Source organism: Silene latifolia, chromosome X, assembly GCF_048544455.1.
Source record: "Silene latifolia isolate original U9 population chromosome X, ASM4854445v1, whole genome shotgun sequence".
NCBI lineage: Eukaryota > Viridiplantae > Streptophyta > Magnoliopsida > Caryophyllales > Caryophyllaceae > Silene > Silene latifolia.
The window spans coordinates 287613298-287685386 of NC_133537.1; the positions used below are offsets into that span (position 1 = coordinate 287613298).

At 36.3% G+C, this 72089-nt stretch overlaps 3 protein-coding genes across 7 annotated transcripts; 1 reads left to right on the plus strand and 2 right to left on the minus strand.

The window, feature by feature from the left end:
* Positions 1-11195: 11195 nt before the first annotated feature.
* Positions 11196-20189, plus strand: LOC141616833 (putative sodium/metabolite cotransporter BASS4, chloroplastic). The gene is made up of 14 exons (XM_074433985.1): positions 11196-11543; positions 11642-11747; positions 12189-12296; positions 12382-12449; positions 14215-14293; positions 15212-15270; positions 15358-15426; positions 16299-16412; positions 18377-18398; positions 18564-18631; positions 18935-19020; positions 19149-19278; positions 19689-19790; positions 19867-20189. The coding sequence occupies exons 1-14, from the start codon at positions 11337-11339 to the stop codon at positions 19939-19941; spliced, it is 1293 nt and encodes a 430-aa protein (XP_074290086.1). The 5' UTR covers positions 11196-11336; the 3' UTR covers positions 19942-20189.
* Positions 20190-29248: 9059 nt separating this feature from the next.
* Positions 29249-39923, minus strand: LOC141616834 (putative aspartyl aminopeptidase). 4 transcript variants are annotated; one of them, XM_074433988.1, is made up of 10 exons: positions 39693-39885; positions 39362-39449; positions 37429-37564; positions 36759-37031; positions 36191-36338; positions 35254-35493; positions 34393-34525; positions 33891-34072; positions 31341-31453; positions 29249-29336 (listed from the first exon to the last, which is right to left on the minus strand). In XM_074433988.1, exons 1-10 carry the CDS (start codon positions 39849-39851, stop codon positions 29297-29299), a joined length of 1512 nt encoding a protein of 503 aa, XP_074290089.1. In that variant the 5' UTR covers positions 39852-39885; the 3' UTR covers positions 29249-29296. The 4 variants fall into 4 exon arrangements, with proteins under 4 accessions (XP_074290089.1, XP_074290088.1, XP_074290090.1 ...); XM_074433987.1 differs by lacking the exon at positions 29249-29336 and adding an exon at positions 30709-30955 and having other exon boundaries at positions 39693-39923; XM_074433989.1 differs by lacking the exon at positions 29249-29336 and adding an exon at positions 30709-30955 and having other exon boundaries at positions 39362-39460; positions 39693-39863.
* A 2908-nt stretch (positions 39924-42831) lies between these two features.
* On the minus strand, positions 42832-48238 carry LOC141616835 (phytoene synthase 2, chloroplastic). Of its 2 annotated transcripts, none has more exons than XM_074433994.1 (7): positions 47809-48238; positions 46419-46811; positions 46104-46154; positions 45346-45518; positions 44564-44799; positions 43714-43906; positions 42832-43424 (listed from the first exon to the last, which is right to left on the minus strand). In XM_074433994.1, exons 2-7 carry the CDS (start codon positions 46735-46737, stop codon positions 43248-43250), a joined length of 1149 nt encoding a protein of 382 aa, XP_074290095.1. In that variant the 5' UTR covers positions 46738-46811; positions 47809-48238; the 3' UTR covers positions 42832-43247. The 2 variants fall into 2 exon arrangements, with proteins under 2 accessions (XP_074290095.1, XP_074290092.1); XM_074433991.1 differs by having other exon boundaries at positions 46419-46940; positions 47809-48232.
* Positions 48239-72089: the final 23851 nt, after the last annotated feature.

Here is a 72089-nt window from a genome sequence, read left to right on the forward strand (position 1 = left end):
AGATCCTCGTCAAAGGAATGGAAGTGTTCTCGTTGCGCATTCAAGAACATCACACTCCAAATCGAAGACAAGGTCAAATATCAAATCATTTGCAGAAATCCAAAATCAAAATACTTTCAAAAATATTTATGAAGAGTTTTCCAAAGTATAAGTCTCTTTCATGGAACGAAATTGCTCTTGTCGTGCACACACAAGAGCGCTAACTTTCCAAGTCAAAGACGAGTTTAAAACAAAAAACATTCGCCAACAAGCGTAGGGAAAGTTATTAGACACCTTTAATAACGAGTCCTAACATCCCATCAACGTTAAAACCCATTGAAAACGATAATCCGCTCAAATTTTCTTTTGCAAAAGCCAAATAAAAGTAAAAGTCTCATTTTTAAACTCAAAAAGGAGTCAAGTTCTTGAAATTATAACATTAAATTTTGATAGAGAATCATAAATAGATCAAAGTTAGTTAGAAATTGAGCAAAATTAAAAGTAACTCGGGTTTAGCAATCAAAAATCACGATAAAGAAGTCTATACTCAAAGAACAAAAAGGGAACTAAATCAAATATTCATTTTCAAACCTTTAAAATAGGTAAAGTTTTGAAAAAGTAACATAAATTTTTAACAACGAACCAAAAATGGTAGCTTCAAAGTTTAGAAATTGTACGAAATGAAAAGTAACTTAGACATCATAAATACAAAGTATGCTAAGAGGATCCAAACTTAACCAACAAAAGAGCTATGATGAACTTCCTAGGGGTAAGAGTCGAAGTAAGGTCAACAAGGATGTCAAAGATAGAGTTTTTCATAAGCCTCTAGACTAGAATACAAAGAGGAAACACGACAAAAAGAATAGGAGATGCATGAACGATAAAGGTTATAGTCAAGGAGGAAGGGAAATCAGGCGACAAGGAAACGGCAGATACTCAAATCACAAACAACATCATCCTAAACGGTTCCTCAAACATCCCTAGAAAACCAATCTTACAAACACGCTAAATCCAAGGAGTCCCTCAAGGCAACTTATGTCACATTACTCTTAAGCTATTCCATGAAACAAAGCACTCCATCAAAATCGTGATTCCACAACTCCAAATCCTTAAACATCTACAAACAACCTCCACGAGATGAAGGTCAAAGCTTCTAACAAAGCTATACTCATATCCAACTATGAGTTTCTCAAAATGGTAAAACCCTCAATCAAAAATCCAAATTCAAAAGTTCTTTTGCACATTCTATCATCCCAAAGAGATCTTGTTATACTCTTGAAACCTAAAGCATAGATGGTGACATTCTCCAAATTACGAGACAACCACCCAAAACATCTAACTCATCTCAGCTCAACATCTATCGATCCTAACTTATAATTACATCTCAAGAACTCTGGCTACTAATCCTCAATACCGCAAAGTGGATACCCAAATGAGATTCCAAAACTAGCAACAACTCTCGCCTAACATGGTTCTTATGTAATTATCACAACACCCCCAAAAGTATACCGACTATGCTAACCTCGAGCTCAACTCAAACTTCCAAGTAACACTTTCATCACCAATGGCCAACAACGTCCTAGAGGTGTTTCCTCCCAAGCTCTCATCATAAACTCTACTCCATGTCAAAACCCCAAGCAACAATACTCGAGTTACCAAGTTCTCAAATTCTAAGTATAAACACAAGGCCAAGTTCCATAACCTTAGTAACATAGGCAACTCACACTTAACACACAGAATCCCACCAATCAATTATACTCACTTTGTATCAAGAAACTAGGTATAAGAATCACTAGGTATGTCTCATCACACTACCTAAGTCTTTCTAACATCACAGCCTCTCAAAACCAGGGTTATGATTCAACCACAAACAATCTCCTCAAAAATCAAATTTTTCAACCAAGGTTAACATTCCACAAAAGAAAGAGAACTATCTACAAGGCGTCAAGGGAGGATAAGCAAGGAGCAAAGGACAAGTTGGGAGGGTACAAGAGTAACTTCCAAGGAAAAAGAAAAGAGAGTTTAGAAGAAGAAATAAGCATCAAGAGGTAAAAGAACAAGGCAAGGTACACAAGAACGAGGAATATCTCCGAGGAAGTAGAAGCATTCTTCAAAGGTTGAACAAATCTTCAATTCCAGGCATTAGGCACCAAGTCTTCATCTTCACGTAGGACAAGTTGGGAGGGTACAAAAATAATTGACAATCAACAAACATGTTAGAACCTACCACGAAGCATACACAAAGAGACTAACAACTTAGGTCCTTATTTCTTTTTTTTTTGGTAAAATGTAAGCTTTGATTAATCAAATAGGATAGTACAAGAAGACACTTCATCAACTAATAGCCATTACAAGAGAAAAAGTCCCTACATTTATACATTGATACCTAGGCTTGTCACCCAATTAACTTCAGACTGCTGAACAAGCGAAGAGAACTTCTGCTGAATTCGCAGCTGAGCTATCTTCTGAATTTCTGAAGCAAGCAACTCTGGTCTTCTAATCTTCATTTCAACCCTGCAGGTATTCCTTTCCATCCAGAGGACATACCAACAAGAAAGTCTTACCACTCTCTAAACTTTCCTCCTGACAGTAGGACAATGTCCATGAGGTGTTTGAAGCCTCATTTATAACCAGTGCTCAAGAAAATTTATCACCAGTTTACTATATGCACATTCAGAGAAGAGATTAGCATGAGTTTCTGGTTCTAGCTCATACATCACACAACTATTGTTGCCACTAATCCCAAGATGAAACAACTTATCCCTAGTATTCAGGGCTTGCCTCTTAATAAGCCAACCAATAACACTATGCTTGGGAATTGTCCAGCTATCCCATACATCTTTGTACCAAGGCACAGGGGGGTGTGATCCCTGTAGCCATTGATAACCTGCCCGAATAGAGTAACCCCTGGCATCAGAGATCCATTGGTTACCCTGGTACCCAGTAACTAACATACCTTTAACCTTACATATATTCCTCCAGTTCCAGTTTGAGTCTGGTGGAGGTGAGTATGAAGACCAATCAGCACCCTTCATATAAATATGATCAACCCAAAGCACCCATAAACGATCAGCTTTTGTATAAATCCAGTTCACCAAATTTCCAACAGTAGCAATATTCCACACCCCTGCATTCTTAACACCCAAACCACCCTCCTTTTTGCTGCAGCAGACACTGTCCCAGGCAACCAGAGGGGTCCTCTGGTACATAGCATCCCCATTCCACAAGAAATTACGACAGAGAGCTTTAATTCTTTTTATAACACATTTTGGCAAAAGGAAAATAGAGCACCAATAATTGTGTAAGGTGTTAAACACAGAATTAATTAAGATAAGCCTTCCAGCATAACTCAGTTTCCTTGCTCCTATTCCCCTAATTTTAGCCACAATTCTCTCCACAAGGATATTACAGTCATGCCTAGTTAATCTTCCAGCTTGAATTGGCACTCCTAAATATTTAAAGGGTAGCACACCCTCCTAGAAACCAAAGATAAAAGTAATATCCTGTCTCAGAACCTTAGTCACACCATTAAACACCACTTCAGATTTTGTTGCATTCACCTCAAGTCCAGAGGCAGCAGTAAAGGTAGACAGTACCCTCAAAATAAGCATAATAGACTGATGATCTCCTTTACAAAACATGAGGAGATCATCAGCAAAAAGCAGATGTGTCAGCTTTAAGGACTTACATAGAGGGTGAAATCTAAAGTGCCATAGCCCCACAGCATAATTCATCACTCTAGACAAATATTCCATAGAAATACAAAAAAGAAGGGGAGAGATAGGGTCTCCTTGTCTCAAGCCCCTCCTTCCTTCAAAAAATCCAAACTGAGTCCCATTTAAGTTCAAAGTATATGAGGGGGTAGAAACACACAACATAATCAGATGTCTAAACCGTTCAGGAAACTTCAAAGCATCTAGCATCTGTTCAAGAAACCCCCATTCAATAGAGTCATAGGCTTTCTGGAGATCTAGCTTGAACATACAACGAGGAGAAGCTGCCCTTCTGTTATACATTCTAACCAAATCTTGGCAAATTAGGATATTTTCTAGAATGCTCCTACCTTTGACAAAAGCTCCTTGATTTTTGCTTATAATATCAGGCAACACCAAAGCCAACCTAGTGCACAAAAGTTTGGAAATAACTTTATAAAGTACATTACAGCAAGAGATTGGCCTGTAATGCACTACACTAGTTGGCCTATCAATTTTTGGAATCAGGGTGATGACAGTTGCATTGACCTGAGTGAGCAACTGACCAGAATCAAAGAAATTAATAATAGCAGCACAAACCTCTTCCCCAACCACATCCCAAGCATCTTTATAAAATTGGCTATTATAGCCATCAGGACTAGGTGATTTTCAACTTGGAATGCTGAACAGACAAGCTTTAACCTCAGCACTAATAACAGGTTTTGCTAGAATAGACCAGTGATCCTCAAAACAGCATGGACCCCTTCTAACCACAGCAAAATTCACAGGATCAGTGGGAGTGTGAGTACCTAACAGATGTTGATAATAGTCTAAGAAAGCAGACTGAATAGTAGCTCCCTCAGTACACAGAACCCCCTGCTTATCCTCAATCTGGCAAAACCTTATTCAACATAATCCTCTTCTTAATTGCACGATGAAAACAGAAAGTGTTCAGATCCCCTTCCAGTGACCACTGCAACTTGGCTTTCTGAGTAAGAAAGCTATCCCTAGCTCTTATGAGTCCCTTTAACTCAACAGACAAGTCAAGCTCCTGCTGTATCAAGCCAATGTCCCTATGATTATCAACTAATTTCTCTTGGATCTCCTCCAACACCTTACTAGCAATGGTAGTGTTGTTCTCTATATCAGAGAAACAAGTTGTATTCAGCTTCTTAAGGACATGTTTTAAAGCTTTCAGTTTCTTCACAACAGAAATCATCTTAGTGCCTTTATACTTCTGCTTCCATATACTTTCAACCTGAGCCTTGAAGGAACCAGCAGCACCTCACATGTTAAAATATTTAAAGCTTCTTCTTCCATCAAACTCAGCTTTCCTATTCACCACAGTGCAAGGGAAGTTCATTATTCAAGGGAAGTTCAAATTTAAATTTGGGGTACACGTGTGTGCGTCGGGAGCAATATAGGCTCTGATACCAACTGTGAACCCCCGCAATAACGGTAAGAAAAATACAATAATAAAATGCGGAATTTTAGGAAATTTTTGAAACTTTTAGAGTTTAAAGCGCGGGTTCATTAAAATCTAAAACATAAATCAAGAACACGGAAATAAAAAAAAGTTTATACAAACGTGATAGTCAAAGGTGAGGGAAAATATATCCCTCGAATGACAAAATGATAAAAGGTGAGTCTAAGCAATCCTAACAAACCGACTACTAGTCCAAGGTGCTTGCTAGCTCACACGTCTAATCCCACGAATGCATCTTCACAAACATATCATTCATGTAAACATGAAAGCCACAATCAGTGGGGAGTAACTCAAGGTTCTCCCAGCCACAAATTGTCGAAACACAGATAAGCAAAAACATATTTGAACATAATAAATATAACAATTTGATGTAGGCACTGAGACATAAGAATAACATTCAAACATGTGTAGTTAACCATAAATAAGGCATGTGATACATACAATCCAACCAAATCATCATAAATGGCAATACAACTATAAACACGCATGGCCATATTAATGGTATGATACAAGAAGGCTAAAGTGAACAATAATTAGACTTATACGACACAACACAAGTATCTGGCTCAGAGGCTACCTTTAAAGCATGTCCAAGACACAACACACAAGTATCCGGCTCAGAGGCTACCTTTAAAGCATGTCCAAGACACAACACACAAGTATCTGGCTCAGAGGCTACCTTTAAAGCATGTCCAAGACACAACACACAAGTATCTGGCTCAGAATCTACCTTTAAAGCATGTCCAAGACACAACAATGTACCCGCGCGGCGCGGATGGCCCATATCCACAAACACACAAGTATCTGGCCCAAAGGCTACCTTTAAAGCATGTCCAAGACACAACACACAAGTATCTGGCTCAGAGGCTACCTTTAAAGCATGTCCAAGACACAACACACAAGTATCTGACTCAGAGGCTACTTTTAAAGCATGTCCAAGACACAACACACAAATGCCGGGACGTGGTTACTAATGTCACATTCATACTTGTGGCTTGCATCTCACCATAAGAACGGATGGGAACATCAATCCCGACGATCATATCGCAAATAGAGGGCTTATAGCTCACCTCTAGTATCCGATAAGACCAAGACTCTCACAACCGAACAATACAAGGCATTATCAAGAATACGACTCCCTCTTAAGTAATCATTTACAATAAATATTTCATACTTGTATTATATTAATAAATATTTCATAAATAAATAAACATGTCGGTTATATAAAATATAACAAGCGGTAATGAATAATTTACGTTATGTAAAATACGAGCTAAAATGTAAAAAAGCACATGTGATTCATTCATAAGCCCACTCCATAATATAAAGTTGGCCCGATACTACAAGGATATGCAAACAAGCCCAATTCACAAAACACAACCCAAACATCAAATAAAGGAAAAAGAGGAAACAAGGAGTATAATCATATACTCAATCCAAGGGTTGGCCTAACTACCTAAGGTATAAACAAGGCCCAATTGCAATATACATGACCAAATAAAGAGCAAGGAAGAAGGGACACAAGGAGTGTAATCACACTCACCATCCTGTGTCCTCCCAACACCGCAAAGCCGCGGCCACGCCGCCAGCCCACGACCAGCCTAGTCCACCACCTGCCCCCACGGTCAGCCCCACCGTGGCCCACGCCACTACAAGGACGGTCCAACACATGACCACATCCACTCACTCAATGCGACCATTACATGTACAAGAAGAATTCATGAGCATGTTTGAGACGGAAATTCACATCGACATTACGACTCGGCGCAACCACTTACCTACACCACAATGGACACCAACAACAACCCATAAATAGTCCACAAACAGTCCCCACAAACACTTTTTCATGGCTGTCAGGCAGTCCGTAAAGCAGCCACCAAAATCGTGTTAACACGGTCTATAGCTAGACATTTAACACGAGTTTTTCAAGTATACACAAGGCGGAATTTCTAAATAACAACAAGGTGAATTTGACATGTATAAAACAAGCTCAAAACAGTCCCAAAAGACCACACAGTCGTTCCACATTTCGGTCCTAAAAGTCACCCTTACACGGCTGAAAAACATAGCACAAATCAGTCCAATCGACTCAAAATTAAGACGAAAATGAAAGCAAGGTTGAGACGGAAACAAAGCACCATTAACACATGATTAACAACCACCAAACTTACCCCAATAACACTCGAAAATACCATATAAAACAGGGCACTTCTACCCGTTTTTGGAGACGGAAACCCGCCCGACTGAGACATACCCATACCCGAACTTCATAGAGAAAACAAGCCATGTAAACTTACTTCAAACAAGCATGTGAAAGACTAATAAATCCACATATTCAACCACACATATGGGAAAGGCATAAAGAACTAAACTTTACGACAAATAAGAGTATAAAACCGAGAAAGGGCGAAATATCGACACTTTGTCGAGTAACCTATCACCTATCACCGTTACCTTAGCTTCTTCAATCTCCGAGTGAATCGTCTAAAAAGTACGAGCCTCCCTCCGGTTCTTCAAGTTCTTCAATTAGAAGAAGGAAAACGAGTTGTTTGAGTCACAAAACCGAGTTTGTCTTAAGATGACATTTTCGAAATCTCAACAAAACTTAAACTTTCTTACCTAGAAAGATGAAGGAGGAAGTAAGGAGGAGAATGGTGCAAGAATTATAGAATTTGGTCGGGAATTGAGAGAGAAATCTAGGATTTAAGGGAGGGATAACAATGGTGTATTGTGTTTGTTGCTACTGCTTGTTTATTCGAAAAAAAGGAAGAAGAAGGAGTGAGGGAGAAGTGTCGGTTGGGTCACGTGAGGGTGTGTGTGAGTGAGACAAATAGATTAAATAAATGAGATGTAAAAAGATCAATATGTGTTGTCGACATGAGGTTGGTCCGGATTTAACTTAGATTAAAAGTGACATGTGACGGTCTTATGCTAGACGGGAATTACGTCTTAAACCTACTATAATTTAAGACGGAACTTATTATTATTATTATCACTATTAATATTATCCGACTAAAATACGTATTTTTATATAAATTAAGTTTTAAAATATTGCTTTTATAAAAATCGTGTTTAAAATAAAATTAATAAAATTAAATAATTTAAAAATATAAAATAAATTAATGGAATGGTTAAATAAATTATAAATGTCAAAATGAGAAATTCGCGGGTGTTACAATTAAACCATCTCATGTATAGCCAATCCACGCATGCATATCAAAAACACGTTGTAGTTCGATCATCATCGGGTGGTTTTTGGAAGGTGCAGATACTGGGTATCTACAGCTAAACATGCGGCCCAATCATCATTGGGTGTTTGCCGGGAGGTGCAGAAACGAGGTATCTACATATCCATCCACTTATTTGTGCCTAATCTAATACTTTTCATGTGTGTTTTTTTTTATTAATTAATGTCAAATATGTCAATCTGCTTTCTCAACAATAAGGTGTTTAACGGAGTTAAGGATGGAGTCCTTAACTGGAATATTTGAAAGTATAAGTCCTTGATGGAAAAAATGTTAAAGTTGAGGTTCTTATCATGACCTTAAGTGGAATTAGAGTATGAATGATTGAATGAATGACAAATTTACCCGTATAGTAATACGTAATTTTTTTTCCACATTTTTTTACTCATTATAGTACTTTTTGTCACTTAATTTTCATTTACCTACCCCTAATTAAAAAAAAAAACAACAAACCTAATTCTCTCTCTAGAAACCTCTCTCCTTTCAAACTTAAAACATTTTTTCAATTATGGACGAATTTAAGTGTAAAATACCCATCTAATTCGTTAATTTCGCAATATTATTAATCAGATCAATGTTTTATGTTTCAATTTTGTGTGTTTTTAATAATAATTTTATGTACTTGAAGCAATTGATTGAGTTTGTGTATTAGTGGAAGGGTGGTGGTTGCCAGCGTTGGACGACGGCCGGTTAGAGACCGTGGCTGCCTGAAGTGTCATCGGCGATAGGGGCGGCAGAGGGAGTGACCGGGGTCGGTCGCCAGCAAGGGGGCGATAGAGGAACTGAAGAGGAGATCTTTAACTGGGAGAGGGAAGAAGACTGAGGGCGGGAGAGACGGCCGATGAACAGTGACCGGCGGTGGCAAGGGGGTTTCGGCGGTGGTGTCCAGGCGGATGGCAGTGTGCAGCCAAGAAAGGGGTGGTGGTGGTAGGTTGAAGGCGGTATAGGTGATTAAGTATTACTGTGTAATGTTTATTTTTTTTTTTTTTTTTTTTTTAAATGTAGTACACTTTCTAATGAGGGGAATTGAGAGGGATACTATGGTCAGAAATGTACAATAATGAGTAAAATGTGGCCCGACTTTTAAAAGTGTTTTTCCACTAAATAAGCACAAGTCAGGCCAAACAATCAATTTTGAAGAATTTAAAATAACTTTTTTTAAGACCAAAAGTCAATTTTGAGAGCCAGAAGTAGAAGCACCAAATTGGTGCTTCTAGCTTTTACTTTTATTTTATAGATTTTTAAGCATAAATGACAACTTGTATGTTGTAAACATGTCAAAATAAAATAAAATTAATACTTATTATTTCATTTTTTTTCATTCTCTACAAATCAAGACCCATCTTGATATACTTTAAAAAAAAATCATTTTTCATCCGCTTACGTAAAAAGTGTTGTTGAGAAGTCGTTTTTTGTAAAATGTTAGGCCAAACACCAACAGTTTTATCAAGAAGTAGCTTATTAAAAAACTCATTTCTAAAAGCAAAAACAGTTTTTCTAAAGCGAGGCCAAACATGACCTAATATAATTAATGCTTGATTTAAGCTTTTATTTCCCCTTTTGGATACTTAAACGTAGTTGTTCATTCATGTACGTGTTTTACTTATTTATGGACTTTTTTACATTATTTTTCCATTGTATAACCTTTGCCTAGAAACAGAAAAAAAAAACTCTCTAATTCCCGCCCTTAAAAAATTAATCAAATTGACAAAATTATTAAAATCCGTCAAATTACACAATTATGGATGTTAATTCTCGTATCAATTCAGTAATAATTCTAATTCTTAATTCTCAATTTTATTAATTATATTACATGAAATTAAGGAATTGATTTAAACTAATTAAATTAGGGTTTATTTAAACCGTCGCTAGAGTTGGGGTGAGGGACGGTGGTCGTCGCCGATGTTGAGTAGAGGCACGTCGTCCGTTGGGTGTTATGTCGGACTGTCGGTGACGCTGGTGGTGGCAGGGTAGGGGTAGAGCCTGTCGTCCCAAGATAACGATTTGTAACACCGTCACCGTTGCAAGAATTTCACCAATTTCACCACTGGTTGTTCAAGATTCATCCTCTCATTGTTCTGTAAAGAATGGGTCATTATTTACGATGAATAGCATGTTGGAAAACATGCAACAAAAGATGGCCCAAGCTTACACAGTTGTTTATGGGGATGGATTCTTTCCATTACTTTCTATTTCCTCTTAACACAACAATATAAAATCATTATTACCTTTCTATCTCTTCAAAATAGTTAACCGTTAAATTGTTCCGAAATAAAATCCGAACCATTAAAAAGTACTGGAGAGAGCATGCTACTGAAGAGGATTTTTTTCCGTTGTTCATAATGTTCAAATTATGAAGAATGTGTCAATCAATTTTGCTTACACTGTTATGTTCATTGTTTCCAGCCGCAGCGAAAATCTCGCCCATGAAAATTGAAAATCACAAAATCTCATTATAGACTGGAGATATTCGTTTATAGTTATAGACGGGCCAAATATTTATCCACAGATAAGCAACAAGTTGCATGGTGGGGCCCAAAAATATCACCACTTTAAGCATATTTGACCGTCTTTTACTTTAGATGGATATATCCGTCTATAATAAGACTAATTGATTGGAAATTGGGAGAGGGAGGCGCTGGAATTCAAGAGGAGAATTGAATATGGAGAGAAAATTGAAAATTGGGGAGTTGAAATAAAAGGAGTAAAATAGTCATTTCCGTTCAATGAAAGACTAAAACCCGTTCATAAATGAGCACCATCCTACCTAAATACAGCCCTCTCCCTGTATGTTAGTATCATGTACTGTATGTACTATCATTTTCCAAAAAAAAAATTACCACTCATCCGAAACAAGACAGCTGACTACCTGAGTCATTGGACTCCCTTACCTGACCCTACTCATTCTAATCCAAGTTCAAGCTCAGTCCTTCAATGGCGGGAACAATTAAAGCTCTCAACTTTAGACCCTCCTTCAGTATCTCACCAACCTCTTCCTCTTTTTATGCTTCATTACTTCCCCCCAAAACCCTTTTCCCCAAATCACGTTTTCAAACATCTACAATTTCCTTCAATTCAATTATTCATTTACCACCCAGATTAACTGTATCCCATATCAGAGCATCTTCATCATCTAACTCTGTACTACTCTCTTTACTCTTCCCTTTTTTTATTTTTTTGAATAATTTATTTCTATTTTCTAATTTATTTGTGTTTTTTTTTTTTTATTATTATTGAAGATTAATGATGGAGGAAACAGCAATCATGAGGCTAAGAATTCTGGGAATTTGTTGCAGTTGGCAAAGCCAATTCTTGATTTTACTGCCAACAATTTTCTGCCATTAGGTAGTTTCTTATTTTAATCTTTATAAATCTATAAGTAGTTGCCCCCGTGTGATTGAGATCGTTGTACGCCTACAATTAAGTCATTATATCATTTATAGAGTAACCTATATAGCGTAAGGCGATCCCGTTGTATGCATATAACGGTCTCATTTGAGTTTCTGTGGTACGGAGAAAGTGTAAATAATACTGTAAGGTTTTGGAGTTTGTCTTCTCTTTTAGGTGAAGCAATTTGACTCTGTGCCTTGGTTATTTCCCTAGTTACTATTCCCTCTGATTTAACCGATTCTTTACGTTGGATAAAATAATCCTCACAGTAAAATAGAAACTTAAAGAATGCTGAGTACGAGGAAGTACTCTGAACTGGGATTAGTAACTTTGGTATGTGCATGGCATTACTTTGTTGAACTTGGAGTCATTGATGAGCATGCTTATTATGCGCAGCTCTTGTTGGTGGGGTTGCTCTTGGGCTTGCGAATCCGGGTCTGGGCTGCTTGGCTGATCAGTATTCATTGTCAAAAGTGAGCACGTTTTTCATCTTTATTATTTCAGGTGAGGATTGACCACGCTTTAAACTAACATTGGAGCTTTATGTCAAATTGGCATTGAAATTTTCGAGTTTCTCTGGTTATTATAGGTTTGACGTTACGGAGTCAAGAAATTGGAGCAGCAAAAGATGCCTGGCCTGTTGGATTATTTGGTGTGGTATTGCTTTAAATGTGCTTACTCCCTCGACGGAATCTGGTTATTTTTAGTTATCATGTTTTATTTCACAATTGTAGTGATCTGCTTTAGAACACGTGCACTGATATCTTGGGGTCTAGCAAAAGAGCCTTTTGGTGGTCTACTTCAGGATTACATCCCAAATGTACCCAAGTGACCCTAGATACCCGTATTTAGCTCATTTTGATGAGAAAATTCCAAAACTAGGTATAATTTTCGCTAGACATGCATGTAGCCAACTTAACCATCTCAAGTTTCATCAAAATGTGGATTATGAGGAATGACGTAATTAGAAAGAAAGTAGGAGCTATGTTAACCATGTGAAACGGAGATAAAAAGAAACAGACTAGTTAAAAGGATTTAAGAATGGCAAAATGAAGGAATTATATCGGGCTGGGGAAAACCTAAGACGACTTGGCCAAACTGAAGATTGAAGGAATTATTGTTTTATTTGGGACAAACTGGACACAAAATTTATGTGAGTGACGGGGTTTTAAATTGTCTTATACTCTGTATGTCTTTGGTGATGCCTTCTCTATCTTCAGTTTCGGTTTTTCCTTACTCCTTTTGTCCCTTTATCTATCTCCTTTATCATCTCCCTTTGTGTTTGCTTTCTTCCTTGCTTTGGTTTTTTTCTCACTTTCTCACTTTGTTTTGGTCCACTCTCGTTTTTCCCTTTTTCCTCTTGTTGTGTCAGCTTATGTTATATCTTATCTTTGCCAAGTTTTTGATGCCTTCTTTCTCTTTCTTCGAGCAACAGTTCCTTGTGACGATGATTCATGTTTGATGACCCCTAAATAGCATGTTGTTTGTGTTTTTGTTGTTTGTTGTACTCCCTCTTATTCACTAACATCTTCCACATTTCCTAAAACGAAAAATTCACAAAGATCTTCTACTTTCCTTATTTGTCTATCATTTGTGGTTAATATAATTTGTAACCCCACATTCTCTCTCCTACTTTCATTTTCCTCCACATAATACCACTCCACTAAATGTTGGTCCAAAACTAATGTGGAAGATCATATAGAATAGGAGGGAGTATATGTTAAAAAATATTTTAATTTGAGTTGTTTGATGTTGATGATACTTGAAACCTAGTTTGTAGTTTTGGGTTTAGCATGTAAATTTCATCATTAGCTGTGTAATCATATATGTACCTCCTTGACAATGATGATACATTCCTTAAATTGTTGCACCATGTGAGCTATAATCTCTTCGGGAGTTGGAGGCAAGTTTATTTTATGCATCTCTTAGAGGTATCTAAGGTAGAACATGATATCTCACCCTTTTGAAGTTTAGGAAGCAAGAAACTTCCTAAAATTGCCTTCTTAGATTTGAAATCCCGAACAAAATCATTTCTGAAAAGTAAAAAAGTAGTTGAAGGGACAAAACTGGACAAAATCAATTTAAACATATTGTTTTCTGATTCATACAATATCTTGAAAGTTAGATGAGACATATATGCTCGCTAATCCATAATTCCATGCAATAAATCCTAGTATTAAAAAACCTATTTCTAAACTCTTGCTGGTGTAAATTATATGGATGGTCACTCAAAATGGCATTTTGATCCTCATAATTCCATGCGATAATCTAGTACTCCGTATTAAAAAACCTCATTTTCTTAGATTATGTTGACTCGATTGCCAGTGTGCAGTGTTTTTTATTTAGATGTTACTGCAGTTAGCTTTGGCCAAAAAATGTCCTCGTATGCAGATTTTTGACAATAACTAGGGTTGTTTTGCAGGTTTCTATACTGCTTTTGACTCCTGTGTTCTCAAGGTTGATCTTACTACTAAATTTTCAGCCTCCAGAATTTGTGACAGGTAGTGAAGCTAAGGATTATGAGTCTATGACGAACTATATTTAGCATATTCCCTGCTTATATATTATTAGAATTATGCATATTAATCTTGTCCGCCCCCTGCATCAAAGGGTAATATGAAACTGTAAAACTCGGGCTGAAATATTGCCTTTCAATTCTTTTGTAATTAAAAAGTAGTTCATTTGCGAGAATTAAGGTTAATGAGCTTAACTCAGTCTAGAAAGCACCATGTAGCAAATTCAAATACAGCAATATTGATATGATAGTTGACTTCTGATGGTGCTTATGACTTGTTTTTTCGTACTTTCCTCCATACTATAGAGATATATCCGTTTATCTTACTTATTGCTGTTCGTCTATTCATCAATTTGGTATTGTCATTATCTTTGTAAGCATGCTGTCAGTGCTCTTTGAGGGAAAGGAAGGTGCATTAAGCTGCATGTTATGTTGGATGTGGTCTTTGGTACATTGTTTATCATTGCTGGATGGGGGAGGTGGGTTGATAGAAAATTATTGTGCTTCCTGTAGGAGAATCCGTGTGTCGAAAGCTGTTTAAGCGTGTTGAAAACATCCTGGTGGATTATGTAGTTTGCCTGTGAAATTACGGGGTTTGTGAAGTTTGAAGGCAAACTTCTATAGTTTTATCTTATTTTATGTGGGCAATTTGTGGGAGCCATTGAGGCACTGGGGTAATGTTGTTGGGCAGTAACGGTGTAATAGACCCCTAGCCTTAATTGCAGGGAATGCTCAGTGCTCTGTGAAATCCGTAAAACTCAAGTTTATTGGTATCTACGATCATGTACGTATATTGTTGTGAATTGACATCACATGCCTGTGTTGTTGTTTGATTATGCTTGATTTTTGGAAACTATATTATCGTCTGTCTACAAGATGCTTTACTGTTATTTGTTTTCAACAGGACTAGCCATATTCACATGCATGCCAACTTCATTGTCAAGTGGTGTCTCACTAACTCAAGTATGGAGATTTAGATCTATTGAGAGTCATTTCAACTTTCCTTTCTAATACTCTACTTTTGACCGTATCTTCTTTGATAAAATACAGCTAGCTAAGGGAAATTTCGCATTAGCTCTGGCAATGACTGTGATATCTAACTTGCTCGGAATTCTTGTTGTAAGTTTCACAAGTTCTTAATCATTTAAAAGACTACTGCGTACTTATTATTATGTCAACATTTCCGTCGCAGGGTCTTTAATGAATCATATATTTGCCTGTTAGGAGTCTTATGACGTAGCTGCATCCCTTGTCTTCCATGCCAAATAACATATTCCTCTATTAAAGCATATTCTGTATTCAGCTCCTGTCATGAATGTTTGGCAATGCGTAAGACCATCTTATTAATGATAGCTATACTTCACCTTCTAGATCCCGTAGCCTTGACCACTTCCTACTGGATGATGTGAAAGTTGTTTTAAGCTTAATCTGTGGTCCCCTGAGTCTTAGTGGGTGCCTTCGTGCACAGCCTCTCCTATATATGCCTGTCCTTATCTCGTAACTAAATGCGTATTAATAAATTTGTATATGCAGTTCTTGTCATGGTTTCCATATTTCTAATGGAGCCAAAGACTCATTACTCTTTGGTTATGGATTATAATGGAATAAATCAAAATGGCTCACTAAAGCGGCTGCGCATCTTTCTTTTGTGAAGTGGCGGTCCTTCGATGCAGTTCTCGACGCAATTTTCATCTTAGGTCATTGAGAAACAGCCTCTTTGTGTTGCTAACACAAGGGTAAGGCTGCGTACATCCGACCCCCCCTTACCCCGTAATTTGCGGGAGCCATTTGAGGCACTGGGGTAATGTTGTTGTTGTTGTTGTATGCAGTTCTTGTCATGACACTCCAGAACATGGGGTTTTGTGTGTTCCTGAGCATGCATTATGCTTTACAGATACAAGCATGCATCTAGTAATCTATATATGTCGTTTTTCTGCTACTGAAACTGCTCTTCTCAGTGTGATGCATGAAGCATATTTTACTTTTTCCAGGTCCCATTTACTGTTTCAAAGTTTGTGGGTGCTGGTGTTGGCATATCCATTCCTACTGAGCAGCTTTTCAAAAGCCTTGTCATCACTTTATTGATTCCGCTTATCCTGGGAAAGGTGCGTGGTTTTTGGCTAACATGTCTCTTCTCCTGAAGGTTGGGTGTGGTTTATCTTTTGCACATTAATTTTATCATTGAGTTTCTTTTACAATTTTGCATAACAATTTTTTAACCTTTCTAACTTTCTAAGCTAGCTCAAGGGTATGATATGCGGATTGGAGACTGTTTGCATTGGCTATTTTCAATTTTTGTCCTTGGTTTGGCTTTGTTTCCATGTTATGGATTTATGGGATTCTCTCTGAAGCTGTCCAGTTTCTAATCCTGGTTGACTAAATTGTCCTTTCCTTCAGCAGTTTTTCTGGAGAAATTAACAAAAGTTCTCCACCATTTTACCAATAATAGTTAACGTCTTTCCTGAGTAATTGCTCTGATGGAATAGTGATCTCAGAAGACTTTGTGACGAAGCTATTCTCTGCCCTTTGATCTAATGGAATTCACATACATTTGCACATATTCAACTGTATGGACTGAGCTGTATTTCTTTGGCTTTATTGTCATAACTTCATAAGCATGACAAGAGAGTCACTGATACTTGTTATGCACTCACCTAGTCACCTAAACACTCTTTATTGTCGTAAAACTGTATCTGAACACAGTGTTTTATCACAAAGCACGTAATTGTTAAGAGACAATCACAACTTAGATGGGACACCATGAGGAAGAACGAAGAAGCTGAAACTATGGACTTGTAAGTTCAGCTGATTCTCTCAACGTCCCTCCAAGAGCTCAGGCTTAGAATGTCTTGATTAAACTCCCCTAAGCGCACTTTGTATCTCTCTTAGTCACAGTTTCTCATTCATACTCTGAATAACAAATACTAACAAGGAATAACTTTTTATAAGCCCTTGGTTATTTTGTGGGCAAAACAGAGCAAAGGAAAGACTGAAATTACAGAAGGAAAAAAAGGGTTTATAAATCTACTTGTAAGCATTTGTTATTCAGAACAGAGCAAAGGAAATACTGAAAAAACAGAAGGAAAAAAAGGGTGAATAAGTCTGCTTGTTTGATGCTTACTGCCTGTGGGCTGTGGCTTCCTTAAGGATGATGTATTTTCTGTGAGATTCCACTTGATTCTCTGTTTGCTTGAGTATTCTAAAGTATTACTCGTGCCAATTTATAGCTTCCTTCATAGGAGGGTTTCGTTAGAAGACTGCAATAATGTAGCTTTACCTGAGCTGAATTTACTGCTGCATATTTTATGGTTAAAACTTAAAAGTACCTCCAAAAGTCCCAATTAAGACATGATGTTTTGAAAATTTTCTAGGGCAAAGTGATGCTCCATTTCATTTGTCTCTGTTTGACTTTGGCCGTCAAACAATGTCACTGTTGACATCATTTTCTCATTATATACAACAGTTGCAGCTTTTAAAAATGATAATACGAAAATGGTCCGTTTGTGATAAATCAAAAATGATAAATGTTCCTGTATTGCATTTGTATATTTGAAGAAATTAATAGTCAAAGTTGACATTAGCTGACCACCACCAAAGTTCATATGGAGACAATAGAATCGGGATGGAGTAGTACTTCTTCAACTGCTCTTTCGGCCTAAAGTGTAGTTGCCTTAAACTTTAGACCTTCTGAATGCAAGTGACTGGGGTTGTTCCTCAAACTGAGTGGTTGTTCTGACAGTGGCTAATGACTGCATTACCACTGTAATAACTTCACTTGGTGGCTTAATAATAGTCGTATAGAATGGTAATGGATCAGTGAATATTTATCTATCTTTAGTTTTGGTAAGTTTTTGGTTGAAAAGGACATACGTAAATGGATGAAATAATATAAATAATAGCACTATTTCACATTCTCTCTCATCATATCCTTGAACTTTGTGCCAAAAACAATAACATGGTCTGATTAAATACCTTGTATCCTTTTATTCTGAAAAGGCATGTTTTTAGTATAACTGCAGTCGAACTTCTACATAAAATTAGTTGAAATAGTGTCGGTGTTTATCTACAGGTGCTTCGTGAAGCCGTTGATGGTGAGTACTTCTTTTTGTAGATGCGGGCCTCCTTTTAACATATGTGTCTATTTGTTTCTATCCATCTATGTACATAGTTACATACCATGATACCAACCCACTTATCTATCTAACTAGAATGAATATTGGCTTCTAAACTCGTTGTTGTGTTTGTGTCATTTGCAGGCGTGGGGAAATTTGCTGACAACAACCGCAAGCTTCTGTCAATCACAAGTGCTGTATTTCTCAGCCTTGTAAGTGTGGAACCTGATATTATTTCATGCAAGGTTTCTTCTAGATATTATTGATCTCAGAAAATTTTAAACTTCGATGAATTAACGAGGTCAATCGACGAGAATATCTCATGCTGTATGATTAAGACTGGCATAAAATTCTTCCAACTTTTAAGTTTGGATTAAAACTCTGGATTGTAGGCTTGTACCACTTTCATGGCTTCTCACAGTTCTCAGTTTATTCAAGTAAATACTAGAACTGCGTTCGATTTTGACATTGCTGTGTGTTTGTATATGTGATCCATTTTTCGTAAATGCGCATAGGTCCCATGGATACAAGTGAGCAAATCAAGGTCATTGCTTATGATGGTTAACCCTACAGGATTCCTTCTAGCTATTGGTTTGGGGGCGTAAGTTAAACAGCTAATTTCATGTCTTTCCTTGCATGCGTTTGCTTACGTTGAACAATTACCATTTTCATATCAACTATTTTTCGCTGCCAATAAGGACTGTCTAACAATATGCTCTTTCGGTGCAGCGTCCTGCATATAGTTCTGTTAGTTTTCAATGCCCTTGCTATTAAGACTTTATCGTTGCTCTCTGGAGGAAAAAAGTCAATCTTCTCCAACCGGCAGAATGCCATTGCTTTCCTTCTAGTTGCTAGCCAGGTGAGTTCCTCAGTGTTCAATTTCTATATTGACTGATAATAGAGCCTGACTACATCACCATGGTATCGAACATGGAATTGGATTGTGGTCGTTGCATCTGATATTTGATGCCATGGCAACATCACTTTTGTGCCTCAAAGGCTTCCCCCGTTCAAAATAGTGTTGAGGCCAGTTGCAGTAGGAACTTGATTTTTTAATGCGACTCCGACTATTTGCATAACCCCGCTTACAGTATTGATATCTGATGCTCAAACATAAGTATAGTGCTTGAACAGTTCATTTCAAGCCAACACAAAAAAGATTTCTCGAAAATAGCATAGTCCTCCACCTGGGCACTCAACTTCTAACCGAATCCGAGCAACGTAGTGGTCAAGGTGAGACTAATAAGGTGCTTCTTTTATGATTTGCAGAAGACATTACCAGTCACAGTTGCTGTGGTTGACCAGCTCGGTGGTGCGATGGGCGCATCTGGTCTATTGGTTCTTCCTTGTGTTGCTGCACATCTTAATCAGGTTACTTAATCTTCTCACTTAAATTGCTTGATCCTAAAATATTGATGCAGGCGCTTATCGTGGATTTAACGTACAGATAATCTTGGACTCTTTTCTGGTCAATTTTCTGCTAAAACGAGATCAAACCGCTCATCTTCCAAAGGCAGCCTAGTAGTGACTCAAAAAATGAGTCCACGACATTTTACCTGCGTAGGATTTGGAATGTCCACTGAGTACTTGTACCAACTTTTGACCATATTTAATCGTCAACTTGTATCGAATTGATGCCAAAATTCCCCGAAACGTTGTTTTTGTAAAGGGCAGTGGATAATGTATACTAGCGTAGCCACTTGGAGCTGATGTGGTCTGGTTAACCTGTATCTTTTGGTACAATTGATGTTTACCGTTGTGAATTTGTCAGATTTCAAATATAAAAGGAGACAACGACAACTAAGTTACAATTAGAAATTAGTAAAATGTGTTGGTGCAAAACGAAGCCGTAACAATGAAAATAAGGAGATCAGAAAATATAACCCGGTTTTGTAGTAACGTGGTATGAGAGTCACTGCCTTTTCAATTTCGGCACGACCGTGGTGGCGATCAGCAGTTGCCGGTAGTTCTCCAAGGATTTACACTACAGCGCTTAAACCCGCCCAGAGAATAAGAGCCTTGGAACACGTAAATACTACCTAAAAATTGTAAGAGAGTAAGAAGTTAAGAGAGAAATGAAAGTGATAATTGTTGTGTTGAGAGTGCTGAACTAGTGCTCTATTTATAAAAACTCTCAACCCACTAAAGATAGGCACAGCCCGCTGCAGGCGATTCCCGAATCCCAAATCCGGACTCGGGCACGGCGCGCGTGTGCGAGCTTAATTAAGCACCTCGTAAGCCTCTACAAAAGGCTCCATTTACCCACTAGTGATATGGTAAGGAGTAGTTAGATATATAAACACCAAAAACAACCTAAATTCTACCAATGTGGGACAATTGAAAAAAACTACACAAGGCAAAAGAGCCCTATTTCCAACAATCCCCCACTAGGGGCGACAGAGACAGAGAAAGAAATTCCTGGGTAAAGGAAGGATTGGATACTTAGGTATCAATATCTTTCGATTTGAATTGACACTTTAGTGAGATGAGGAAACAACTTACTTACAGCGAGAGAATATCTTTCGATTTGAATTCCTAGCTTCCTAGCTGAGCTTCGGTTGATACCCCCCATAACACATATCATACCTTCAAAAATGTGATCGTTCCGCGATTTCAATCTGCAACGCGCTCTTTAGAGCATTGCGTTTTCCTTGGTACTAATAGGTGTATTCATGAGACTTCTCATAGTCTTATGATCATTACACCTACGTAGGTGGCTCAAGTGCTTCTCAATAGCACTTCTCACATGAGCCATTAAGGACATAAGTTCAACCTGGTGTATGATTCATCAAGTGCATCTCAAAAGCACCACCGTTAAGGCTATGAATCATACTACGTCATAGAAATAGAAGCTTGAGACTTAGTCACTCTTGACTTAAGGACTTAAGCCTCATTCCCCTCGACGTTTCAACGACTAGTCTCCTAGTCAACCCCTTAGTAAAGGGATCAGCCAGATTGCTTTCGGACTTCACATAATCCAAAGCGATCACTCCATTGTCAAGGAGTTCTTTAACTGCAGCGTGCCTGATTCGAATGTGTCGTTTCTTCGCATTGTACACATTATTCTTAGCAACACCAATAGCTGCTTGAGAGTCACAGTGTAAGGAGACCGGAGTCTGTCGTCCTCCCCATACTGGTACATCTGCTAGTAGGTTTTTCAACCAATCAGCCTCTTGTCCTGCCAACTCAGGGGCTATGAACTCCGACTCCATGATTGAGCGTGCAATACAAGTCTGTTTAGTAGACTTCCACGATATAGCACCTCCACCCATGGTGAAGACATAACCACTAGTAGAACAAATCTCATCGTTACCTGAAACCCAATTTGCATCACAATATCCTTCTAACACAACAGGAAATTTACTATAATGCAAACATAAAGCAGATGTTCCTTTTAAGTATTTTAGTAAACAACGAAGAGCATTCCAATGTTCACTACTAGGGTTATGTGTATAACCACTCAGTCTACTAACCGCATATGCAATATGATACCGTCTTCAGGTACCAAAAATAAATACCTAAATACAACTAACAGAAGTCAGTGGTAAGTAGGGTCGATCTCCACAGGGAGGCGGTCACTATCTACTTGTCAATTCGGTCTGTCTATGGTCACAATTGGGGGTTTAAGTTGTTTGAACTAAAACTAAAGGAGATTAAAGTGAGAAAAGAGTAAGAGAGATTAACAGTAAAGGAAGAGAATTAGGATTGTCGGGTCATCAATGAATGTTAGAAAATTGCAGCTAAGGCCACAGATCGATCAATTGTATCAGTCTAACGGGCAACGAATATCTCCTTCCGGTCTCAATTCGCCCTAAAATACTATTAGCTTAGCTTCCGCCCTCACTAAAGCATCATATTGTTCACTGCGGGTCTCACCTCTTCCAACCTCCCGGTCTAGGTTAAGGCTTACCAAGATTAATTAAGCTAAATGCATCGATTCAAGTAGCTAGTTACAGTTAATTGCAGTGATTAACAACATAAACATGATAACAACGAAAGATCTGTAAACCTAATTAGCAACTAACAACAGTTCATCGAATCCCCTAAATCTTAGCAATTAAATTACCTAGGCATAATACTGATAGAACAAGAGCGAAAGAATAGAGGAATAATAAACATCACAAATTAAGGAGAGAGTAAAAGAAAGAGTAATAGGTCTTGGTATAGACGGGTGGGGCGTATTGACGGGTAAAGACCTCTAATAAAATGGGTAGGGGGGACAAGGTGGGGCACCCCCCATGTGCTTCCCACTTTATGGCAAATGAGTATTTTGTGAGAAGAAATGGTATCCGTCTATACGTATAGACGGATAGTGTCCGTCTATAATGAGAATTTGTGAAGAAAGAGAGAGTAAAAGGAAGAATTACAGATTAAGAGATCCCGGATAATAGAGAGAGCAAAGTAACGTAATATGAGGTTGAATGATAAGGAAAAAGTGATGGAAGAAGTCCCCCCTTATTCTAACCTAATTATCTCTTATATAGTAGAAGAGATATTTATTATAAGATAAAACTAAATTAAGATAGTCTCGACATAAAATAAGCCGCGTCCGATAAAGTTGTTCGATCGAGAGGTTTCCTCAGCGAAAGTTCTCGATCGAATGAAAAGGACCTCGATCGAACAAATTAAGGGCTCAAGGTGGTCGATCCAAAAGAGTAGCTGGTCATTCGAAATGTCAAGAGGTCAATCGAAATGTATATATTACAGAGCTCTCGATCGAGAGTTTCAGCGCGTAATTTCCTGCTTTGCGCACTGAATTTCAAACGGCCGCCATTTCTCCGTTACTTGTCTGAATCAAGCGATTTTCGTGGCGTTGGAAAGATAAGAGGATAAGCTTTCACCTCCAATTGGAATCACCTGATTAGCATTTGTAGAACTTGAGATATGGCTCTTCAAAGTAGACACTAGTAGTTTGAAGCTCTTCCTTTGCCCGCCTAGCTTCTTTACTTAAATGCGCACCTCAAATTAGTAGTTTCCAAGCTCCAACTCAACTCATCTCCTAAATGCATGCATAGAGACATGTTTTAGGCTTGATTATGCTCCTCTCCGTTTCATACCTGCAAACAATACAAGACAAACCAAAGTAGACTATTCGGGGGACATTTGTAGCTAAACACTACTAAATATGCATAGAAATGCGTGCAAATGAAGTACAAAATATCTATATAAAATGCACGCATCACAATATCTGGTCGAGTACAATTCATAAGAAACATCACACTACCTAGGATTTTAGCATACTCTTCTTGGGAAACACTCTTACCCAAGTTTTTACATAAAGGTATACTAGCGTCGTAGGGTGTTCTAGCAGACACTTCATCAAAGCAGTTAAACTTTTTCAACACTTTTTCCACATAATGATATTGACTTAAAGAAATTCCCTTAGAATTTCGAATAACCTTAACCCCTAGGATTACATCAGCTTCTCCTAAGTCCTTCATCTCAAATTGTGATGACAAAAAATCTTTGGTTTTAATTATTACCAAGTATTAACATGTCATCAACATAAAGGCATATAATTACACAATCAGATTCTACCGCTTTAGAATACACACATGAATCAGAATTGTTAACCATATAGCCATTACTTACCAAAGTGTTGTTGAATTTCTCATACCACTATTTAGGTGCTTGTTTTAGACCATATAGTGATTTGTTCAGTTTACACACTTTATTCTCTTGACCCTTTACAACAAATCTTTCAGGTTGCGACATATAAATCTCTTCCCTTAGTTCACCATTCAAAAAAGCAGTTTTAACATCCATCTGATATATAAAGAGGTTATGAATGGCAGCTAAGGCGACAAGAGTTCTTATAGTCGAAATTTTAGTCACAGGAGAAAAAGTATCAAAATAGTCAATATCTTTCCACAAAACCTCTAACCACAAGTCTAGCTTTGAACCTTTCTATTGTACCGTCAGGTCTCATTTTTCTTTTAAAGATCCATTTACTCGTAATGGGTTTACTACCTTTAGGTAAATCAGTTAACTCCCAAGTCTTATTCAACACAATAGAATCAAGTTCGCTTTTAATAGCATCTTTCCAAAAATTAGCAGAAATGGATTTCATCACTAGCACAAACAATGTATCCATGTTCAGACAGTAAAGTTTAATCATCACCAAAGTTCTTTACACATCTAGGTCTCTTACTTCTTCTAGGTTCAACAATATGATCAATAGAAGAGCTACTACTAGCATGTGAAGACATATCAATAGATGATACAACATTCTTCTGTAATGGAAAAACATGCTCAAAAAATTCAGCATCTCTAGCCTCAGATACAGAACGATCACTCAAAGACATGAATCGGTAAGCAGAGCTATTTTGAGCATACCCTTTAAACACACAATCATAGGTTTTTGGTCCAACAGTAGGTCTCATAAAGTCAGATAAACCCACTTTAGCCAAACACCTCCATACCCTAAGGAAGCTCAAGTTAGGAGGATAACCCTTCAAAATCTCGTAGGATGTCTTGTCAATTTTCTTATGAGGTACACAGTTAAAGATATGACAAGCAGAAAGTACCGCTTCCCCCCACATATCGTCAGAAAGGCCAGAACTTAAAAGCATAACATTCATCATTTCTTTTAATGTTCTATTTTTTCGTTCAGCTACTCCATTAGCTACTCAGAGTAGACTCAGGTGAGTAAGGTGGACTAGTCTCATGTATTAAGCCATTTTTTGCACAAAAATCGATTAAATAGCCAGACTTATACTCGCCTCCTCTGTCAGACCTTACCCGTTTGATTTTCCTATCTAGTTGATTTTCGACTTCATTTTAAAATTTATAAACGATTGCTCTGATTCATCTTTAGTCTTAAGCAAATATACTCTAGTGTATCTCGAACAGTCGTCTATAAAGGTCACATAATAATTTTTACCGCATCTACTGGCAACATTTTTGAAGTCGGCTAGGTCAGTGTGAATCAACTCAAGAAGACTCGTATTCCTAGTATTAACAGGTTTACTAGGGTTTTTTGTAAATTTAGCCTCAACGCAACTAGCACATTTAGAGAATTCTTGACTCGTCAAACTTGGAATTAAACTCATTGTTCTAAGTTTTTTTTAATGTACTCAACATTCACGTGACCTAATCTACCATGCCAAATATTAATAGACTCAGCAATATAAGTAGAAGTAGATGCAATATTATTAGAAACTGAATCAGTGTTCAAAACAAATAAACCCCCAGACAGATAACCCTTGCCAAAAATTGCCCATTACGCGACATTACAACCTTGTCGGCCTCAAAAACAAGTTTCAAACCAGCTTTGTTAAATAAGGCATCAGACACGAGGTTTCGACACAATGAGGGTACATACAAAACATTGTTTAGAGTAAGTGTTTTCCCTGAGGTGAGTTTGAGAAAAATCTTGCCTTTGCCGGTGATCATTGCGGATAAAGAATTACCCATGTAGACACATTCCCCATCACCTACCTCCTCGAACTCAGCAAATAGCCCCTTATCAGCACAGGGGTGTCTAGAGGCACCAGTATCCAAGACCCATTCAGTAACGTTACCCACCAGATTTGCTTCCACAACCACAGCAGCAATGAAATCGTCAATTACAGCAACATTGGCTTCAACAGATTTCTTTTCAGTGCATTGGTAGGCTTTATAACCAGCTTTTCCACAAACATAGCAAACAATTGGGCCTTTTGGTTTCTGGATCTTAGCAACTGGTTTAGGGTGCTTCCCTGGACCATTCTTCTTTGTATTAACATGTCCCTTGGCCTGACCACCCTTGGCCTGACCACCCTTGGCCTTACCCTTACCCTTGAACTTTTCAGCATTAGATGGACCACCAGACTCAACCAGATTAGCAACAACAGTAGCATTCACAGTTTGACTAACAGGTTTATCCTTAGACGGTTTGCCTCCTCGGTCCTCATGTGTCCCACTAGTTCTTGGAGTGAAAGGTCTTTTTTCTTAGCTTTAGGTGGTTCCGGTATTCAGACCAGGAAGGGAGAAAACATTCTAAGAAAACATTGGCCAGGAAAATGTCATCTAATTTCATCCCTCGTTAACGACATCAGCACATAAATTTTCATAGACATGTACTTGTTCCATGATAGATTTCTCATCGACCGTCTGAAATCCCAACCACTTACCCACAACATATTTCTTTTTCCCTGCGTCATCAGCCCCATATTTCGTTTCCAACGACTCCCAAATGGTACGGACAAACTTATGAATCATAAATAAATCAAACAGGGTATAAGTCATGTTGTTTAGTACTGTAGATGGTATCTAGCAGTTTTATTATCCTTATCAAATTTCTTAATAGCCTCTTCATATGACTTAACTGCAGGAATAATTGGAGGGGTTTGTTCTACAGTATCAGCAGTAGACTCGGTAACAGCAGGAGGGTCACTAAACAACACATAATCAATTTCGAATTGTTTAAAGAACATCATCAATTTTTGTGACCACTGTTTGTAGTTGTTACCATCTAGACGCTAAATTTAGTCAAATCAGGAAGAGTTTTGGACATCAGAGACGACATTGTTACAACAACAAAAAATAGTTTTCAAATTGTTGGTGCAAAATGAAGCAGTAACGATAAAAATAAGGAGATCAGAAAATATAACCCGGTTTCGTAGTGACGTGGTATGAGAGCCACTGCTTTGAAAACTATTTCGGCACGACCGTGGTGGCGATCAGCCGTTGCCGGTAGTTCCCCAAGGATTTACACTACAACGCTTAAACCCGCCCACTAGAGAATAAGAGCCTTGGAACGACATAAATACTTTACCCAGAAATTGTAAGAGAGTAAGAAGTAAAGAGAGAAATGAGAGTGATGATTGTTGTGTTGAGAGTGCTGAACTAGTGCTCTATTTATATAAAAAACGGAGCAGTTGAGGAGCCTGATAGTGCTCCTAAACAGCAGCAGTCAAAACGTAAATGGGGGAGAAAAACTCTCAACCCACTAAAAATAGGCACATCCCGCCGCAGGCGATTGCCGAATCCCGAATCCGGATCCGGGCTCGAGCACTTGTGCGAGCTGAATTAAGTAACTCGCAAGCCTTTACAAAAGGCTCCCTTTACCCGCTAGTGATATGGTAAGAAGTAGTTTGATATATAAACACCAAAAACCAACTAAATTCTACCAATGTGGGACAATTGGAAAAAACTACACAAGGCAAAAGAGCCCCTATTTCCAACAAAATATAGGAGTGGAATTTGTTTTATTGTAAACGTCGGTTAAAAGTGGAGACTATGAAATATTGTTTCACCAATAGTATACATAAAACCCGATATGACAATAAATAATGATATTAATTCAAAGCATATAGATAGATGCAATTTATTTTTGCTGTACGTTTTTTTTTCTTATTATAGTATTTTTTGTATCATGCTTTCCATTTGCTACCCATAACTTAAAAACTTGAAATCTAATTCTCTCAATTGTTATCTTCTACCTTTTCAAAAAAATAAACCAACTTATTTGATTACGGCTGATAATTTAACTATTGAACTATTGAACAAGTATTTGACTCACTAATTGTTTTATTATTAATGAAATTAATCATCCTCACACTTTTAATGCGTTTTTTCGATTAATTTGATTTTTTGTTAAAATTAATTAGGGTTTGTTTTAATTAATAATGGAGGGATGATACACACCGAAAATATCATGGAGGGTAGTTTGGTAATTTAGCTCTGTGATTTCTTATTCCCCAAGGCTTATAGCCTATATAAGGCATTAGTAAGTTGTAATGAGTAATTAATGAATTTTATGAATGAACTTGTGAGATTAATCTCATTTGTTATAATGGAATCTAGGTGATTAATTCATCACAATTCTATTATTGTGGTAGCATATCGATCCTTTCATTTGGTTATCAGAGCGAGCTTTCCTCTCGACCTTTGTCATATTCATAAATTTTTAAAAAATCCAAAATGAAAAGAATCGAGGTTTTCTACCGGAATTTATGTCATGAGGACCCTATTGAAGAACAAATCCTCGAAGCTAAGCGGAGTGGCATCATCAAATCCTATTTCCTCACTACTCTAAGTGCGATGAATGCAAGGAGAGAGACTGATTTCTGCTTGTGGTGTGATGCAATTTGGTCTGTCCACCATAGGTGTACCTACGCACCTGACTACAATTGCAGATTCTCTTTTGGCGAAGACGATGACGGTATGGCTTTCGTAAAAGTCCCAAAAGAGGGGTTGAAACCCGTGGAAGTCGAAGAATCTGAAGAGGAGGAACCCCATTCCAATGCAGACAACATGTTTGGTGAAATGTGTGAGTCAAACTTACAAGAAAATGAAACTGTGAATAGTGTAGACGAGGTGTTTGATGAAATTCGTGAACCAAATACAAGTCTAAATCAAGCTTTAGACAGAGATACACAGCTCCGTACGAGATTTAACTGCCGTGGCTCCATTACCAAGTGCACAAAAGGTGCTCGATGAATTGCCGATTCCAACCTTTATTTTAGAATTAGAATTGGCTCAAGCAGCAAGAATTACACAAGAAAATGAAGAAGTAGTAGAGGCGCACCAAGTGTTTGATACGATAACTGAACCAACCGAACAGGCTTATGCGAGCCAAACCAGATGTCAAGTTGCAATGATCAACAATGAAAATAATCCAAGCAAGGTGCGAGATGAATTGCCCCCATCCACATTCTCCCTTGTTACATGGTCCCATACTGGATGTTGTAGTTGCAAACGAGGGGCTTAACATAATACGTCAACGAGATGACCTCAACCGAGCATAATGACCGGACCACTCAAGCTTCACCCATTTGGTTGATATCTTTTCAAATGGAGCATGGTTATTCATACCTTCGCCTCTAGACATTAAAGCTGGTCTCATTTTGGGTTTAATGCCCCAATATAAGGTCACACTACATGCTGGATGTTCATTGTTTCAGGTGACCACTAAGCCTTTTTCCCCATGTACTGATACAAAAAATGAGATGAGGTATTGTGGCGTCAGAAGAATATGGCCTTAGAAGGTGGTGTGTGCACTATGATGTCCGGCTCAATATTCTCCAGTGTGTTTTACTTTTGCATCTTTATATGAAGTATTGTGTTGGGGTGATAAACGAGTGGAAGCCACAAGTTAAACTATAAGGAGTTACATAGCTGGGGTAAATTATTGGTTGGATTAATTTGGACGGAAGGACTCAAAAATACATTTCAGCTCCCTTACAATCCAGAACATTGATGCTTATTGCCTACTTCCTTCTGCTATTAGACACCATATATTGATGAACGTCACATCTAACTACCATGGCCATGCTGATATGTGGAGCGTCTATTTTAGGAACTTGAGGTTCTGCTAGACTTCCCAAAATAAATTTATCCTGCGTGTGATAGCTACATTTGGTGTTCTAACAAGACATGTCGAAATTAATCTTCGATCCTGGTGGACCAATTAAGACTGTTGATAATGAGTTCAATCAACTCAGATTTATATTGTTTGTGCTTCAAACAATAGAAAAATCCTCTAACTTGGAAAAATGTAGTCTGATGCTACATGTAGGCACATGTATACCTCAGGTAAACCTAGTATCAATGCTTTGATGTTGCTTCATCTATCAGAGTCATGGTTTCGGAATTTGAAATAACAGATGGACTTGATATGACGAGAATTATTAATGACCTTGGTGGGTTCAACGCTATTATTAGTAAGTTGTAATGGGTAATTAATGAATTTTATGAATATGAATGAACTTGTGAGATTAATCTCATTTGTTATAATGAAATTTAGGTGATTAATTCACCACAATTCTATTATTGGGGTAGCCTATCGATCCTTGCGGTCGAACAACTGCATTTCTATCCTTTTTATTTCCGTCTTAAATTTAGATCGTATCAAGGGATGGTGGTTGTTGGTGGCCGTCTCACCGTGTTAAAATTTTGGCTTTGTAGCACTAGATATGGTTGTCGTGTTTATGGTATTACTTAGTCTAATAGCTTACCTTATACCGTATGGGATATTATAATATCATCGCAAGGGCTTGCTGTACGGGTACTAACAAGATTAATACGGAGTATGAATCCATAACGCTCCTTATTTCATTGTATTGAATATAAATAAGCTAATATTGTGAGTTAGTTAGAAGCATATCAGAGTATTAGCATTTAATCTCGCTACTTTTCTCCGCAGTTTCCCTATTTTGTTCTCCAATATCTTTCTAAGTTTACGAGTAATGTTATTGTACTCCGTATTACCTAGCGATCCATTTATAGATATAGCCCAAATAGGACAACATCCTGACCACAACTTTGACAGCAGCCAATAAGGATACCAATGTACTTCGTAGTAGTAACACTAACACTTAATCCATCTAACATTATAGGAGGAGTACTCCGTAAGATTCATAAATCATAAAGCGCCATGTATATTTATTAATCAGCATCTCTGTAAACACATTAGAATGCTGAGATGGACAATAAAAACCTATTATTAATCAACAGCTAATTTTCTGTCAATGCTAGAAAATGTCTCGTAAAAAGCTTTGAAATGTTTATAGGCAAAGTCTATGTCTTCCTTCCCGCATATCTCCCTCACACTGCATTTTCAACAACATGGGAGTATATAACTATACAAGTGCTTCCTTAGATTGATTAATCAAGCTGATTGTTTACACATTCCATTTTACTCCCATCCTACATAATAGTTTCCGTTTCCTTTCAAGGCATTTTCATGTGGAACTCTCTAATCCACTTGCATATGCTTACATACAAAATTGTTCCAAGAAACACATATTTGCCGAATTGCCGGCTTAGACGGAACATGTTTTTTTACTTGGATTCACTCCATTACACACTCAAGTCTCAAGTGAGTGGGAGTCCCATTCTTCTCTGAGATACTAGCAAAGGTAGTAGTAATTCTAAGTGAATAGAGTGCCCAACTTTTAGTCAGCAATGTCATAGGATTAAAATAAAATTTGATACCTGTGCATGGAAAGCTGGGCGATGCCGCAATCAACAGTTCGGATCCCCACACCAGTAGCGAGTATTGGGCCAATGGTGGATCCACACCCCATGTCGTTTCTCACCACAAATTCCTAAAGAGAAGGCAAGCATAAAGTTTCAATCATATTTTAGGTCGAGAGAGACTTAAATACAAAAAAAAAAAAAAAAAAAAAAAAAGACAAAAAGTTTACAGAACAGGCAGCAGACAGCTCGCTCATATTCAAGTATTGTTTGTTCTTCCGTGAACTTCAAAAGAATATGGACATATATGAAACAAATACAGCAAAGCTTTTAACCATTAGTAAGATGACAAGGAAATAACAATTTCGGAATAGGGCATATGAGTACATGACCTACTGTTACCAGATCGAAGATTCACTATAGAATAGAATCCCATAAGTCCATAACCACGGTATTAGATTATCATGTTCAATCTGGATCTCAAAATCAGCCATTAAATGCGGTTGTGAGAAATTCAAAAGTCAAATGTCAATAAATAGCGCACTAAGGGGGTGACATCCACACACAGAAAAATCGCTAGATGCTCAAGCTCTTAAAACTCTCCCGAGTAATAATAGTATAAACAAAAAGACAAAGTTCAAGTTTTCGTAGGAGTGGAGCACTTAACCCCACAGTAAAATAACTTTAAAAAGCGAAATTTAAAATCTTGATATGTGAAAGCAATATCACCAAATCTACAATGGTTCCTTTCAATCCAAGTACACACCAAAAAGCTAAAAAGCCATTAGATTATACACTACACTAAACACTATTCCAATGAATATGAAGAAACACTTGGGGGATGTTTAATTCAAGAAGTTGAAATGGAATGTGAGATACCATGGAGGCAAGGATTTAGAACCCCATACCTCCTAGTAGTTGTTTGGTTCACTTTATATTTGTAGAGAGAAATGAATTTTGAAACCTAGGGGAGAGGGAGTGTCGGATCATCACCAAACCGAAAACTAGAATGGATCAAATCCATTCCAACAGACCCAACTAAGAAACCCTTTGTTTAGGTACAAAATCATAATTATTATTCCATTACCCACCACTAGATCATGGATCAATAGGGACCTTTATGTCATGTTTGTGAATAGGCCAGTTCTAGTTTTTAAATGAACTAATGAAGGTATCGAGATTGCAACACTTGCATTATAGGAGATGAGCATTTAATCAAGCAAGTCAAACGACATTTGTTTTTAATAAGTACTAGGCAACATCTAATATAGGTCATCAAGGAGGAGACACGCATGTACAAAAACACACCAAGGGAGTGACGCAAGTGTTCAAAAAGACACTAAGGGTCCGTTTGGATTGAGGGAATTGGAGGGAAGAGGAGGGGAGGGAAAGGGAGGGATTCAATTTCCTTTGTTTGGATACAAAATATGGAAGGAGGGAAATGGAAGGGGAGGGAATTGAGAGGATTTATTTTCCCTCCTATAGAACAAACTATAATCTTTCCTACAATGGCAAGATTTGGAAGGAAAACTTTGTATGGACTCTATTATTTTTATTATTCATCATATCCTATCGGCATTTTCCATCTATTTTCCATCTAATATGCCATCTCCCTCCTTCCCCCTCCCATCTCCCTCTCATCAATTATGTTATCCAAACAACCACAATTCATTTTCCATCCCCTCCCCTCCCCTCACCTTCCACCCCTCACACCCCCTCCCCTCACCTTCCCTCCTAAATTGGTATCCAAACAGACCCTAAGGGTGTGATGCCTGTATACAAAAGTAAAAACCACCACAATGGAAGTAAATTAACTGTCTATCATGAGGTCTCCTGAAATGTTAGCTTTAAGTAAATACTACAGAGTAGGCTTCTTTGCATATCTTGACAATTATTTTCATTCGTTTGAAATAACGCAACGAAAAGTGATTCAAATAGATGCTAACTGTTTCATATGCCTAAAAGCACCATTTTAAAGCCTTTCAAGATGTTCTAATGATAAAGTGCAACGAAATTCAATAATAACTTGTATCTGCTACCACAGCCTTTTATAGTTTTACTTGAGTGCCACATCACTATGTAATCCAGCTTATTCACTTCTTTCTCCGTGCATTACCAACAGCATACAAAAGAGCACCACAGAGACAACATAAAAGGATAATGCGAGAATAAAAGAATAAGTTGCACCATTATAGTATTTTCTTGTGACAACTCTTCATGCTTTATTCCTCTCTATGCACCCCTTTTTTATCTCGCTTACACTGGCATTCTCTCTTCCCTCATCCCAATGAGTACCCGTTGAACCATATCACCACAGATTGCAAGGAAACCCTGCCATCTGCTCCTCAAGAAATTAGGAATCATGTCTCCATATACAAGGCTGACTATTAGAGATGACACTGGTAGTCTGTGTCCTCCTTAATGATTATTGGTCTCATATCTATTGCGTGAGTGGATGGATCACTAAATGAATACAGCTGGAAGGGTAGTTACCAAAACGCAGTCACCCTTATGAATAGAAAAGGGCACATAAACAGCTCATAATTAATATTGAAGGGAAAAAAGTACCTGGGTAGGTAAGTTGTGGACTTTTGCAACTTCTTTAAAAAGAAAAGCCGTCACTCCACTGGTAGCATAACGCTGATTGGCATTGTGTTTGATTACGAGCCCCTTCTGCAATTTTGGCCGATGGTTTTCTTCATGTTTGTCCATGAAATTCGGGTGAACTCCATGAGCCATGTCAGCAGAAACTGATGCATGCATTTGAGTATACTTTCAAGTCAACATAATGGTTGTATGGAAAGTAACAGAAACAATGACGTGTACTTTCAGCTGTTTAAGAGTCTTGGAACCCACTTACTTCTCATGAAGACAGAGATCAACAAAGAGAAATTACATCTAATGGGAGTTTTCTGAGAAGTATTTATGTTTTTGGGTACTGATGAGCTTCTCCTTAAATTCACCCTTTTGCAGAAGCTTGTACAAAAATCTCAAAAACTAACACATTCATCAATGGAAAAATGGCAAGGCAGTCGTAATTCTTTTTGATATGTTACATGTCATAATTTACCTAAAAATGATTGCCGAATTACTCGTTCCACAACTCCTTCACTAACTTTGTCATCTGCCAAGCAGCTAATTATGCGTCTTATAGCTTGGAATATGGTTGGTGCACCAGCGCCCTGAATTGAGTTTGACCCCACCTAGAAGCATTAAAGTAGACATTATATATTCATACAAGCAACTGCAACCTAGATACTTCTAAACTACTAATAAAAATTAGGTAGCACTCCCTTATGTCAAATCATTTCCACTCGTTTGTTCAAAATTCCTCTCACATAATTTGAACAAACGCATAGAAATGATTTGAAAGGAAGGAGTAAAAGACTTGGTGCAAAAACAACTTAAAAGCCACGGGTAGAGAAGAAAAAAAAAGGCAAAAGTATATCACTTTGAAAAAGTTGCAAGCAAGGGAATAAGAAATTCATCTCTGTTACCAGAGACATTCATCTGTTACCAGTTACCACCTTTTTAAACAATAGTCTATTACAAGCTACAAACGGAAGAAATAAAAGATGAATTCCTCCATAGTCCATATTGACAACCAAGAGAACAAGCAAGAACCAAAACTCTTGGGATAACAACAGTTAGGCAACAGTGAAATATATCTACGACAACAAACATAAGCCACATTATTCAAGATAAGATAGAACTGCCTACATTGATAAAGCTTTGTCATTCCTTAGCATGATGATATATATTAGCATAAGCAGATACAAGCATCACAATCCTTTCTCCGTATAGTGTCATGGATTGTTTCTCCATCTTCATATCTTACGTTACACTCATTCATAAAAAAAGGATTATATAGTAATGTAATTGCACCCTTCCTTGTACATAGAAAGAATCATGCTAGTCGAACAATCATTACCTCTTCATTGTCGAATAAAGCAACCATTCGTACGGTATCTTCATTGGATAAATCTTCAGGAGATGAAGAAGAGTCAACAAGCGCTCTCAGTGCACAGAAACTAGACGCAAGATTGTCTAGTCTTCCAGAAAATATAAACTCATTATTTAAGCCACCCAGACAGCTAGGTTGCGTATCACAAACATTAAGCTCAATGGTGATTATGTCATCAACGTTGCAATCCAGCTCGTCTGACAGAACCTGCAAAACAAATTTTACAGGCATGAATGAGAAAGTGAGAAACCGAAGAACAAAATTAATTTTACTACAAAAAAATCTTAGCTGGGATGGATGGCTAATTATTTAAACTCAACTGTAACAGTCATACATGTTGAGGGTTAGCAGTGTGGCTAAAGGTTCCACGACATTCTGTAATTTTTGCACATGTATACCCCTGTGTCCAAGCCAATAGTTTACGTTTTTTTCTAATTCCAATTTCAGGTAAACACACACAAATGAGGTAGAAAATTCTGCACTCATTTTCTCTGACACAAAACATTCCTAAAAAGGGAGCATAAACTATTGATTAGGACAGACCAAAATAAAATATATAAACTATTGGCTAGGAAAGAGGGAGCAAGACTCTTAAGTGTTTGATGATTATATGAATTTACTCGAAACAAAATTAAAGTCCATGAAATACGATCAATGGCATAGAATTTGAACGAATCTTTTATAACTTGTATAAGGCAACTGATAACGACAGTAACGGTGCTATAACAATGTCTTTGTAAGGCAGTATATATTGACATCTTAACAAGTTCACCACACTTTTTCTCCAATGATCCTAACAAGATTATCTGGCTAGTACCAGGGCAGGCCTGGGATTTAACTATCTGCTACTTCATGAAGAGCACATTAACAATGAAGCTGACTAACTGGTAAAATCAGTAGTTACCTTGAGAAGCTCTGGATGGTGCCAGGCTTTTGAAGGTGATATAGAATCTTTGTTTGTTGACTCTGATTGTAAGTCCTCAAATCTTGTGGACAGCAGTGGAACGAGTTGTGTTTCTAGATTAGGCTTAAAGCCATCTTGATTTATTGTTCTGGAAAATAAAGAGGATAAAAAACAGAAAACAATTACGAATATTCAATGGAAAAGGTTCCAAAAGCCACACAATCTGAGAGGGTGTGGAATTAGTTTAAGATTCTAATTTCAAGAAATGCTTTCGCATGATTGTTTGATAAGAGAGAGAGGATCTTTGACAAGAACGCAAGAACAAATAGCATTCACAAATTAAGGGACTCCCTCTGTCAATCAATAAAATTCCTACTTCAAATCTTTCATTTTTAGAATGTTATTTGTGGTGATTATAGCTTCAGAACTGCATCATTCAGCAACTTTAATTTCCGTACACATATTCTTTGTTCCTTAATTTGTGCAAAACAAAGAACGAAGTTTATTTCTGAGCAGAATGATTAATATGTAATTACATAGCAGTGAAGTAGTCAGAGAAGAAACAGACCGATCGAGATGAATGGCCAATGTAGGTACACGCAACAAAGGTCTCGTAACTTTCACAAGTCGATGACTGAAGGAACCATCAACACTTCTCAGTATAACCCTTCCCGCTACACTTAAGTCTCTGTCAAACCAAGTGTGCCACAAACCACCTCCATAGGTCTGCACATTAACCATTTGATAGCCTGCTTTTGACGATGCTGATATTGGTTTTAGTTTTAAACAAGGGCTGTCAGTATGGGCTGCAATAACATGAAATCCATTGCCTGGGCTGTACCTACAAAGACAAACTGTAGCCTTTAGTTCAGACTTCAGAGTTTGATTTTGCATTTCTGATTTACCCGTCATCCACAGAGAGGCAACGTTGACTATTTAATATATATAAAAAAAATTCATGTTTTCCTTTCTTTTCTCTTTAGTATTTACTTGTCATTGACGGTTTCAAATGATGATTCTTGCAAGGTTTTTGCTGCTGTGCCTACCAGTACAAAGTAAGTCCAAGGTCTGAAATCATATGGTACTGATGACAAGAAGGAAAAACTCACACTGAACAAATATAACATTGGATTGGTTTGAACATGCATGACAACGAGGACAAGTTTACACTAGTTGAACTAATCACCTATCATTGGATTCGGGCCAGTTGACGCTAAACAAACATAACTCAAACTTACTTTTCACCTACAGCAAAAGCAACCAAAGAAGACATATTTCTTGTGAAAAAGTATCGACCACCAGGCTTTAGGTCCCATTCTTCACTCTCATCCAGCAAGTCGAAGCCAGCAGAAAGCAGTTGCCTCTTTGCTTCAGCTGCAAGTTAGACTTTATGGTGTTAAGAGAGGACTTGTATAGACTAATAAATTTACACTTAACATCCAGTGCACATAAAGCTACAACATTATTGGCAGGAGAAGTGGTGTTTACTGATTAAACTCCTGTTCTTCAGTTATAGAGTCTAGGCCTTAGTTCTATAGCAGAACAAAAGTTTGCCTCTTGTTCAAGATATCATTTAACATGAAGTAAAAAAATTTAGCTGAAGAAGTAAATTCCGCAAATGAGGTTTAAAATTTGGACAAGCATAAATGAAATTCGGTTGCCTAGGTGCACTTCATTTACAGTTGACAACTCATTAAACCGAAAAACAAAAACACACGATATTTAGTCACAGAAAAGGGAGAACAATATTAAAACAAACACAGTCTCAGATGGTTTCTATTCCATTGACTTAGCAATGGAAAGTAAATACATTGCAGAATCAAGAAGCTTTTAGGATTATAATTATACATTGCACAAAAGGTTAATTTGTGCAATGAGAAGACTTAAAATGATAAATCTCTATTCCAAACATAGTTAATGTGGACTTCCAAGTCCTATATACCCCTTCTACACAGTTAATTAAACATCCTTCCTGATCAGGCAAAGTGGATCTTTTTGCAAATCCTATTCATTATCAACCACCACATATGACAAGTCCTATCTAGGTAACTATGTACGAATTCTTCTATTCGGAATGTTGAGCAATATACAACTCTTAAGCAAGCCAAGTTGACATGCAAGTTCAAACCAATCTAACATAAAATAAGAGACCAAATCAAATAGAAGTGTCTAAAAACTTTAAACGCGCAGGACATTTTTTTTTTGAAGATTTTACCCAATTTCATTTCTACTAAGAGTATGTTTCAGCTAGTCTTCACCCCCATCATTTTTCGAGGATGATACAACAACTATCACTTAAGATGAATTTGTTGGTTGCTACTATTGCCCAGGCACATAGAATCCACCATTTATCTAGGTTCAAACCATTGAATAACATTCTACCCTAGTGCTGGCTGGCTCCCACTTCCATCAGGTATAAGAAATCGGACCTATGTCACCTTCTGGCCACGGCCCCACAAATTAGTTATTTTTTTCCAATTGATCTAAAGCAAAAGGATCAGTATCTGTCTACGACTTGATGACATAAATACACGAAGAGGGTTTTAATGTTTAAACAAAACACGTATACTGTACTTAGTGCAAAGGCGGTTTTACATGTTTTAAACAAGTCTTATTGTAAAAACATGCTAATTCACCCAAACATCCCTGTAAAAAAAATGTGTTTCCGTAACTTGCATAAATTAGAAATTAGAATGGTGTTTTACATGGAAAACAGTTATATACAAAACTTGTGCAGATACAAATGACATTCTCACAGACATATATACTCCTAAATAGCAAATGTAGACTAGCTTAGTCGGTAAATTCATTGACAATAGTCGCCATGACCTAAGTTGGAGATTGTTATCATGGCGCTGTTTGCACAAAGTAGAGTAATTCCCACTTATACGCCTTACGATTTCAGGAATTACATTTTGGCCCATGAGATTTTGGGCATTTCCCACTTTCCTGATATGAGGTTTCTAATTTAACAACATTCTTGGACATAAAACAAAGTGCAAAAAATAATCATTGAAGTAGATATTCAATTGAAATTGTACAAAAAGTTAGATGAGTTTTGCTCAAGAAAAACATAGAATAGATAGTATTCAAATTCAAACCTAATAAAAATTGCAGAATAATCCCAGAAAATAAAAATTAAAAATAGAGATAGTAGAAAAAGGATAATACCAGTAGCATGAAACTGGGTCCAAGACTCGTTAAGATAATCCAGTAAATCCCCAACAATGGACCCACTTGATTCATTCTTACAGCAACTCTGCATATCCACTAAAAACAATCAACAACATTCATTATCCCAGTGCCTCCTGCAAATTGCGAGGTAAGGGGGTCGGATGTACGCGGCCTTACACTTGTGTTAGCAAACACCCACAAAGAGGGTGTAGTTTCGGAGTGACCCGAAGTGGAAATTGCATCGAGAACTACATTGAATAGAAAAATTAACATCTTGAGAAAATCCTATATATTATGTAATTGAAGAAAACAGTAATAATAAATAAACCTGTTTAAATTGATGAGAAGCGGCGAAAGAAGAGAGTTTGCGAGAGCGAGTGTTGATGATGGATTTAAAGGGGTTGGGAAATGTGATGGAAGGAGAGATAAAGTGATGTTTAACAAGGTTGGGGTTTGGTTGCCATTGCAGGAGTTGCAGTCTAGCCATTTTTGGTGGTACGCCCTTCTAGTAGTCTTCAGGATTCTCATTTTATGACTTCCCCATCTGTGGGACCCTGCTAAATCGGGTTTGATCTACTACATTGGCAGCTAGTCTTGCTATGGACAGATTCGATATATCCGTTTATAATTAAAGACGGATCAAATAGTTTAAAAGTGATTTATTGTTTATCCTATTAAGAATGTGGTATTATATTTTGTTCGTCTTTAATTATAGACGGATATATGCCGTCTGTAATGAGATTTTGTGCAACATTTGATGTATAGTTTTTTTGGATTACCAACTCGAGTTGTATTGAGAAAGAATTGTTACTCTGAAATTTTATACGAAGATTCAAAGTTAAGGGAAAAAAAAGAATCTTTATCAAGATTTTGGTGTTAATCAGCAACACATTTTTTTTAATATATCTATAAAATTTTATGACTTCCCCATCTGTGGGACCCTGCTAAATCGGGTTTGATCTACTACATTGTGATAGCTTGGGCCTTTCACATGACAGATTCGATATATCCGTTTATAATTAAAGACGAATCAAATAGTTTAAAAGTGATTTATTGTTTATCCTATTAAGAATGTGGTATTATATTTTGTTCGTCTTTAATTATAGACGGATATGTGCCGTCTGTAATGAGATTTTGTGCAACATTTGATGTATAGTTTTTTTTGGATTACCAACTCGAGTTGTATTGAGAAAGAATTGTTACTCTGAAATTTTATACGAAGATTCAAAGTTAAGGGAAAAAAAAGAATCTTTATCAAGATTTTGGTGTTAATCAGCAACACATTTTTTTTAATATATCTATAAAATTATATTAAAAGGGTAACCTTAAAAGGTTAAGTAGACAAAGCCACATAGACGAAGAAAAAGCCACGCGTGCATTACGTTTAATTTTTTTGCCATGTAGGATTATCATAATTAAATTCTATTAATTTATATTGTTAATATTAAGGCTACTTTAATAAATTTATTAAAATTCATTATAAGGTTTAGTAATATTTTTTTTGTGTGGAACCATAAGATCATGATTTAAATTATAAAAATAAATTAAGAATTTAGTCTCATCATTTAAATCATTCAATTTGTTCATCTAACTCCTCCTTAACCATAAATATAGTAGCTAAAAGGTCTTATATAGTAATTAAAAAATCTAATAATTTGGATTATAAAGCTACTAATATCTACAAATTTATAAATATAATTAAAAGGAAAACCAAAATATCTATCACCATCAATATGTCATATTTTAACTATATAGTTAAAAGGCAACTTCATACATTTAATTTTTTGCCATGTAGGATTATCATAATTAAATTCTATTAATTTATATTGTTAATATTAAGGCTACTTTAATAAATTTATTAAAACTCATTATAAGGTTTAGTAATATTTATTTTTGTGTGGAAACCATAAGATCATGATTTAAATTATAAAAATAAATTAAGAATTTACTCTCATCATTTAAATCATTCAATTTGTTCATCTAACTCCTCTTTAACCATAAAGATAGTAGCTAAAAGGTCTGATATGTAGTAAATAAAAAATCTAATAATTTGGATTATAAAGCTACTAATATCTACAAATTTATAAATATAATTAAAAGGAAAACCAAAATATCTATAATCATCAATATGTCATATTTTAATTACATATACAAGATAACTTTTTAAACGACTTTCATGCAAAGTGGAGTTTGTAAGAAAAAAAAATTAATAATAATAATAATAATAATAATAATAATAATAATAATGCAAACCTTTTACATACCATTTCTCATTTTCCCATATTTATGTTTATATTAAACTTCATAATAATGAAAAATGGATGCTCAAAAGATATGAACTTGATCTTTATTTATACCTATATTAAATTTGATAATAATGAAAAAATAATATTTAATAGCCATAAAATGCATCATCAATTGTTTATATATTTTTTATGGAAGACAAAATTTGTAAGCAAAAAAAATTCTTATCTTTATTGTTAGTAGAATGGTATGTGTCACCGATATTATTAACTAATTTTTTTTATTTTTTTATTGGAAGTTTCATTGGGTTATGAAGTGTTCATCACATTTTCAATTTCGCGTATGTGTTTGTTTTGTTCTCATTTAGGTGCTATCAAGATTATTTATTGTGTTAAGCTATTCCAAGGTAAATATACTTACATCTCTACGATTTGATTGTCATTCCCTCTTTTTTTCATTACTTAAGGTGAAACTAAGTTAATAACGATAATATTGCATAAAACAAATTCCACTATTATTGTGTTACTTTTTTTTAATAGGTATGATTTATTGAAGAAAGAAGATTATAAGGAGAAGTGAAATACTAAGATTGCTTAAACAACTATATTTTACATAAAGATTGATGACATCAACATGGAATCGTGGATGATTAATAATTTTTTGAGCATTTATTATATATATTTTGAAATATCACAAAAACTTCGGAGAAACGGTCTCTCAATAGCGTTATTGAGAGACCTCTCACATGATGGGACGAGGGACCCACTGAATTTCTTTTTTCCCTATTATGTCTCCCACTAAATTAGTGGGAGACGGTCTCTCATGAGACCTACTGAGTATTCGGCAATAATGATCCAACTGTTGTTTAAGTTGTTGCTGCTTTAAAATTTAGTTCCGCAATTTATTATTGTATTAGCTTCAATTTTATGGGGGTGTGAAATGTTAGTTTTGTCATAACATTTCTAATTGTGTGTTTTATGTTATTTTCAGAATTGTTGATGAAATTTTGATATCTAATTTGTGAGGGTGCTCTATCTTTGGGGATCTTTGTTTGATAATATAGTTTTGTTTAATTTGATTATATGAATACTTATATTATTAATTTATTTTAGCTTGCATTGAGTTACTTTAGTTTTGATAGGGGTATCTTAGTATATCTAATGTATGAAATTTTAATTTCTAATAAACTGTTGTATAAAATACTAATTGAATTTATACAGCCCTTAAAACATGAAAACCGTATATTGAATTTATCGTAGTATGTTATTGTATTAAATCACTAAAGTATTACAGTAGAAACAGAACAACCCGTGAATTTCACGGGTCACAAAACTAGTTCTACTTCTTAAAACTTAACAGTTTGAAAAGTGAGAAAACGAGTGCAACATTGATCATCTCCCGCTTTCAAAAAAAAAAAAAAAGAACCAAATCAAGACGTGTAATTCTTCTAGTAGTAAATCTTGGTTCTTCAGCTTCTTAGTAGGGAATTATGCTCCTGATTGCTTCGTATAAACAACTTTAGGTACACCCTATTATTGAAACTAATAAATGGTCAATGCATTAAGAATATAGTTTAGTATATACACAGAGTTTTTGATTTACAGTATGATCCACTCCATCAAGGTTAGTTGTTAGAGCTCTATGCCTTGGCAAGACTAGATGGCGTTTTCAAATGCATCATGGACATGGCATAAGCAAACGGCAATGCTAGCCATTTCTTTGCTTTGCTAACGTAAGCCCGCTTTGTGAAGTTGTTGTAGTCATTCGCTTCAATCTCGTCCAGTATCTGACGATAAAGAAGCAGCGACGCCCAAACCTGCAAAATACGATCACCTTAGAGATCCTTACTAACAATGGGATCGACTGTAAACTTGAAAGGATAAATGATTATTTGTTAGTTAAAATTACACACAAAATTGGTCGAGGCCACACTCTTTTAACTTTGTAACCTCAAAGAGGTTCCTTCCCAAAACCACTTCGCAATGGGGTCAAGTAACTCGTTGCTCAACTCTTTTATTATCTTTTACCATGGGACACATACGTGGGCAGACTCGTAATAGGAGCTAGTTTTAATGGTTAAATTGGGCAGAGCCGTTGATGCTTACTGGCCATCGGCTTGCTGGACTGAGCTCTGCAACTCCTCTTTCCGCTTCATCGAAAAAAGTCCTAGCTCGCTTGATCTGTTTTTTCATGAAATTTCTCCATTTGTCAGTAACCTTTCCGACAAATATGTCTTCATCGGAAAGACCCGCCTGTGCCAACTCATCTTGCGGCAAATATACTCTTCCTTTCCTTGCACTGAACAAGAAATCAAATGAGTTCTCACAACGTCACAATCAATTTATTCTAATGTCAAAAGGAGATTTTCAAATGTATAGAAGACCAAAACACATACATGGTCGTACAAACCTTGTTTCAGACCCACATAATTTTGCCTACGTTACTTAGGCTCGACGGAGTTATCACGGTTAAGGTTACTACGTCCTCATTTTGAAGCGTTATCAGCTGCAGCACAACCTAAGATCGGGGGTGCGATGACTGATGCAGTGAAATCAATGACGAGATCCAGTCTTGAACTGAGATTTAAGACCTTGGACTCAGTTAACAAGTGTCTGATGTGGCAGACACGGGCCAATGGCTATTTAGTGCAAACTTTTCATGTTTTAGGCCTAATAATTGTTTTGAGCATCTAGTCGTGTTTAATTTGAATTTCGCATCAACAAGCGACAAGTAGCTTCAGTGTGAAGTGTCGAAGTATAATTAAATTATATTACCTAGTGAGGCCAGTTTGATATTATAATCCAGTTTCAACCTAATTAACCAACAGCATTTCAGATATGTTCACAAAATTAAGCTATATCACAAAGAGACAAGTGATGGATGAGTGATGAAAACAGTAATAGACCTAAGACGGTGAAGATTAAAGACTATGTCATCAATGTATTTAGTACTTACTCTTCTCCAACATCTCTCAGTATGTTGGTAAGCTGATTTGCGATCCCTAGAGCTAGAGCAGAATTGTACACAGTTTCTGTTGTTGCCTTTGATTCGGGTGCTATCCCCATAACAGGAACACTGATCAACCCAACTGTGCCAGCAACATAATAACAATACAAGTACAGCTCATCGAAGTTCTCGTATCTTGATTTTCTCAGATCCATCCTCATTCCTTCGATCATATCTTTAAATGGCTGCCAACATAAGACACACGAAGTCAGGAACCAGAATCCATGAACAAAGAAGCACCAATGTCAGGAATTTCAGAAGCAAAGTGTCTGGGGTACCTTTTCAGTCTGAAATCTCCAGCTTAACTATGGCTCACGAAAGTACGTAATCACAGTAAAGGAAGAGGCAATGCTAAGTGGATAGCAAATAGTCAAAGTTTACAATTTTCAAGAGGGTATTTCATTTCTCATTTATTCCCCAATACCAATCAAGGCAAAGGCTCACTGTTCTTTGATACTGCTTTATGATTGAATAAAACAAGACGGCTGACGAAACTAGTTGCCCTTGTTATTCTGAAGTAGTCATTTGATGCAATTCTTGACTAAATATTTGTTATGGGTAAACAGCCTCTCGATGTAGTTAACACAGGGGTAAGGCTACATAAATCAGACTCCCTTGAAAACGGCGGGAGCCTTGGATTGTGATGTAATGGTCCATGCCACACGCATTAAAGGTAGAGGGGATTCATTTTCATAGCAACTTTCGACATGTTCTCTTACTGACGAACAAACCTGAATATCAATGGGAAACTTGGCCACAGTGTTGGACAAGGCAGCGTCAAGCATATCAAATGGACAGCCACTGAAAAGATCTTCCAATCGTGATTCCCACCTATCCAAAGCAGTAGCTGTGATATGTGAAGCGTTAGGCCCATCTACAAGCTCATCAGTCCTCCTACACCACACTGCATAATAAAATATAATCAGAATATACAGCAAATATAAATGCTTACACTCGACAACAACAATATTTCCCTAATGCTTCAAAGGCATTTGTTATGAAGGTCAATGTAAGCAAAATATTTTACATCACAGTGACTGTTTCTTGATGACCCATAACGAAAATTGTCCAAATAACTGCGTCAACCCATTGCTATTTTGCAATATTTAGGAAGAGCTGATAAATTTAGTGACCTATTCATTATTTCATTATCACATTATTTAAATGAATTGAAGTGATTGAGTTTGGTCTTTAAACACTGATTATAAGAGATCAAACGATCATGGCTATACGATTGAATCCTCCCTGACTGATCAAAGTAAACCTAACATAAGCTAAGCTTCTCAAGCTCCTTGGCAATCGTTTTACTAATTACAAAACATAACTGAATTAACAATTACGATACTCGTATATTTTTTCTCGCCATCAATAAAAATTTACTTTTTCAGTAATCTCTGTTAAGTATAAGATGAGGTTAAGTCGTGCAAATACATATTTCATACTTTGATTTATCAGAAGATAATCAAGAATGATCATAGCATTTTCTCACCATAAATTGCCCAAATAGCCCGTCGTTTCTCAGGGGTCATAAGTAGAGTTCCTGCAATAGTGATTTGGGTGTTAGGCTGCATGAAACCACTTCTCATTTCAGATAATATCATCTTCATTCAAATACGTACGTATCGATGTTCTTCCAAAAACAACATAACCCTAATGGAGTAATGGGGTAGGGTGTACAGAGTCATATTCGTACGTTATAACCATAGAGGTTGTTTTCGGATGACCCATAATGAAAATTGTATTGCAAAATACAATTATCAGCCTTGAAACAATTCAATAACGAAAACGGGGAAAGAATAATTACCCAAGTAAAATGTCTTTGCATACTCAGCACAAACTTCACCACACCGATCATACGCCTCTCCAAGCAAGCTTAGAGTCCCAGGAACAGCAATATCCGGTTTAATATCAAGATCAAGAGCATCCCTTGATCTCAACTCCCTATCTACCAAGGCTGCCTGTTTCAAGACAACATCATACACCTTTTGCTCGGACGACATAACTGTGACATCCCTTGTTGGATTGGCTACTATGCTCGATAGCACAGGGAATCCCCCTCTCATTCTTTGTTTCTCCACATTCAAAGAAGAAGAAATCCACTTATGTTGTCTCTTAACACACATCCTTCTCCTTGGCCTCCCATCGAAAATTGAATGAGCTGACAATGACTCAGTTAAGCCAAAGCCAGTGTACAGCTCTGTGGTTGGAGAGATAACCCATAATAAATGCACAGACATGGTTGTTTCTTATAACCAAACAGTATATTATCTACCCTTTTCAGCAAACAATATGCACACTTGTTGGATTACTATTTTCCTTGCAATATCTGCAAATGATCATTAAAAAGGGGAAATAACACAAATTTCATTATATCATACTAGCATTTCGAGTGTTAAGTCGACAACAAACAGCATTGACAAAAAAAAAAAAAAAAAAAAAAAGCACTTAAGAGTACATATTACGTCCACAACCGAAAAAAACGCCCACTTAGAGTAGTAATGCTGATAATATTGTTTATGAGGCAACTAAAACAAGGGTATGACTATGTGCACAACACTATTATTAAAAAAATTCAGCTGTGTTTTCGAGTAGATAGAAGGACCATCTCCTAATCTCCTATCCTTAATTCCTTAACAATGTGCAAATGAGTTTTATACTACAAGATCAGCAGCATACACACTATAACTGCTTTTTTTTAATATACAGGAACTACCATCTATTTTGGGTTTGTCAGTCCTCCAACAGTACTTCATTTAACTATTAACAAAATCACAAATTCTTAGTTAACACCGAATTATTTTAACGGCGGCACTCACAATCCATTTAAATAATGCAAAAGTAAAAGAACGCTTGTGAGAACAAAATCAATAACACAAACACCTATACTACAAACATCGAACACACACACACACATGACAGTCATTATGACATTTAAGGGAAATATTGCTGAAAACCCACGAACAACAACAGAACAAACGCATTCAGCAACAGCAACATTCCAATGTCTCAACAACTTTCGCCTATTGCAAAATTGAATGTAAGCATGATATACCTAGCCTAAGCTGAAAACCCAAGTAAAAAACAACAAATAAATAAATAAATAAATAAATAAAAAAGAAAAGGAAATGCTTTAAAAAGCAGAACTCATTAGTATAATGAAATGAGTGGATTAAGAAAACACGAGTTGAACCTACCTATATACCACCAATTGAGAAAACTTTAATTATGCAGAAAAAAGTGGGCAGAATTTGCATAATCTCCCCCAAACAAAGATTCCAACTTTCTTCTCTTGTTTGATTTTGAATTCTAAACTAGTTGTTGAATTAACATTACTAAGCAAAATCTCCCTTTTTTTTCTCTCTACTTTAGTAATTGAAATGTGAATGTGAATGAATTTTGTTTCTAAATATAATTATGAAATGGCATACAGTGTAGTTCACCAATCACCAGTGACGAGTGTTGTCAGTTGTGTGTCCACCACACCCTAAAAATTGGGCACCACTTGCATTCTCTTCTGAGATAAAGAGATAAGAAGTGGAGAGTACTAGTGAGTAGTGTCTATAGGGAGACCGTTCCATTAAATTGCCTACTTTTTCTTATAGAGTTGGAAATCGAGTTGCTCGTGTAATCGTGTCGATACCGAGTAGGTTAAGAAGAGCTCGTAAAACTGACTAGATTCAAATAACCAAAACTAACTAGACTCAAATAACTTGGACCCGATATCCGTAGCTGACCCCACACTCGAAATGAGGAGCCGAACTTGACCCAAATCTGAATTGACCCGACCCGAATAATTATTATTTCAAACTGAAAATAACAAACTCGAAAATGATCTGCCTCCGACATGACTCGACCCGACTCGGTTTGAATTCTTGAAAACCAAACTGACCCGGCCGGCCCATATCCAACCTGATTGACGTGTTTGTCAGGTTTAGGTTAAGATGAGCCATGTTCTTTTGGACTGAAACGGATCTGAATTTATAGGATCTGAACTGAACTGAACTTATAGGATATGAACTGAACTTAGGTCCTGTTCTTTTGGACTTAATTTCAGTTCTAATAGGTTGATTGATTCGATTCGATTCTATTAAGTTGATTGATTCAACTTCATTCGATTCGATTCGATTGAATCGAGTTCGATTCGATTCGGTTGATCGATTGAGATCAGTTCAAAGTAGTTTATTTCAACATTAATATTATTATTCTTATTTTATATTCTTATTGTTATCATTCTTATTATATTAATTTATTTACTATTGTTATTATTTTATTAAAATTTATTTTTAATATTTATTATATTACTATTTATATTTATTTATTATTATATTATTATGATTAATGTCAATATTAGGGTATTAATATTTATTATTATTATTATTACTATTATTATTATTATTATATTATATTATATTTATTATTTTATTAATATTTTATTTTTATTAATATTATTAATAACATATTTATTATTATTATTATTATTATATTAATTAATGAGTATTATATTACATCTATTATTATTATTATTATTATTATTATTATTTATATTAATTATTATTATTTATAATATTTATATTATACTTATCATATTTGTTTTTTAGTTACTATTATTAATATATTATATTATTTAATATATTATAATACTATTAATACTATTATTTATATTACTAATATATTATTATTATTATTATTATTATATTTATTATTATATTACTATTTTATTTTTTATATTACTTATTAGATTATTATTATATTATATTGATATTTTATTAATAATAATAATAATGAATAATATTATTATAACATTTATTATTATTATTGGTATTATTTATTATATTATTATCTTTTTATTTTTATTTCAGTTCAGTTTAATTCAGATCAGTTCAGCTCTATTAAGTTCAGTTCAGCTCTATTAAGTTTAGTTCAGTTCAGTTCAGACAATTTCAGTCCAAAAGAACAGGGCCTTATAGGATCTGAACTGAACTGAACTGAACTTATTGGATCTGAACTGAAGTGAACTTATAGGATCTGAACTGAAGTGAACTTACAGGATCTGAACTGAACTTACACGATCCGAATTTAAATTAACTTAAATTAATTTAACTAAAATATTATTATTATTAATTATTATTATTATTATTTTGTTATTTGTTTTTGTTATTATTATTATTATTATTATTATTATTATTATTATTATTATTATTATTATTATTATTGTTATTATTATTGTTATTATTGTTGTTGTTGTTGTTGTTGTTGTTGTTGTTGTTGTTGTCGTTGTTGTTGTCGTTGTTGTTGTTGTTGTTGTTGTTGTTGTTGTTGTTGTTGTTGTTGTTGTTGTTGTTGTTGTTGTTGTTGTTGTTGTTATTATTATAATTATTTTGCAGGAAAGCAGGATCAATATACTAAGATAAAGAGTTTTTCGTACAAGATCCTAAATTACCTACAAGGGAGCCAGAATAGCCACCTTATAAACATAAATAACCAAAAAGAAAGCCAAACCAAAAATTTACAAAACCATTTCAAAGGGAAGATAACCTAAGAAGAACTAACACTTTGATCTTGCGAATAATAGTGACAGGAGTAGCTTGTATGTCTTTGAATATGCGCTTGTTCCTTTCTTGCCATACGAGATAGAGAGCACATATCAAAGCACATCTACACTGCTTCTTAACCAACCCTTGTCCGCGATTGTACACCTTGTACCAGTGGAAAAGTTGAGGAAGAGAAGTAACAGGGGAGATCTTAAGCCACATTGCTATGGCTCGCCTAATTGCAGCAGAATAGGGACACTCAAATAAGAGGTGAGAGTGGGTTTCAAGGCCAGATTCACATAGAACGCACCTATTCACCATGACCAAACCTCTACTACATACAACATCAACAGTGGGCAGCCTATTCTGAGCAGCCAAAAGACCAACCACCTTATGCTTAGGGTAGCAAAAAGAAGCCCAAACAGTTTTACTTTGAATAAATGGCGCCCGCTTAGCACGAATCAGCTCATAAAATTGAGTCTTGTAATCATCCTGCAATAAGAACAGTCGTGCTTGCTCCAGATCCCCTCCTAGGTGTTGAACCAACAAGTCACGACAATAAATAATGTTACTCCAGAACCATGAGTAGTAAGCAGTAAGTTGGAAGTCCCAAAGGTCAGTGCCCTTGAGAACATATGCCTCAACCCACTGAACCCAGATGGTCTCTGAGTGAGTGATGAGTTTCTTAAGCCAAGACAACATTTGGGACTTATTTCAGCTAAGTACTTCCTTAATATCAACCCCACCTTCCTCACGAGGGAGACAAAAACTATCCCAACTCATGAAAACATGTTTACTCTGGCCAGGTTCAATGCCCCAAAAGAAATCCTTACATAATTTGTTAATTTTTTTTTTGCAATACCCTTAGGCAGAAGCACACTAGAACCCCAAAAATTTCCCAGACCAAAAATAACAGAATTTATAAGTTGAATTTTACCTGCATAGCTCAGAAGATTAGAAGCCCAATGACTCACCAGTCTCCGTATTTTGTCAAGCAAAGAGTTGAACATAGGTTAAATAAGCCGAGAGCTAAATAAGGGAATTCCCAAATACTTGACAGGAAAAGTACCTTCCACATACCCAGTTGAAAGAAGAATATGAGCCTTCAAATGAGCAGAAACGCCCCCAAAATACAAGCTAGTTTTCATTGGATTGGCCTTCAGTCCAGAATAAGCAGCAAAACAGGAAAGATAGGCATTGACAGCCTGTATGGAAGGCAGGTCTCCTCTAGTAAAAACCAAGAGATCGTCAGCAAAAATCAAATGCGTAAGATTAATCTTCACACATTTGGGGTGATAAGAAAAACTAGGAGCACTAGGTAATTGTCTCATCAGGCGAGAGAGAACTTCCATGCAAAGAGTAAACAAATAGGGAGAAAGAGGGCCGCCTTGTCTCAACCCCCTCCGACTAGGAAAGAACCCTTCAGTTATGCCATTAATGTTAAGAGAAAAATGAGAGGTCGTAACACAGGCCAAAACCCACTTAATAAACAAAGGGGGAAAACCAAATAACCTCAAACAATCTGCTAGGAAGACCCAATTCACTGAGTCAAAGGCCTTCCTAATATCAACCTTCAAGATACACCTAGGAGAGATGAGGCTTCTGTTATATTTGAAAGCCATTTCATGTGCCAGCATAGAATTGTCAAACAAGTCTCGCCCCTCAATGAAAGCAGCCTGTTCTAAACCAACAATCTGTCCCAGCATAGGCTTCATTCTGTTAGCCAATATCTTTCTCACAGTTTTATAGAACACCGTGAAACAAGAAATTGGTCGAAACTCAATAACAGATTTAGGAGAGTCCCCCTTAGGGATCAATGCAATAACAGTAGAGTTGGCAGCACAAGGCATAGTTCCCTTAGTAAAGAATTCCATTACAGCAGCAGTGAACTCATGACCAATGATGCCCCATGAATCCCTAAAGAACCCAGAGGAATAACCATCTATACCAGGACTTTTATCCCTATGAATAGCAAAAAGAGCAGCTTCTATCTCAAGGTGAGTGACAGGAGCAACCAAGTGATCAGTAGTTGTAAGAGTATTATGATCAAAGAGGGCAACAGAGAGGGGAGAAACAACTTCAGAAGTACCCAAGAGATCTCTATAATACCCCAAGAAAGCCTGAGCAACCTGAGCATGACCATGACAAAGAGTACCATTCACATCCTCAATAACCCCAATAGTGTTACTAATTTTCCTAGCTTTGATGTGAGCATAGAAATATTTAGTATTGAGGTCACTGAGGTGTAAATGTTGAAGCTTAGCCTTCTGAGAAAGGACCCTCATCTCAGCTTGCTTTAACTTGTGGTATTCAGAAAGACACTCTTTCTCCTGAGCTAGAAGAAGAGTATTCAGAGGAGAAGCCTGCATCTGCAATTGACAATCTAAGAGTTTATTTTTAGCTGCCTCAACACGTTGTAAAAGACCTGAAAACTCAGAACAGTGAAGAGATTTAAGTCCCTTCTTCAAGTGCGGAAGTTTATAGAACAGAGAGTAAATTTCCCCTCATGTGTGGGAAGCTGCCAACCCTGTGTGACACAGGCATGAAAATCAGGAGAGAGAGCCCAGCAGTTAAGATAATGAAAAGGCCTGACATAATGGGTAGAAGAGGGATTGATAATCAAAAGAATAGAAGAGTGGTCAGAGACCCCGGCAGGAAGAAAAACCACAGTAGAAGTAGAAATATAGGTGTACCAGGCGGCATTCACCAAAGCCCTATCAAGCTTAGACCACTTAGGAGAGCCCCCTTGCTTATTCTTATTATTATTATTATTATTATTATTATTATTATTATTATTATTATTATTATTATTATTATTATTATTATTATTATTATTATTATTATTATTATTATTATTATTATTATTATTATTATTATTATTATTATTATTATTATTATTATTATTATTATTATTATTATTATTATTAATTTTAATATTATTTTTTATAAAACCGCAACTTTTATTATTATTATTATTATTATTATTATTATTATAAAAAAACGCAAACTTTTATTGAGATTAAATATAAAATTTACAAGAAATTAGTGGGCAGCCAAGAGAAAACACTGATAAGAAAATATAGTCTAAAACACAAGGTAAGATAATAACATTTTTCCGCTTTATATATATTAGTTTGTTCATACATTATACTACGGTTACATTACGATAAAAAATAATGAGAAGAGTGATAATTTTGTTTTAAAAATAATAATGTATATATGTATCGAATAATTAATAATGTCAAATATTTTTGCGTCGGTTTTTAAAAATAATACTCTGTATATAACTTTTCTAAAGTGAATTTATAGGATATGAACTTATAGGATCTGAACTGAACTTATAGGATCTGAACTGAACTGATTTTATAGAATCTGAACTGAATTGAACTTATAGGATCTGAATTGAACTTATAGGATCTGAACTGAACTGAACTTATAAGATCTGAACTAAACTGAACTTATAGGATCTGATCTGAACTGAACTTATAGGATCTAAAGTGAACTTAAATTAAGTGACTTTAAGGCCCTGTTCTTTGGACTGAAATTATCTGAACTGAACTGAACTGAACTGAACTTAATGGAGCTGAACTGAATTGAATTAAACTTAATGGAGCTGAACTGAACTGAACTGAACTGAAATAATAATAAAAAGATTATACTAATAATAATAACACCAATAATAATAAATATTATAATGACAATAATACCAATCATAATAATAAATATTACAATAACATTATTCATTAAGAATAATAATATATTAATCTAATCTAATAATAATAATCTAATAAGATATATAAAAAATAAAATAGTAATATAACAATAAATATAGTAATAATAATAATAATAATAATAATATATTAGTAATATAAATGATACCATTATGAATAATAATATAATATAATAATAATAATAACTAAAAAATAAATAATAATATAATAATAATAATAATAATAAAAATAATAATAATCGGTCTAATATAATAACTTATTAATATAATAACTAGTTTTGGAGCCCGTGAAAATTACGAGATCGTCAATAATTGACTGTGTTTAAATGTTTAATTAGTGAATAGCATATATGGAGTACCCCCCCCTCTCTCAATCATTTGTTTAATTTTAATTAAAAAACCACTCACAAATAATTATAAAAAAAAGTAATAAATGAACACGATTGAGGGAGCGGTATTTTAAAACAAAAATTTAATACACTCCAAATTTTTGATTCTGGATGATACGCAAACCAAAATGTGAATAGCTTGGCTGTTTTGAAGCGAGTACACAATCCGTCAAATTGAATTTTCGGGTACTTTTGATTTTATGGACAATCTTGACGCCATAGAAGTATTAGAACATGAATTTGCGCTCTATTGTCGTCCCTTGTTTTCAAATGATTTAAAAATATGAGTACAAGTTCAAAATATATAGCGTGATTACTTTTCATTCATTATCCTTTCTTTCTCTACAGAAATATAACCTTTTTATTACTTCACTTATAGTATGTACACATATAATATAGAATTTAAATAAATACTCCCGTCAAAATCCTAAAACTCGTACCATATGGATAATTATGCTAGTCTCCTAAAAATATTTCTTATTGGGTATGCAAAATAATTACGCGAAGTTCAAAGCACATCCATTTTAGGATCGCATTAACATATACATACCTCCAACAATAACATCATTAATTAAATTATCAAGTTAATTAATTGAATTGGCATCTCCACTTAAGACTATTAAATATAAATACATGAACAGAAAGAAAAGGGAAATGGAGACCAAAAATTCCAATAAAATACTCTAAATTACAAAGAGAACAAAAAAACTGACTTTTGTAAGGATATGTAATGTTGGTTTGGACAACCTGGTATCAAATAAGACAATATGAATTGGTATTTTGATGAGATTTTATAGAAAAAAATCAATGACTCTCAATTTTCTCGTTTTAGTTGCTAATGATTCTTCAATTGCCTGTTTAATTAATGGTTCTTAAATTGTCTCTTTAATTAGTGATTCTTCAATTGTTTCTTTATGATTTAACCATTGCTTTGACCGACTTAAAGATTATAGAATATAAATGGTTTTTTTCAGCAACAAACATTGCATTTTGCCTCTTTATTGCTTGAATGAAGATACTGTTTTTATTGTCGTTTTGGTGCATTTTAAAGTACTTGGCCCTATGTTTATCTTGCAAAGAAACGGTCGGGAACTTTTATGTGAGCAACTTTAATAATTATTCCAAATAATTCCAAGGAAATGTTACATATATTTAAAATATCACATTTTTTGTTATAATAATATACTCCGTAGTTATATAAGATCAGATTTGGGACAAAAAGTAAGAGAGTAAAGTAAGGATCAAAACTTTATAGATGAACTCTAATAATTATTATTAGTAGTATAAGATGAGCAAAACTAACTACACATTTCTCGGAATCAGGCAATAAATAGAGATTTATGCACATACGATTCTAAATATAACTTCTTCATATTCGATCATTCATCAAAAGTTATAATCAAAACAATACTATTATACTTCATACAAAATATTAGCCTTTCCTAATTCAGGAGAAAATAAAATATAAACAAATCATTCAAAAAAAATATTTATCCAAAAAATATTGTGAGTTACAGAATAGTATATTTGATGGAAAATAAAAAAAATGATTTAAAGGCTTGAAAGCATGCATTGGAATTGAAACATTGAATTGGAGAATAAGAATTCGATTTTTAACTAATTACTATTTATGCATATTATAACACTATGATAAGATCAAATTGACATGTGCATCATACTTTAACAATTTGGCTAAGCAATTTGATTTGTAACCTGTTTGACAAAATAAAAATAGAACATAAGTGTTACAAAGGAGACTAAAGTCTAGGAAAGAGTGAAGGACAATAATGCAACAACATGTCAACAGCTTATTAAAGATTTTTGTTACCATTCGATATTTCTAATACACCATTGTAGAAAAAAGAAAAACTGACAAAAATAAAAGAGTCATCCAAACCAAGAAAAAAAATCTGTAAAGAATATTCATAGCCATTATTTCGAATCTCGTGCATTGTTACTGATATGTGAGTATGTCATCCTCCTATAATATTAATACAAACACACACAAAAAAAATAATTAATAAAATTCTAATTAATTCAAAACATTATAAAAATAAAAAGTGAAACAATTAATTTAGTTTTCATTATATAGTTTACCTACCAATTTTTTTATTAAAGTTAAAAATTCATTCTCCTGCAATATTAATATAAACACAAAAAAGTAACTAATAAGATTCTAATTAATTCAAAACATAATAAAAATAAAAAGTGAAATAATTAATTTAGTTCTTTAGCTATACCTTACCTACCAATTTTTTGAATAAATTTGGAAATTCATTCTCCTGCAATATTAATACAAACACAAAAATAATAACAAATTAATACAAAACATAAGAAAAATAAAAAAATGAAACAATTAGTTTAATTTTCTATGTATACTTTAGGTGCTATTTTTTTGAATATAATTGAAAATTAGGGTGAATATAATAGTTATATATATGAAAATTTTGATTACAAATTCTCTCAAAATTTTATGAATGAAAGAAAAATAAAAAAATATGGTACATAAATACGAAGTATATATAGTAATGATGAAAGGAAAGTTAAAAGATTATTTCATTAAATAAAGGAAATAATGATTAAATAAATTAAAAAAAAATTATTTGAGGAGATCAATGGTTTACAATTATTTTTCTTTCTTTTTTTGTGTTTATACCTTCTGTTTTTTTAAATTTTTTTACCTTATATTTTTTAATTTTCTTAAATTGATATTCCATATCACTTTTTTTTTTACCATGTCACATTAAAAGTTACCACGTCACTATTAAACTTGCAATGACACATTTTTTAAGTTAGCCTTTTAATAAGATTTTATAAGATAAAAACTATTATAGGTTTTATAGCCATTATACAACCATAAATTCAAATATTTTAATTTTAATTTTAATTTATTTTGTGGTATTATTTAATTAGATAATTGATTGCCGAGAAACTCAAGAGGTAAATTAAATAGGAAAAAATATTAATGAAAATTATGGGGTTAACCGTTAAGTAATATAAAAAGTTTTAACCAATTTATTAACATATTATATTATAAAAATTAATTAAATAGGAAAAAAGTTTAGTTAATTTGGTGGGTGTTAAGTATTATGAAGAGTTTTAATCAATTTATTTCCATGTTTAATTAAAAAAATGAATTAAATAGGAAAAAATGTTAATAAAAATGGTGGGTGGTAAGTAATATGAAGAGATTTAATTAATAAGTTTTAATTAATTTATTAACATATTGTATTACAAAAAATTCAATTTTAATTATAAATTATAAATTTTATTAACATGTTTTATCACAAAAATTTCAATTAAAATGTCAATATTAACTATAAATTATGAAATTTTGATGTAAATTTCTAAGGTTTACAAAAAATTGGGAAAAAAAATATATTTAATATACAAAAATCATTTAAGAATATAGATAATATCGTTTAATATTATAGATAAGTGAACTAAATTAATTTATAGATAAATGAATTAAATTAATATCATGTAATAATAAATTAATGCCGGTTAACGAAATGAGCGGAAAAAGGGGGATTGTCGTTGTCGGTAGTAACAGTGATGATAAGAGACGGGGTAATTGGGTATGAATGTGTGTGTGGCATTTGGGTTATGCGGCTGACATGAGCTTCAAATGTCTGCGTGACTTTTTTTATCCTACGTGGCATTGTCTACGTGGACTTAATTGAACATTTTAGGGTAGTCTTTTAATAGTATTTATAGATATTAAATATAATAATAATAAATATGTGATTAATAATAAATACTGAACTGAACTGAACTGAATGAAGCTGAACCGAACTGAACTGAACTGAATGGAGCTGAACTGAACTGAACTGAACTTATTAAAACTGAAATTAAGTCCAAAAGAACAGGGTCTAAGTCCAAAAGAACAGAGCCATGGTCACATATGTTGAATTGTCTCATATTTAGGTTTTGTCGAGTCAAAACCACTCCTTAAATTTGGTTGGTATTCTTTTCGAGTCAAGTTAGGATAGTAATTTAAGTTAGTAATTGTATATTTGATTTGTGCTTATATCGGGATATTATTTTGTTTTTTAAGTCGAGATTGTCAAAACAACTCAATTTCCTTTCTAGTAAAATCAATCCAATATGGGTTGTGGTTTCGTTAAATTGATTTTGTTGTTACTCGTTTAGTATTATTACTAGTTTATATCCGCGTAATGAATGCGCGGTATTTATAGAGTTACTAATATAGACTTCGTTCAATATATACACGGTATTTATAGAGTTTTACTTTTTAGTGTATTATTTATAGAATTTAAATTGACAATTCACTTATTTTTCATTTTTCTGCTTAATGTATTTTGATTAGAAAAATAAATAAAAGTTTAAATTGTAAGAAGTAATAAAATGAGTATTTTTTTAATTTTTTTTTGTTTTTTTTACCGGGAAATTAATGATGTTAATTTACAAATATTTACTAATATAACATATTTTTTAGCTGCCAATTTTTTATCATAAAAAGTCAATGAATTTTAACAAGTATTTACTAATACCATATTTTTTAGCCGCAACTTTTTATCATAAAAAGTCAATAAATTTTTATCAATACGTTCTTTAAAAAAATAATTTCCTTATCCTAAAAAGATCGGAGATAAATTTGTGCACAATGTGAAATATTAAATGTTATAAATACTTAAATACAAAAGATTATATCCATTTATAATTTATCATGTCCACACATATAGTATAGGCTAAAAATAGCAAGCATTATTCTAGGAAATTTTTTAGGCGGGAAAAGTTGTAATTTCGCCTATTCATTTAATAAATGGGAGATTATTATATTATATGGGTTGTGGTTGTGGACAACTAGACAGCGGACCGCGATTCCGGGTGTTGTATGTGAAAGTTTGTGCGGATCCTCATGGCTAATGCATGGCCAAATTTATCATATTCAAGGGAGTATATAACATAATGCATGAAAATATGTTGGGTAGGTGTCATCTTGTACGAGGGTCGAGGGATATGACATATTTCATGAAATGGGGTGGGTGTCAATGTGTCCTCTTGTATGACGGGAGTTGTATCAGAGATGGGGTTGATCGGAATTTTTGTTTTAGCATGAGGCATGACCATGGAAAAAGACGGAATTTCATAACAACCGTGTTTTTACCATATATTGCAACCAATTTCATCATTGATAAACAGGTCATTATATTATCAAACATGATATTAGCCTCAAAACGAATCTAACCTAAAAAAATTTGAAAAGGAAAAAAATCAGTTTGATATAACCTTGTCAGGGCCGTCTCGGAGTTTTCGAGGGCCCTGTGCGATATTTAATAACGGGGCCCTATGTCAATATTATTCTAGCTTTTGAAGGTTAGTCAACCAAAAAAAACTCCAGAATATCTTCCGTGACTTTATTATTTGTTTTTCAATTGTCACATCAAGAATAAACTGATTACCTCCATTATTTTAAGGATTTTTTGTGAAACACAACCTTTAAAAAAACCTTTTTGTGAAACGCTGCCGTTAAAAACAAAAATTGTAAAACACAACCTTTAAAAACTAAAAAGTTGTGAAACACTAGTTTTTAGCCGGGTTCCGTCAGCTTTATTCATTTTCGATGTCATAATAGCTCGCACATGCCAATTGCCATGTTTATTTGACTTTTTATGTTTTTTTATTTTTTTATTTTCCCCCAATTAATCCCCCTCTTTCTTAATTCCCCGGTAAAAGCTCCCTCCCTCTTTATCTCATTGCAATTGGACGGGTTACCATTTGTGGCGGATATTTTGTGAGATAAAATGGTAACAAAATGGGTTAGTGGAGAAAGGGGACCACATGAATAGTGTTGCAGAGAGAGAAAAAGTGGGTACTTTGTGAGGTAAAATGGTATCCGTCACTTAAGAGTGACGGATAAGTGCCGTCACAAACAAGAATTTGTGATCTCACTGTCATCCACTTCACCACTTCCCTGCCTCAATTTTTCTAAATAGCCCCCCTTTTTTTTTCACAATTTTCAGTGACAGTTCAGAATCTTCGTCAACCCCGCTTCTCAAATATCGTTATGGCATCTCTGCCGCCTTAAAACTTTCATGACGGAAAAAAAAAAAATCAAGGAAGAAGGTTTCTAACATGTAAAAATTTGGAATTGTTTAAGGTGATTTTAAATCTAAAATTAAGTGAAATAAAATTGAAGGAAGAGTTTGGACATCACACATTCACACGTGATAGAGTAATTGATTTTTTGGTGCACTTATAGCATATTTAATGGCAAGTTATCACCGGATTTTTATTAATTTGGTCAAACTCCGGCCTAAAAGTAGTGTTTTGCAACTTTTTTGTTTTTAAAAGTTGTATTTTACAATTTTTGGTTTTAAAGGTAGTGTCTCGCAAAGAGAGTTTTTTAAAGGTTGTGTTTCACAAAAAATCCTTATTTTAACTATCAACACTTTTTTTTATATAAATGTAAAATAGTCCTCCGTATATTATAACAGAAACATATTCATTTATCCTATTTATATTGTTAGTAAATTTAGTGTTCAAACAATATCAATTTATATAATATTTTCAGAAAGTAGACTATAATATTTTCAGTACTGGTTGTATAGAATAGAATCCGAATTTTATAATGTGTTTACTTGAGCTTAGACCTACAGATCACGAACTTTATTTGAAAGACTTCGAGCTCCATTATAAAAATACTAAACTTAAAAAATTATAATGAAGCTCAAAAATAATATATATGAGTTTAATTAGATTTTAATTTTTTACATTAAAAAATTAAAATATAAATAAAAAATTATAAAAGTTCGAAAAAAATACATATAAGTTTAGTTGCATAATAGTATTTGTGTAATAATTTCTTATTATAAATTAGTGAAAGTAGTTGTAATTTATTGGGAGAGAAAATAAAATGACAACAAAATCATTATATTAAATTGGAGAGAAGGAAAAGGTTAAATAGGCATTTAGGCCCACTTGAAAATCGCAATAATGTCCCTAAAAAAAATGCAATACTGACATAATGACATCCACTAGGGGGCCCCAAACTTTAAAAAGTTAGAAAAATGCTTGTACAAAGAATCGATCACGGGCTGCTCCCTTCAACTGCCAATGTGTCTACCGCTGCTTCAGTTGTATTATAGTGTCATTGTATGCGTTCAAATGTACTAAATCAACTAGCAAGCTTTATAGAATTGGGCCCCCAAAATTGGGGGCCCTGTGCGGCCGCACAAGTTACACACCCACAGGGTCGGCCCTGAACCTTGTATCCTAAGCGCTGGTCGGACATAGCAGTCTTATTACCATCTCAGACTGGTCATCATTGTAATACCCAACCTTTTGGGTTGACCTTATGGGCGCATTGGGACTAGAGCTGTCTTCGGGCTGAGTCGGGCTGACCTGGGGGAGGGCCGGGCTCACTTGGCTAGGCCCTGAATGGCCGGGGGGAGGGTCGGGCTTGGTCGGGCCTAGCCGGGCTGGGAGTATGTTCGACCCGGGCCAGACCCGCGGTGGGGTGGAGGGCGGACGGGGCTGACGGACCTATGTAATTTTTTTTTTACTAAATAGGTGGGCCAAGGGCGGTCTGGGTTTGGGATTCATGACCCGGGCCAGGCCATGGAGGGGAGGCGGGCTAGCCAGGCTTGGCCGGGCCAGGCTTGGTCGTGTGCTGAAAGAGCCCGAAGGGCAGGGCGGACCGGGCCGGGCCGGGCCGGGCCGGGCCAGTCCGTGCTGATGGCCAGCTCTAATTGGGACTAGTGGTAGACCTTGAGAGAACGGAAGAACCATCTATAAACGCCTTTAGGGAAACAAACCTTGTTGAGTGAGGTGTTTGTGGTCTGTATTAGACCGAGTAAGGGATACTCGGTCGAGTACTGGTAATACTTGTAACACCCCTAATTTTCGTAATATAATTCCTTATTTTATTTTCCCATATTTCGTATTTTATTTTCCGGAAAAATATCTGTCTCTTATCCTTTTTTGGCTCATTGGTTTCGAAATGGGTAAAGACCCATTCTTTGCTTGGGTTTCACGTGTGTTTTGAGGTGTTGGGTGGAGTTTTGGGCCTAAGCTTGGTTTAAACTCATGAGTTTTTCTTATAAATAAGAAGAGCCCTTGCTTTTCTTTTCTTATAATTCTCACAAAAACCCTAAAACTAGTTTTCCCTCCTCTCTTTTCGTCTTGTAGCCGTATGCCTCCTTCCTCTAGGCCACCACAATCCATGGGAGTGTCACATGGCTTGGTTTCCCAAGCTTGTAGTGTGAACAAACGAGTAAAGAGTAAATTATGACAATGATTTAAAATAGATAAGTTGTGGTTAAATAGTTAAGTTACAAATTGTGGGATTCAAATAACAATCCCCGTAATACAACCCAATTGAAATAAAAGTGGAGTTTATAAAGAGTCAAAAACTAATTTCGATCCCGTCCTAGTTCTCAAAAATTTCGTGGCACCGGGCGTGGTTGAACCATCTACGACAATAAGGAATGGTGACAAAACGATGTAAGGCCGCTCCCAAGCCTCCCAAGCGCATATGCAAATATGTAAACCTCTCATACCACTGCTCCCCATATGAGCATAAATCATCATAAGGTTCACCACAGACATTTTAAAACATTGGTTAGCTTCAATAATGCAAATGTTCATCTATGTCATGCTACTATGAGAAATTATATGATCATGCAAATGTATGTTAATGGCAACAATACACAATACCTCATGGCTCTACACCATCACATCGATGTCAGGGACACGCCCACGACACCACACCTTGCAACTAGGTACTCGGAACACGTTCGTGGTACCAGGCCCGAGAGCGACTCGGATCCCCTGCCAGACGTCGTGCCTCGACCACACGAGTCCCTCCAAACTCAAGTCCTTAATGTGCACATCCCTCTTGGAGTGGGAAGCTCCAAGAGGCGACTCAAGCGTAAGATGGTCTCCCAACCGTCTTACGTCTCCTCAACAATCATGTATCACAACCAAAGCCAATCACCAACATGTCCTCCACCAAACAACACCACATAGATTGACAAACACAAACAACTAGTACACTTCTCAAACAACACAAATTATGACATGATAATAATGCTCAACTCATCATTAACTCACCCTTTTACACAAATGTCTCATGTATATGTTATAATTCATTCTATCCAACAATGTGAGACTCACCATACTTACCCAATCCCCCACATGTGTGAACATTACCAAACAACAACATACCATCAAACCCTAATTACTACTACTCATGTTATAATCCATCTATTATGTTACTAATCCAAACAATGCACAAATAAATATTCAAATCACCAAAGCTAAGTAGGGAAACCCTACCTCTTGCTAATCTTCAACAAACTTCAAGCTAAAAGGCCAGAAGTGCTCCTCAATGAAGTCTCCTCCTACATAATCCATATCTAACTATTCTACAACATATTACAACATTAACAATACTAATTAACCTCTAATTACCTCATTTAATTAGTCATAACCCTAATTAATTTCTTAAGACCACATACTAATCAAATTAGGGTTTATTAATTAAAGAAAAAAAGAAAAGAAGTGAATATAATATTACCAAAATATAAACAAGTGGCAAGAACAAGGATTTGGAAAGTGAATCTTCAAAGATGTGTGTTAAATCTTTGTGGATAAGGTGGTAATGTTTTTAAGAGGTTTTTAGAGAGTAAAGGATAAGGTAAGGAGTGAAATAGGTTAAGGAAATCTGGAAAAAAAAATGTTTAAAGGTGATAAGGCCACCTACCATTTCTCGTGTAAACCAATGGAAAGCGACAAGGCACTCGGTCGAGTGCTCGGTCCACTCGATCGAGTGAAGCTCCACTCAGTCGAGTAACCTGCCACTCGGTCGAGTGGCCTTGTTTTAGAAACTTAAAGAAATTCGCAGATGTCACTTGGTCCCTCACTCGGTCGAGTAAACCGTCTACTCGGTCGAGTACAGCCTTAGAAACTACGAGGTATTACATACATATACCCTATTAACAGTAACCCTCCGCCTATTTATCCACCCTAAACACTCTCCAGAACCTCCTATCTTTTTCTAAATCTTCTAACCATCTACCTTGGGGATGAAGCATGGAATTTGGGAAGTTTACATCGTCTTTGATCTTTCCTTTGTCGATTCCCGATTGTAAGTCACTATCTAAGCTTTAATTCAATTTATAGTTGTCCTAACCCTAGAATTTGGAGGAATGTTAATTGGAGTATTGTATTAAAAATTTGAGTAATTAGATGACTATAATAGTGAATTCTATCAATTAAGTTGTTGTAGGACCTTGTTGTGATAGTACTTGTTTAATTAATGTAGGAAGTGATGTTATAGAAGACAGATTCTAGCGTTCTCGTGTCACTTGCGGAGTTGCTTTAATTTGAGGTAGGGTTTCCCTACTCCGTTCTTGATAGTATGAATGCCTGCATATGTGATTATTGTTATTAGTCTCATTATAATTGTTAAAGTTAGCATTATATTGTGGATATTTGATAATTGTGGCATACTAGTTGTGGTAATTGTTGATACATGGAGTTATGGTATATTGTGTTATGGATTGTGTTATATGTGTATGATTGTGAAGTTATGGTGGCGTAGAGTTGGTGGTGCTAGTGAGGTGGTGCGGGAGATTGTCCTTACTCCCGAATTACGCTTTGAAGTTTCCCACTTCAAAGAAGACGTACATGTTAATAGTTGAGGTTATTTGGATTCGTGTTGCGATGTGAATCTGACCGGGGTCCGGGTCACTAACCGCTAATGGACTTGGTTGCGAGGATTGAGGACCCACAATGTGAGTTGCTTCTACTTCGAGCTTGTACTGGTATTTCTAAGCTCTATTTATCCCTTCGTACTTGCTCCCCTAGTGTTTTTGGATCCGTCCATCTTCCTTTTGATGCTGCTCTTCGTTCCAGCTTGGAACGTATCGTCACCGCGTCTAGCCCGGGTTTTGGAGATTGGCAGTGGCACCTTGCTACTTTCTCTTTTCATCTTGGTGGCCTTGGTGTCTATGCGGCGGGGGATGTTTTACATTATGCTTTTATTGCGTCCCGTTTGCAGTCTGCCGATTTGCAGGCTAAGCTCCTCGGACCCTCTGGTATTGTAGTTGCTGGCCCTGCTTTTGATGATGCCGCGCGAGATTTTACTGCGACTACAGGCTCTGGTATCTTAGGTAACCCTAGTGAAGTTGCTGCCCCCAAACTTATGAAGAAATTGGCAGATATTTATTTCGCTACGGTTCTTTCTTTGCCTCGAGTCTTTTTCTCTTGACACCTCACCAGCTTGCTTTGTGGCGGTCTCAGCAGGGTTCCTACTCCTCTGATTGGTTGCGTGCGGTTCCTATCTCGGGGTTGGGTCAGACTATGAACGGGAGGACGTACCGTAGTGTGCTTGGGTATCGTCTGGGTGTTCCGTTATTCACGGTCTCTCGGCCATGTCCAGCTTGCTCTCGGGATTTTACTGATGATGCTTTTGGGGACCACGCTGTTTCTTGTACTGGTACTGTGGGCGTTAAACATTGGCATAACCTCGTCCGTGACACTCTTTTCGACATCTGCTATAGATCTGGTATTTCGGCGGAAAAGGAGGTTGATGTTGGTTTGGTTGACGGGCATGGGGGTTCTCTTCGTCCTGCGGATTTGTTGCTTTATTCTTGGGACAGGGGGCGTGATGTGTGCGTTGACTTGACCGGGTCTTCTCCTTTGACTCGACCGGGATAGACGAATTTTGTGCTGGCCAGGGTTGTTCTTTGTCTTTGCAGCGGAAGTGTGCTAAGTATGGGGATTTGTGCGCGGGCGGGTTATGGTTTCCTTCCATTCTCTTTCTCATCACTTGGGAAGTTGGGTTCGGATCTTTGTTGCCTTGCTCAAGCGGATCCAGAAATTTCGGTATCTCGGGATGCGGGGCTCGGGTGGCCGCTTACATTTTTACTAGACTTAGCTTAGCTTTGTTGCTAAGGGTGTGAGAGCCCACTTGTTTCGGCTCCCCACCAATTTCATGTAAACTTTTGTTTTTCATTTAATGAAAGCTGCGCGCATCCCTTCATAATAATAATAATAATAATAATAATAATAATAATAATAATAATAATAATAATAATAATAATAATAATAATAATAATAATAATAATAATAATAGTAATAATAATAGTAATAATAATAATAAAGAGTTTAGGGGAGTCGGGTCACACATGCAATTATGTTAATGCTCATATCAAACTAGGAATTGATAATAACGATAATTTTTTAGGTCTAATGACAACCACCTCCCGGCCTTATTGTCAATCATAGAATGGGTTCTAGCGAGCTCTCGCTATTACTCGATCAATCTACTAAAACATGTTTAGTCTAATTCAATTTTGTGCCTCTCAACTTTTAAAAGTGAATTAACAAATTTAATCTAAGATTGTGATCAATAATCAAAGACTAACAAAACAATACAAGCATGTGATAGAAACTTTTAATCAATATTATACATCATAATTCAACAATTACAAATATTATTTATGCATGGCTCCCCTAATCGCTAGACCAAAGAACTACTCACACGTATTAAAAACTAAGCTAACAACAAATGATATAATAAACATGATGATAATGGAACGAAATAAGTCCTAGAAATAAGATTACCGAAACAATGGAAATGGAACTTGAATATGAAGAACAAGAAGCCAAGAAGACAAAGAAGTAGGCTAAGGGAAATGGGTAAGAAGGTGGACAAATGTTTTCAGTCATGTGGAGCTAATGTCAAGCTAGCAACTAACCAAAAGTGCAAGGATGCTCATTCCAAACCTTAACCCTTCCCAAGCAACAAGAACTAGAGTCAAAAGCAGCATAATGACTCATTTTTTCATTACAAATCACTAGTAAACTTCCCAAAACAATTCTTTATAAAACATGGAAGTAACTCACATCATCTTCTCTTCTTTTTCATCATTTTTTTTTCCAAGCTTCTTTTTATTCTTTTTCTTTCATTTCATTATTTTCATCTTTTTTCCAACTCTTTTCCAATTTTTTTTTTTTTTTTTCAATTTTCATCCAACATCCAACATTCACCAAGATACTGGAATCAATAATCCCGTAACAACAATGCTTACAAAGTTAACAAATAATCATATCAAAAATAAGGTAACACCCCAACACAAGTAGCAAGTCACTAGCTCAACAAAGGTAGGCAAAGTTATATGTAGCTAGGAAAGAGGGTAATTTTTGGGCAATATTGTAGATACCTCATTTCTGCACCTCCCGCAAACCACCCGATGATGATTGGGCCGCATGTTTGGTACGCGGAACGATTTGTGACAGTTCGTAAGTTTATCGTCAAGTGATCGCTCAAACTGTAATACTACGGATTTTCTTTGGTGACTACTCGACCGAGTAGTGCTGTTGATATAGTCTGTTTTGGTTCTACCAAGGAACACTCGGTCGAGTATAGTGAATACTACTCGACCGAGTAGAGGATACTCGGCCGAGTATACACTTTACTCAATCGTGTATCCGGTCTGGCGAAGTGTTATTTTGATGGTTTGATTAGGGAATGTTTAGGGTTATTTTTATATCCCGCGTCAGTTTCTAAAACATTATTTCAAACCTCATCATTTTACGATTACCCTAATCACTCCCTAATCATACTCTAATCTCGTTGTGTGTGCAATTGTCACGGTCCTTGCGTATAATATCTTATTCTACTATTGGTAAGTTTCATTTCCATGTCATTTGTATTCTTTTGGGGTTATTGTATTTATGGAATTGGGAGATACGGGGGATTGTGCAATGTGTAATTGTGTTATGTGATTATTGTATAGGAGAAAACTTCGTAGAGGAGCCTTTCTGATTGTTCGAGTTTCGTTCTACTGTTGATTGCTAAGGTAGGGTTTTCCCTACTCAGTTTACTGTTCATTGTTTAAGACATGATTGTTTTGCATTATTTGTTATCTGCTGATCAATCGGAGTATAGGCGTTGTTGCGGCGGTGTTGGTGTGGAGATGTGGTGATAGTTGTGATACTGTGTGTTTGTGGTTGTGGTGGAGTCACTTGCGGGAGTGGCTTCACACCCTAGTTCGCCCTCCGTGGAACCCGCCACGGGAGGGGATGTGCACATTAAGGGACAAGGATTGTTAGTCGCTCGTTGATGAGCTGGACTAGGTGGGATCGGCTGAGGTCACCCACTGGCGGCGTACATTACCTGTTGCAATGGGTAATTTGGCAGGGCTACACACTCCGGTGTGTAGTCGGTTACTGTGTGAGATCGGGAGACTGGGATTTGAGGATGATCAGCTGGTTACCGTGTTTGTTTGTCTTATAGTGATTGAGTAATACTGACCCCGTTGTTGTTTGTGGAATCTGCTGTGATCCATTCGGGGATGGTGAGCAGACTTGACAGGTATTGCTATTGGTGAGCTTGGGGCAGTCATGGGAGATTTGTCATCACCAGTCGTAGCATCACCGTCTGAGTCTTAGTTTTGATTTCTTAGTTGTCAGACATTTGGTTTACTTTATTGTAACAGTTTGGGATTTGGTTGATGTAAACTTTGATACTTTACGGTACCTTAATAAATGTGCTCAGTTCAGACGCTTTTGATATGTACTAACCTCGGGCAACCGAGATGGTAACACACTTTCATGGTGGGGTGGTCCTGGTAAGGCACCTTGGTATGAGGGGGTGTTACAAAGTGGTATCAGAGCCGAAGATTCCGGCACCTAAACAAATGAATCTAATGAACTTAGGGAGTCTAAATAAAATGAACCCGGGGAGAGTTGTTTGGAGCTACCGCAAAGACTCGGGAGACGTCCCGGAGTCGCAATTTGGCCCTCATTAACTCGAGCCGGTCACATGGGAAGTGTGATGAGAGTTGTGTCTTGTATGTGCATGTATGTGAAGATTCATGTTGATAATAAGTAATGGTTGGAGATTTATATGTGGAATTCGTCAGTTTGATGATTGGAAAAGTAGTAGAAGGGACGGGTATGCGAACTTTTGGGTTATTTGTTTAGCCTGTGAATGAGTGGTATGGTTGTGTGTTTATAACGTGGAATTTAAGTTCCTGCTGTTATATGTTTGATGAGGGAATAGAAAGCATGATAGGGGACTTTATACTGTTTAACCCGTCTTTAGTATGGCTCGGTGAAAGCGTAAGGTGTACTCGGCGAGTAGGAGTACTCGGCTGAGTAACCAAGCACTCGACCGAGGGTTGTTTTGCAGTGAGTAGCAATTGCTACTGTATGTGTTTACTCGACCGAGTAAGTAGTTGTACTCGACCGAGTAGTGACTACTCGGCCGAGTATTGTTTTACCTCGACCGAGTGATGTTTCGGGGTATTTGACGTTGGCTACTGGAGTCGATTACTCGACCGAGTATCTGGGATACTCGACCGAGTAGTCGTTACTCGACCGAGTATTGTCGTATACTCGGCCGAGTGTTCCTTTAGCGGAAGATTGTTATATTTTAAGCCGTAGAATTCTGTGCTTACGTTTCCTTGTTTCTTATCAGCTCAAAATGCCGCCCAAAAGGACCCCCGCACAGATCCAAGCTTCTGAGATGACTCTTGATGAGGTTGCTCGCATGATTGAGCAACAAGAGGCTCTCCTTGAAGCTCTCAGAAATGTGGGAAAAGGGAACGGGAAGCCAATGGATGCTACTCAACTCAGCATCATCATTGCTCGCTTCAACCCTCCCACATATGAAGGGGTGGGAGAACCAAAGCTGCTCGAGAAGTGGCACCGTGAGATTGAAGCTCTCATGGAAATGGTTAAGTGCCCCTAAGACATGATCGTTGAGCAGGTATTATACTACCTGAGAGGTGAAGCTGTGGTTTGGTGGCAAAACGTCAAGGAAGATGCTAGAGCTTATTACCAGGCTGAGGGTCTGGGAATTATTCCTTGGTCCGGTTTGAAGAGCGCTATGAGAGAGTAGTTTGTGCCGGAGCATATCTGACACAAGATGAGATCCAAGTTTGATTCCTTCACCATGTCTGAGGAGATGACAATCACTGACTACTATTATCGGTTCCTGGAGCTATCTCGTTATGTTGAGGACATGCAGCTAGGACAGAGGGGTTTGGCTCTCCGTTTTGAGAGGGGTTTATCTGCCAAGATCGTGAGTCGTATGCCAGCTGGGGTTGCTATTGACCTCAAGGAAGTGTACCTAAGAGCGGGCCAAGCTGAGAGAATGGTATACCTCTCAAGAGAGATCGATGAGAGGACTGCTGCTGAAAAGAGGAAGGCTGACAGTGGAAGCAACAACCAGTCGGCCAACAAGAAAGGGAACTTCAACCATGCAAAGGCTTTTTCTGGTGGAGCTGGTTTATCGGGGGGATCTCGTGGCTGGGGAAAGAATGGAGGTCGGAGTGTGAGTGACAACTCTAACCTTACATGCTTCAACTGTGGTGGTGTAGGCCACAGGAGACGGGAATGCACGAGTTACATGCCCGACATTGGTCCAGGAGCTCGGCAAGGGAATTTCTCTCAGGGGCCAACTCAGAGTTTTGCTAGTAACCGACCGGGAGGTTCATGGGGCAACAGAGGTGGACAGGGCAACCAGGGCAGTTATAACCGCAGTGGTGGTGGATCATATCAGCGTCGAACAACAAAGCACCACCCAGATTCAAAGAGCCAAGCCAAGTACCTCCAATGCTTCAGTTCAGGGTGGAGGACAGAAAAACAGTGGGAAGCTTTTCATGATGGACAAACAGGAAGCACAGGATGATGCTAATGTAGTTAACGGTACCTTTATTGTTCATAATGTACCATCCTTTGTTTTGTTTGATTCAGGGGCTACACACTCTTTTGTGTCTAAGAGTCATGCCATGTCTATTGGTTTGGGGGAGTTTGAGGTTGTAAAAGATGATGTGTTCATACCTTCAGGGGAGTCTGTGTCGTGTCTTAAGTTGTATAAGGTAGTGTCCATGGTGGTTGGAGGGGTAGATTTACCGGTAGACCTGTTAGAGTTTCCTATGGATGGGTTTGAGATGATTGTCGGGATGGATTGGCTGGATAAGTATGATGCCAAGATAGATTGTCGGCAAAAAAAGAGTGTCCTTAAGAGGTCCTAAGGGTGTTAGAGTGTCCTATCGGGGGTTTGTGGTAAAACCTAAGTGTAAGTTCATAGCTGTGATGACTTTAAAGTCATGTTTGAGGAACAAGTGCCCCTTGATTCTCTGTCATGTGAGAGATCGCCGAGTAGAGCCGCAGGGCACCGCCTTGAGATACCCTGTGGTGGGAGAGTTTGAAGATGTCTTTCCTGAGGAGATACCGAGTTTGCCTCCCAAGAGGGATGTTGATTTCAGCGTGGAGCTTAAACCGGGAACATGTCCGATATCCAAAGCACCTTACCGTATGGCACCTAAAGAGTTAGCAGAGTTGAAAAAGCAGATACATGAGTTGGTAAGCAAGGGTTATATCAGGCCTAGTGTGTCACCGTGGGGAGCTCCAGTTCTTTTTGTAAAGAAGAAAGATGGGAATATGAGACTGTGCATCGATTACAGAGAGCTGAATCGTGTCACAGTGAAGAACGAGTATCCTTTGCCTAGGATTGATGACCTGTTTGATCAGCTAAGTGGAGCATGTGTGTTTTTCAAGATTTATCTGAGGTCGGGCTATCATCAGCTGAGGATAGCAGATGAGGATATTCCTAAGACAATGTTCCGATCTCGACATGGTCATTATGAGTACGTGGTGATGCCTTTTGGGTTGACCAATGCACCAACAACTTTCATAGATTTGATGAACCGGATCTTTACACCGTTCTTGGACAGGTTTGTGGTTGTTTTCATCGATGACATCTTAGTCTATTCTAAGACTAAGGAAGAACATGAGGAGCACTTGCGGTTACTCTTTCAGACTCTGAGAGAGAATCAACT

Excerpts from the sequence above, each read along its gene's own strand:
- LOC141616835 (XM_074433991.1), bottom strand. The coding sequence starts at position 46,851 with ATGTCTGTGCATTTATTATGGGTTATCTCTCCAACCACAGAGCTGTAC. Across the intron at positions 46,155-46,418 it reads TGCAAAGACATTTTACTTGG|GAACTCTACTTATGACCCCT; the intron begins GTAATTATTCTT and ends TCACTATTGCAG. Across the intron at positions 43,907-44,563 it reads CTGAGAGATGTTGGAGAAGA|TGCAAGGAAAGGAAGAGTAT; the intron begins GTAAGTACTAAA and ends TTTCTTGTTCAG.
- LOC141616834 (XM_074433987.1), bottom strand. The coding sequence starts at position 39,851 with ATGGCTAGACTGCAACTCCTGCAATGGCAACCAAACCCCAACCTTGTT. Across the intron at positions 34,073-34,392 it reads AATTCGGCAATCATTTTTAG|TTTCTGCTGACATGGCTCAT; the intron begins GTAAATTATGAC and ends TGCATGCATCAG. Across the intron at positions 30,956-31,340 it reads GCCCAGCTTTCCATGCACAG|TGTGAGGGAGATATGCGGGA; the intron begins GTATCAAATTTT and ends TTGAAAATGCAG.
- LOC141616833 (XM_074433985.1), top strand. The coding sequence starts at position 11,337 with ATGGCGGGAACAATTAAAGCTCTCAACTTTAGACCCTCCTTCAGTATC. Across the intron at positions 18,632-18,934 it reads GTGCTGTATTTCTCAGCCTT|GTCCCATGGATACAAGTGAG; the intron begins GTAAGTGTGGAA and ends AAATGCGCATAG. Across the intron at positions 19,279-19,688 it reads TCCTTCTAGTTGCTAGCCAG|AAGACATTACCAGTCACAGT; the intron begins GTGAGTTCCTCA and ends TATGATTTGCAG.